At 37.8% G+C, this 72,089-nt stretch overlaps 4 protein-coding genes, 1 long non-coding RNA gene and 1 other non-coding gene across 9 annotated transcripts in view; 1 reads left to right on the top strand and 5 right to left on the bottom strand.

Annotated features, from left to right (window-relative positions):
- LOC120286747 (G-type lectin S-receptor-like serine/threonine-protein kinase At2g19130) overlaps nt 1-581 on the top strand; it is a gene marked incomplete at its 5' end in the record, with an annotated part of 980 nt that extends 399 nt beyond the window's left edge. Inside the window, one exon of the mRNA XM_039299205.1 lies at nt 1-581. This exon is cut by the window's left edge and continues 399 nt beyond it. Coding sequence (XP_039155139.1) covers nt 1-240 — 240 coding nt within the window.
- A 313-nt stretch (nt 582-894) lies between these two features.
- LOC120287924 lies at nt 895-1,010 on the bottom strand. Its single transcript, XR_005546179.1, has one exon. It is a non-coding gene; the product is annotated as a U5 spliceosomal RNA (small nuclear RNA).
- A 3,144-nt stretch (nt 1,011-4,154) lies between these two features.
- On the bottom strand, nt 4,155-11,010 carry LOC104416678 (TMV resistance protein N). The gene is made up of 6 exons (XM_039299202.1): nt 10,892-11,010; nt 10,339-10,823; nt 9,046-10,144; nt 8,666-8,941; nt 5,166-6,053; nt 4,155-5,079 (listed from the first exon to the last, which is right to left on the bottom strand). The coding sequence occupies exons 1-6, from the start codon at nt 11,000-11,002 to the stop codon at nt 4,555-4,557; spliced, it is 3,384 nt and encodes a 1,127-aa protein (XP_039155136.1). The 5' UTR covers nt 11,003-11,010; the 3' UTR covers nt 4,155-4,554.
- Nucleotides 11,011-35,422: 24,412 nt separating this feature from the next.
- On the bottom strand, nt 35,423-39,566 carry LOC104457322. Of its 4 annotated transcripts, XR_005545450.1 has the most exons (4): nt 38,689-39,566; nt 37,810-37,845; nt 36,853-37,298; nt 35,423-36,696 (listed from the first exon to the last, which is right to left on the bottom strand). It is a non-coding gene; the product is annotated as an uncharacterized LOC104457322 (long non-coding RNA). The 4 variants fall into 4 exon arrangements; XR_005545449.1 differs by lacking the exon at nt 38,689-39,566 and having other exon boundaries at nt 37,434-38,241; XR_727504.3 differs by lacking the exon at nt 38,689-39,566 and having other exon boundaries at nt 36,853-36,950; nt 37,059-38,239.
- Nucleotides 39,567-39,577: 11 nt separating this feature from the next.
- LOC108954755 lies at nt 39,578-41,209 on the bottom strand. Its single transcript, XM_039299204.1, has 2 exons — nt 40,590-41,209; nt 39,578-40,252 (listed from the first exon to the last, which is right to left on the bottom strand). Exons 1-2 carry the CDS (start codon nt 41,205-41,207, stop codon nt 39,650-39,652), a joined length of 1,221 nt encoding a protein of 406 aa, XP_039155138.1. The 5' UTR covers nt 41,208-41,209; the 3' UTR covers nt 39,578-39,649.
- Nucleotides 41,210-41,691: 482 nt separating this feature from the next.
- Nucleotides 41,692-62,734, bottom strand: LOC104416700 (disease resistance protein RUN1). The gene is made up of 4 exons (XM_039299203.1): nt 62,095-62,734; nt 49,152-50,250; nt 48,775-49,050; nt 41,692-42,479 (listed from the first exon to the last, which is right to left on the bottom strand). Exons 1-4 carry the CDS (start codon nt 62,571-62,573, stop codon nt 42,033-42,035), a joined length of 2,301 nt encoding a protein of 766 aa, XP_039155137.1. The 5' UTR covers nt 62,574-62,734; the 3' UTR covers nt 41,692-42,032.
- Between the last annotated feature and the right edge of the window lie 9,355 nt (nt 62,735-72,089).

The raw sequence follows: 72,089 nt of genomic DNA, 5'->3' as shown, positions 1-72,089 counted from the left end.
GACATCAAGCCAGAGAATATACTGTTGGACGCAGAACTCGCACCACAGATTGTTGATTTCGGCCTTGCAAAACTCCTAGGATGGGATGTCAGCCGTGTATTTACCACCATGATGGGAACCAGAGGGTACCTCCCACCAGAATGGATTTCAGGGGAGCCATCACGTCAAAAGTCGACGTTTTCAGCTGTGGAAAGCTTCTCTTTGAGATCATATCGGGAAAGAGAAATATTGAGGAGCTGAATAGCAATATGCGCAATTATCTACCACTTCAGGTAGCTAATCCAATCGCCAAAGGAGGAGAAGTCTTGCCACTCGTGGACTGCAGATTGAATGGACTCGTGGCGATGGAAGAAGTGTGCAGAGCATGCAAAGTCGCTTGCTGATGCATTCAAGACAGCGAGCGAGAAAGACCAACTATGTCTCAGGTAGTTCAGATTTTGGAGGGGATTATGGTCGTAGAAAAGCCACCAATCCCTAGAATTTTCTTGCAAATTGTAGGAAGCTATGAGAGTGATGCATAAAACAAAGCACTATGTCCTTTCTTTGATAATTTGTGGGCACGATGTAGCCCTAATTCATCATCCTCGAGTCTATAGTTACATCTATGCACCTCTTTGGCCGATGCCATTTGTAATATAAAGACGCAACAGTTAATGTCGCAGATGGAATGACTGGTCTAGAATCTGCATCGTGCCTACCAGACTTTATAGGCTCCAATCGTATGCTACCATTTCCCGTCCTCTAGTGGCAGAAGATCTGGTAAAGGAGTTTGTTGTCTATTCAGCTCAGGTGTCTGCTCCTGATGAAGTAAGATGAACTCTATATTAAACATTTATCTGATTCCCTTATTGCATTCCTGTAGAACCCTCGACACTCGACAGTTGGTAGAGGCTCAGGCCAGAAGAGGCAAGAGCCTTCCAAAAGTGGCGTGTGCTGCTGAGCAGCGGCGTGCACACGGTATTCTTTAGTAAAAGGCGAAAGAACAGTTGGCTCTGTGCCTTCCAAAGCTTCTTTTCTGTTTCTCTTTTATTATTTGTTTGGATTTGTAACCAATGGAAACGTAAGAGCGGTCGGGTAACACGTCATCACCATTGTGTCCTCTGTCAATGAAGACGGGGCTTTGGGCGGTCGCAAGGCCGCGACCACAGCAATGAGCACCGTCAGATCTAGGCTTCCGACCTCAAATTCGATGTGTGGAGAGAGAGAGAGAGAGAGAGAGAGAGAGAGAGAGAGAGAGAGAGAGTGATTAAGTTTGGGGCCGGGACGGCAGCGTCATGCAGCTCGGACGGAGGCGAGGCGAGACTACGTCGATTGAGTTGAGCAGGGCCAGCCACGGTGAGTGTTAACGTGGCAATGGGTGATGTGTTGGGATTTGTCTCTCAAAACATGAACACATGTATATTGAATCAAAATGATTCGCATCGGAAGTAAAAACACCTATACACATATCTCCAAAAACATTGTTCATGCATTTTATTAAGAAACATAGAGAAATGAAAAGGAGGCTAATCATATTACCTGTATATCGTACTAAAAAAAAATTGATTATGACGTTCTTCAAGTCCAGGCCACAAATGTTTGATGTCCTTGCGGGTAAATTATGACGTTCTTTAGATCCAACCCTACAAATGTTAGACTTCTAGTTCAAACACACCACCAATCTTACGTCCAACAGTAGAGAGAAATTTAGAAAGCTCACCATTACAATTGTGTTAGTAATTGCTTTCATGTGTATCTTCATGTACCGGTATCACTAATTAATTGTCATACTAAAAGTTTTGTTTTTTGTAATTTTAGCAAACACAAGAACTCATTTCAACACTAGTAAGTGGAGAGTGATGTCACACTATCTAATGGTGACGAATGTGAAAGAGAAGCTGCTACAGATGAGCCAAAAGGAAATCAAATTGACAAAGAAATTGTAATAAAACCGAGGCAAGGGATGGTACTCGATTCTGTAGAGGAACTCTAAGAGTATTAGAAAAGATAGGCTAAACAAGTCGGATTCGGTGGAGGAGTTCGCAAAATGGAGATGACAGTAAGATCTAATACTTGATTTTTGCATGTTCTCGTTATGGAAAGAGTGTGGATTGCATCACGTTGTCAAGCCAAGGCTATGTCGGGAACAATGTGTAAGCAAAGATTAGTGCTTGTTTATGTCCAGGTGGAAAGTACAGAATATCATCTTTCCATCTTGACCACAATCGTAACTTGAGTCCTGGGAAAGTTCGCGATCAAAGATGCCCCAAGAAGTTGGATGCTCATGTGAAAAGAAGGCTTGAATTGAAATGATAAAGCTGGTGTAAGGATCGACAAGAATTTTTTTAATCGCCTATTGTTGAGGCGGGAGGTTATGAAGATCTTAATTTTGGCGAGAAAGAGCGTCAAAATTTCATTGAAAATGCGAGAAAGTTAAGACTTGGAACTGGAGATGGCGAAGCCATTCATAACTATTTTGTTCGGATGCAAAGTAGAAATGATAGTATTTTCTATGGAAGGAGTTGGATGTCAGTTCCAGGACATTCAGCATTTTACCTAGCGCCGGCACCAATCCTCACAAAAATTTATACACGGAATTACGTAAACATGGAATATCCTTATACATCTACTCGGGCAACATAGAACAAATTGAAGGTCACTCAGCTTTCGGACAAACTGCCATATATTAAAAAAAAAAAAACTAGACAAAAAAGAGAGAACTAATTTCAAACTCAAATATGGGACGGGCTTGGAGGTGGTCAAGAAATGGAGGGAGGCTCTCTTTGAATCCGCCAATTTGATGGGAACGCATCTGTATGATGATTAATCCCCGATTTCAAACTCATTTACCTTCTCCTATCAAAAATAATTTTAACTGTCTAGGAAAGGAAGTGTCGAGACTTGACTAGCTTAATGCCAACACCAATTGACCAATCAAGTCAACCTAACCTATGACATCGATTTCTACCCTGTTTTTGTTGGTTATAAGTAAAGGGCATCTATATTGAAGTATGGTAGTTCTATTATCATTTCCGACATATGCTTCAAGTGGGAAAGATAACTTGAATTGAGAAACCTGCGCTCTAAAGTCGAGTCCAACGCATCCTTTCAGAACTTTCTGCATTTCATCCATAAGATATATTGATTGAATAAAATGATCTATATTTAGTGGCACTAATATGTACATTATCCAGCAATAGTAAAGTTACATGATAAAGTCTGTTACATGAATTGAAGAGTATATATTGAAACTTGGCATTCTTCGCTCTACTCAATAGGAGCATATGCTTTGTTTGTGTGTTTCTACCATAAATTTCATTGCTACCGAAGCCATTATCAACTAGAAAAGACTAAACTTAATCATAAAATTTTGGGCCGTTTAATACAACTCTTACCAGATTATGCTGTTCACTTCATGCTAGATAATGACTAATACTTCATAATCATCCATACCTTTCTCCCTCTTTTGTTTCAACAGGAATGAAGATGATTGGATCCTGGCATTGTTGAAGAGATAGAGAAAAATGATGGGAGAGATCGGATGTAAACTAGAATAAAGATCCTCGTAATTACAGTTTGGTCAGACAAAATAGCTATTTCACTAGAGAGATTGGTGTGCAACAATGCTGCTTCAGCTGAAGGTCAAAATAACAGAAGTTGTTTTTCATTGTAGAAGATTTTAGCTGCTTAAAACTGTTGTTGAAACTTGAGAATAGTACAGACAAGGGAGTACACTTCGAGGTGAAATCTATGTAAGGTAAGTTGTTGGTTAAAAGGAAGTGGGAGTGAATGGAGTTTCGTGATAACGTGACTCAACCATAAATCGCCATTCTGTCTACTTCTCTTTTCTCCCCTCAAGAAAGATTTTATTAATGGCACAGCAGGTGAGCAACCCGCTACAAGTTCAAGACATTACAGTTCAAAGAAGCCTCTAGTTATGACACAATACTTTGTTTACCTATCCAATTCTGTCTACCTTGTAACAGAGGAATCAACTAATCTTCCCAAGGTGTCGACCTTTTGATCTTTGATGCAATTAGATCAACACTTTCTTAAAGATATAGATCATATCAGATTGAGCAAAACTTGCTATTTCAGAATTTTAGAGAATGAAGCACTGGCATCATTAATTGGATTAAGAGAGGTGACAGAGGTCTAAGTGACATTCACAGAGCAACTAGGAAGACCATGGCCATTCAACAAGCATCCACTTAAGTTTGGATTAATGCATTCTGCATCACAATTCATATAGAAAGAGAGTAAGGAATAGTTCCTCAACCATGTCAGTATTAATAGCATGATGCAGAACCCGTACTTCATTGTGATTTTCAATTTTAATTTAAGGAGCAGACATTTTAAAATTTCTAGTAGAGATGAAAAAAAAAGAAAACGGAAAAGAAAAATGCATTGGAATCACTTCCCCTAGAATCAACTCCTCAACAAGTCGTGACCAATTTGACAGGAATGTTTTGCAAGCTAACACTCGTATGATATTTGGTGCCAGTGGAACCATAGTTAAGACCATCTTATCTTTGTTAAGTTGATCAGCTTTCCTCTCCATCTGTTTCGATTGGACTATCTGGTGTCTATTGAATTGTCTTCCTCTGAGTCTCTTTCCTTGAGAAGCCAATTTGTTTCTATCGGATGAGGGCATTGGGGCTCAACCCTCAAATCATCCTCCTGTTGCTGGCATATTAGACGGAACCCACACTTCTTTATGCTTCCGTTTGAAACTCTAAGGTAAACTTGAAAATCACTCCAATCATTTTGCAGATGCTTCTCTACTTCCCACAGATTTCTGCGCAGATGATATTCAAGCCACACATGATCGGATTCCAGTGAAAAGAAGGATGTAAAATGTGCATTCGTCCCGTTGCCATTGACAAAAATTTGGACGTCGCATGAAACAACATCGAGCACTTTTCCTTCCTCCAGCCCAACAACCACACAGAGTGCAAGTCCTAAGAACTTGTCATACAGATCCTTGGGAACCTTGAAAGATATAGATCCCTCTTCACAATGGTGAATCCATCCTGGCATCTCTCCTCCAATTACGAGAATGTCGCGTTCGTTGTAGTGTTTCGCCGTCTTCCGGAGATACTGTCATACAGCATTCAAAGTGAGAGAGAGAGAGAGAGAGAGAGAGAGAGAGAGAGAGAGAGAGTGAGTGAGTGAGAGAGACTGACCTCGAGTATTGACACACCAGGCAGATCGAACCCTTTCCGTGATAATCCACAGCATGAAGAGAAGTTAACTTCGGAGAAGTTGGAGAGACTCGAAAAATCTGGGAGTTTTTGTAGAGATCTGCAATTATTTGCTCTTATGATCCCAATATTTGATGGAAGCTGAGGAATCTCTTGCAGTTGCTCGCAATTATCCAGATACAAGTCTTTCAAATTATCATATTTGCGGCAGCACCTCGGCATATGAGTGAACTTGTTCCCTCTAAGATTTAGGTACCTCAATCTGGGAAAATTGGAAGAACCCTCGAGGAAATCTAACCCTGATAAATTGCAACCGTCAAGATCTAGCCTGTCTAGATTTGGGAATCCCAAGCCACCATCAAGATCAGTTGGATCCTCCAAGTTCTTCGGAAACATGATAAAATTTGAGCAATCCGAAAGATACAGGTCGCTCAGATTTTGCAATTTATAAATGCTCGATGGAAGCCTTATGAGACTTTTGCAGTTCCATAAATGTATTCGCCTTACAGAGACAAGATTATCAATGGATGCAGGGAGTTCTTTAATAGCTGTTCCTTTTAGATAAAGTTCCTCTAGATGTTCTATCTTTACCAGAATATCAGAGAACTTCTTGAGTTTAGAGCAACCGGAGAGATAAAGTTTGCGAAGAGATTTTGTCTTGAGTATGCTAGGAAAGATACTAAGCTTAGAGCACTGTTCTAATGATAAAAATTCTAACTTGTCAAGATATCCGACGGATTGATCAACCTCCACCAAGCATTCACAGCTATTGAAATCCAATCTCTCCAAATTTGGAGCCCATGAAATGTCAGGAACACGAGTCAGGAAATTGCATCGACTGAAATTGATGTCCTTCAACATTCTAAAATCCTGCAAAAACATATCAGTGCAGTCATTAAGTTCTGCAAATGTAAATAGCTATGAAAATGAAAAGCTACTCATGGCAAGGGCTTACGTTAAATGTGACTCCTAATTGTTTGATATGACTATTAAACATAAAATAGTGACCGATTATTTGAAAAAAAAAAATGAGTAAGACTTTGGTTTTTGACATGTTATATCGATGAGTACAATTCTTAAAACTTCGGGCCTCGAATGACTCGTCCATCATTTGGAAGCACTTCGGCAATAACCTGTGCCCACCGTGCGAGGCTTGGAAAAATGAGTAGGACTTTGGTTTTTTGGTCTCCCTAACGAGCTCCGACCAAAGCCCACAAACATGTATCTTACTCGAATAGATTTTAAATGGGAAAGCCCCACCACAACGGAAATCACTAAGTGAGAAACTATACTGAATAATTTTTCACCATCATTCGTAAGTTTACTGTCGATAAGTAGTGTCTTCTCCACGCGTTTAATCGAACGGGCCAGTTGCCTGTTTCTTTTGGTTTCACATGACCCGCCTATGAATAAGTCCGACCGCCCAATATTCTAATCGACTGATTTTCATTTCTGAGGCCAGTTTCCTATGTTGAATGGAAGGCCATGGAATGGCCGAAATGATTGGGCCAAGAAAGTAATCATGTTAGATTCATCCCCTCAATCAACCAAGTTGGGCGATCTGTTTCCACCCAACATGAACCCGCAAAGGAGTTTGGATCGATGTTGCAAAAAACGTCTGGGCCTCAAATGTAGAGTAAATTTGTCAATGAAATATACATAGTCATGTAATAAAACTCACCAATTATAGATTTTCCTTTTTTTCCCATGATGGGTAGTTTTATTATATTCATTTATTTGTAAATGACGATGTAATTAATCTATCATTAACCACTTCTTTCAAACTCCTTTCATTGTATATGAAAGAAAAAGGATTTGGATATTCTAGATTTATGATTTCTCTCGAATATCAAACAAGGGAAAGAAACAAACATAAAATTATTTATAGATCTTTACGATATGTTCTCTATGGTAAATGGGTTCAAGAATCACGGTCAACTCTAGTACGAGCTGCAAGGTGTGAGGATGAATTTTTTTGTTGATTTATTACCGTTATTTATTTGTCAAATACGAGTTGAATATAATTGATCAATTAGTATTATTATTTCTTAAATGTGATTTACCTCATCCAAGGAGTTATGAAACCGTGCCTTCTCAATTCTCTCATGGAAAGGGTCTTTAAAAACATTTGGACTACAACTGACTATATAAAACTACCAACTCTTGTTTGAGTCCTTGTACCGATGTTTATTTCATTTTTGGAATCACCAACCATTTTTTCTATACTACACATTTATTTGTTTGAGTTACCAATGTGTTAAATTTACAATTTAAAAAAAAATAACCATTTTTATTTGAATCACTACTAATGTTTTTTCTAGTGTTTTGAAATTGTAAACTGTTTTAATAATCTATGAATATTTATTTTATCAGCTTAACAACTCGTTTAAGATACTATTTGTTCTAGAAAATTATCAACTGCTAATTGAGTCCACTTACTAACGATTATTAGATTGTTTATAAAAATTAAAGTTGTTTCTCTAATTTACCGATATTTATTTGTTGAAGTTATCGATGAGTTGAACTAAGTCCTATACTAAATTACCAACTAATCCAATAATTTACCAACAATTATATGCAGAGCTAATTTTCTTACATGAAAATACCAATAGATACTTGAGTTAGTTATCAATATGTATTTGATTGCTTCAAGGTACTAACCATTCCGATAATTTACCAACATTTGTGGCAACTTACCAACTGGAAAAGGTTAATAACTCATATCCAAAATTATCAACTCTTATTTGAGTTAATTACCATTGTTTAAGAAGTACCCACTGTTTCAATAGTATACCAAGGTTAATTTGGAAAGCCTACTAGCATGTTAACATCACCACTCTTCTATGAAATTAACAATTCTGCTGAATATTACTAACATCATTACAATTGCCATCATTTGTGGTGATTAAGTTACACTCTCCTATTTGAGTCACTTACTAACTTTTATTTGGTTGTTTCATAAGTATCAACTATTCACATAATTTACCACGTTTGCTTGAGGAACGTTCCAACTTGTTTAAGTTAAAATCAAATAAACATTGGTAAATGGACTCAAATAAAAATTGGTAAATTTTGTAAGAGTTGGCAACTTCAACTTGTTGATAACATCTGCAAATTAAATGTTAGTAAATTGTTAAATCAAAACGTGATTTCGAAAACATCATTAACCAAATCAAATAAGAGTTAGAAAAACTAACACTAGATGGTAACCTAACTCGTGAGGAGTTGGTAAATCACTCAAATTAATATAGGTAACTTGGAAGCTCCTTGAGGGTCGACCACCTACTTAAGTTTAATACCTCTAAATTTGGCACCTCTGAAAGGTCAGGGACACAAAGCAGCAACTTATAGTGGCTAAAAATTCAGAAACTTCAAATTCCTAAAACGTTGCAAATTGAAAAGAACAGCTGAACAAGATTTTGATAAATTCAATTTGTATGTGCCGAAAATGAAAACCGTCAATTAAAGCATTTATGACGTACCTTTAAGTATCCTCTAAATTTCTTAATCTGGCTGCCACTCACATCAAAGCAAACAAGTTTTTTTGGACCAGCATTAAACTCCAAAGTGGCTGAATGGCATTTATGCCATTCAAGCCACCTTAAATCATCAGGAAGACATACAGGTCCTCCGCTGATTCGTGCATTCGAAAGTATGAGCAATTTCAGTCTCCTCATGCATGTGAAAGCACCGCGACTGATGCGTAGCTCTCCTTGACTTGGCAACTGCAGCACTATGCCTTTAACAGCATTGGTTCCCTGTCAAGGAAAAGAAAATATTCATTCATAACCAACCGCAATTAGGTAATAGCATTTAAATTAAAGAAGATGAGATTATCGATGGTTTCATGAGAAGCTCTCACCATAGCCGCTGACAATACTTCATTAACATCATCATAGTACCATAATCTACTCCGTCCCCCAGGGTCATTTGGATTTTCTTGTTTAACGGTGTCCTGACCCATCAGCTGAATCAAGTCATGCATTTGTACCATTTCCATATGGTCAATTGTTACCAAGGATCTCTCTATTAGAGTCTGAATCCCAATTAATGTCTTTAAACCACAACCATCAAGAACTCTGGTTACATAATCCCTTCTTCTCCCCTTAAAGAAGCAAGCAATGTCAAGAAAAATGTCCTTTTGATTGTTGTCCAGCGCATCAAAACTTATCTTGAGGACACTGTTTATATCTTTATTAGGACTTTCAGCAAGTGTTTCCAATGTACTCTCCCATTCTTCTCTACTTCTACCATGTAAAAAGGGACCCAAGACCACAATCGCTAAGGGAAGGCCATTAGCATAGCCCAAAATATTATCTATGTGATGCTTGCTTATGTCTTCCGTCTGGTTTCCTGGAAAAGCATATGAACTGAGAAGTTCAAAAGCTTCATCTTGATCTAATGGTCTAACTTCATATACCTGATCTATCTGATGAGAAGTTAGTACATGTTTATCTCTTGTCGTAACGATGATCCTGCTCCCTTTTCCAAACCATTCACATTCTCTAGCCAATGCATTTAACTGTTTCCCATGATCCACATCATCAAGCACAAGCAGAATCTTCCTGCAGCGAAGTCTATCCGGTATTAAATTAGCGCCTCCATCCACACTAAAGACCGCTAAATCTCCCTTCCATAATATCTGGGATAATAGTTTTTTCTGCAAATCAACAAGGCCATCAGGTCTACTGGAAGTTTCTCTAACATCTGCAAGGAAGCTGCACCCATCAAACTGACTGGCAATACTATTATAAACAGCTTTAGCGATAGTGGTCTTCCCTACACCTCCAGTTCCCCATATTCCTATCATCCGAGCATCATCTGAGCCTATACTCAACAACGACATTACTTTTTCTACCCGGCAACCTAGACCGACGGGATACTTGGCAACACTCAAGGGTACATGCCGTACTATAGCCGAGATCTTTTGGACGATGCTCTCAGTGAACTCGGTACCATCTCTGCCAAAACAAAGCAGCAAAAAGAACGCGAATAAATGGAAATATACAATCGATTAAACTAGCTAAAACTAATACGAAGTAAACAATTACTCTGTGAAATTCCAAAAAATGACTCTTAACGCACTTATCGATGCAATCATGTAGCAACAAAATTAGAGAATTCCAAATTCTTTCAAAGGGTCGAAGAGGATTACTGTGATTGCCCATCGACATAATGCCATCCGGACAAATTGCCGGCTTCAATTAGGGCTTGCCTCCATTTCCCCACCCTCTCAGAATCCTTTCCCAGTTTCTCCTCGTGCCTGGCCAATGCCTTGCCAAAACTCTCTCTCTGCCCTCGAACCTCCCTCGGCTCCACTCCGTAGAACACGGGCAACACCAGCTGCCCCTTGAGCCTCTTACACTCCATTACCTTCACCAGCTCGTCCAAGCACCACCGAGACGAAGCGTAGTTCTTGGAGAAGACGAGCACGGCGATCCGCGACTCCTCGATGGCCTTCGTCAGCGCTGGCGAGATCTGGTCCCCGGGCCTCAAGTCCTCGCTGTCGATGTAAGCGTTGATGCCTCGATGAAGCAGACACTTGTGGAGGTCATCGACGAAGCCGTGGCGGACGTCCTCCCCTCTGAAGCTGAGGAAGACGTCGAACGGCCATTTCGCTTCGGAAGAAGAAGAAGAAAAATTTTTTGTTTCTTTTTTGGACGAGACGACGACGACATTTTTTTTTTTTTTTTGAGCAATAACGACGACGACGACGACATTGAAAGATAGAATCTGAGCTTAGTTTGGATTCGTGTCGAGCGATGAGTGATGCTTTTATAGTGGAGTTGGTCAAGAAATCGACGCGGACTGAGAAACATCGAACGTCGCACCGCGTTAGGAAAAGCGCCTTTTCATTTTTGTTTTTTCTTTTCATTTTTCGCAAATGGACGAGAAGTTTTTTCGTTCATTTTTATTTTAAAATCGTTTGTTTTTGTCTTACAAAAAACCGGAAAGTGACTTTATTTTACGGGTGTTCAAAATGAACCTTTCAAATCGGGAACTGCCCAGGGTTGAGCCAAATCAGCAAGTTGGGTCCGATTTTCAAGAATGTCCATCTAATTCCTAATTTTTAAAAGTGAAAATTGGATTGGACTAGACTAACCAAATATACTTTTATTTCTTCAAAAAAATGGTCAAATGTGAACTAAGTACCATCTTATCCAGTAGCATCACAAGTTACGACCCAATAACTTTTCATTTATCATTACTTCCATCAATATTTTAAGATTTGTCACTTTTCATTGTGCACAAATACTCTTTAGTGATTTAAAAAAAAAAAAAGTGATGGATTTCATTGGATCGGATCGGAAATCGAACATCCCTACTTTATTTTATTTGCCAAAGTTCAATATTATTCAAAGCATATAAAAAATTAAGTATAAATTTATGTATGCAATAAAAAAATTATCATTCTCAACCCAAATCCAATATATTCCATTTCAATATTTTGTCTTCTATGAATAGCAACATATCTTTCACATTAATAGTTAGGAAATTGTTTAGATTTTTTGCTTATTCAACTCATTGTGTCCCCAAAAAATAAGTCATGAAATAGATTTTTTAACGCGTAATGGATACAATTTTGTTTTTTCCCCGTTAATTGATTTTCATATTTTTGAGTAGCCATCTTTTGTTTAACAATGGAATGAGGAGTCATGTGCGTGTTTACATCATTCAACTCATCATGTCCCCGGAAAATTCTCTTTTCTATTTTATTACTTAAAAAAAAAAGGAAATATGCACCGGGCTTAATCTATGCGCTTTGTCTGTTATTAACACATGATACATATGGAAGATCCCAGCTTGGTAAAATACAAGTAGTGTTGTTTGAAATCGAGGCTTTACCTTTTCCAATTATTTTAACTACAACCGACTTTGAACGATGTAACAAGCCGTGATCACAATCGAATATTTTTTTGTTAATTCCTTTGGCGAGCTTTTTGAAAACAAGCCTCAATGCCAATGTCACTTCTTTGGTCGCGAAATACTTAACACAGAAGAAGAAGAAGCCATTAGAATTTGGTAAAAGGAGGCAGGTGCTAGTGTGTTTGCTTGGAAAATGAAGGTGCTGAAGGATGAAGCGAGATCTTAAAAGGTAAGCTACTCCATTGGCCACCAATAAAGTACTTAGCTGTGGCTTCCAGGAAATGGCGTTCGCAATCAGTGAGATTTGTTCCCCATCGGATCTTCTCGGTATTTTCTTTGCACGCAGAGGCATGACTTTCTTTTTTGAGGGTCAACAAAGAATGTTATATTAATTTCCAGCTTTGTGGGCAAGGCAGATGAGAGGATGTGGCAGGAAATTGGAGAGAAGGAGGCGGTGCCCGGTGGGCTCAGCAAGCTCGGCTTGGGATCCTATTCTTGAGAATTGATGTATGATTTGTTGCACACTACTATTTTGGTAGCTAAAATTCGCATGATTTTTTGCCATGCCTTCCAATAAATCAATATATAATGGGAATGAAGAAATTAGAATTTAGAGTGCAGACTTACTGGATAACTCAAGAGGATAGCTTTGACATGTAAATCAATCGTAACATCCTACACAAGATGTGAGCACGTCTTGTGCCGATTTGAGAGAAGGGCTTTGATATGAGCACGTCTTCACCAACGATCGATTTTACATTTTCTATGCACTAGGCAATCTAATTACAAATTGGATAAGGATTACCTTGTTTTCCTTTCATAGCTTAGGCATGAGAATAGATCAAGCTTTTTGTTCAATTGAAAGTAATGCAGTAGGTTCTAATGTATAAATTCAAAGACATGATAAATTTTCTAAAAGAACGCCTCAAAATGATTAATTGGTACACCAATAGCTTATCTTCTATTACTTTCAAGCGAAGGATCTTTCACTTGACTAGGGCATTATTCATTAGATGCTTTTTTGGAATCCATATGCTTTGTGATGTCATTCATTGTCAAATCAAAGTGCTAGTCATTTTCAAAAGTACTAGATACTTGGTATGAGAATTTGTAAGAAAGACTTTTACCATGCGTAAAAGAACACATTCTATTCAAATTATTTAGTCCAAAAGAGGATTTTTACGTTTAGACTCTAACGAAAAATGGTACTTCAAAAGTGTAAAGCATCCACTAACATGGGATGCATTACACTTAGAGTTTAGCTTATTTTGTTATTATCTAAATTTATATTGCATATAAACGTTAGTAATGTCAATCAAGTGCAATAATTATACCGATCATTATGAGCTTCATGTGATTTGATGATATCTCACCTTTTTTCTTTGTCTTTGTTGCTTAAGTCAAAAGCACAAGGAAATGTTTGCTCTATCAGTTTCGTGCTAGCTTCCCTCCACGCGGCTTTGCTCATAAAAGAAAAAAGATCGAGTTGATTTTGATGGGCAGATGGCCCCCACCACTTTGTTCCTTCTACATGCTCATATCTTGAGCGATTCCAAGGCCAATGGCTCATTCCCATTGCATTTTTTTTTTTTTTGGTTATAAACAGAAACAGCTTGGTTGTTATTATTCGGAAAATGTTAAACAAGGAGATGGATTAGACTCATTTTACAAAAAAAAAAAAAAAAGCCTAAACTGAATTTAATCAAATAATTGCCTAAAATGACTAAATCAATCTCACATAGGAGCCAAAGCTTGCTGATCGGCCAATTTTTTGATAACTGGTAGATGTATGATTGGTCCAACAGACGAAGCCTAGATATTTTTATCTAAAAAAATTTGGTAAAAATTATAAATCCCAAAAACAAAACACCACCACCACCCCCACACATCACGCCCGATGGTTTCTTCCTTCGTTTCTTCGCATCTTCTCCTTTGCTTCCAGTCTTCATTTCTTTCCATAGATGAAGACAAAGCTCATGCAAGGCCCACCTCTTCATTAGTCACACATTCACATGTAACAAAAGAACAAAAAACAAAAGGTTTCTTCCTTCGTTTCTTGACATCTTCCTTTCCTTGCGGTCTTCGTTTCTTTCTAAAGGTGAAGACAAAGCTCAAGCAAGGCCTACCTCTTCGCTCATCAAGCACTCTATTGTGAGGATAGCAATCTGTTTAGGACTATAAAAATTAAATAATAAATAATTATAAATTATTTTGAAATTCACTCATTTAAGAATTTATGACTCATAATAAAGTGTTATTTACAGTAACTCAAAAATCGTTATGTTAATAAAGCCCTTTTTCTAATGAAACAAGGCAACTTGCTCTGGAAATAAAAATGATCCAGGAGACTTTCATGTGCAAGTGGCCCCCACTACATTGTTCCTACTTTTGGAACAAAACGCGCTCATGTCTAAAGCAATTCCCAGGCGACACTCTCAGCCCATTCTCATCAGTCGCCCATGCTACGACACCGAGGAAGACCACAAAGTAGATGTTGTTAGTTGCCGGTCGGGGTACGACGAAACTATGAGGATTTGCTTCCAATATTCAGGGAATAAGAGTTGATTTTTCGTGACGTTTCATATTCTCTTCCACAAAATCAATGGATTTATTAGAGAATTATTGCACTTTGATAATCGTAAATATTTACCTCCTTAAATCTAAAAAATCAAGTGAATTTCTTGGCGGAAATATACTTGAATATATTGCAATTCGGTGTTTAAAAGTTATTCCATTAAGTCTATAACGTACGCATCAATGGGACAACAGATTTTAAAGGGTGGTTACATAGTACTGTTTTGATAGCTAAAATTCTCATGACTATGCCTTCATGCAGAAACTTGGTGCTTCCATTTTATATAATTGTTTGCTAAATTAGTCTCTCGTGATTGAAGAAATCCAAATTTAGAGTGGGGCCTATTGGGTAAGTTGAGAGGATAGCTTTGACGTAGAAATCAATTGTAATATCCTACACAAGATGTATTAGTTATGCAAAGTACGGAGATACTTGTGCCGATTTGAGAAAAGGATTATGATTTGAGTATGTCTTCACCAATACTTAGTACTTCACATTTTCTATGCATTGGGCATTCTAGCTATAAATTGCATATGGATTACATTTTCCTTTCATTGCTCGGGCATGAAAATATATCAAGCTTTTTGTTTTGTTGAATGCAATTGGTTCTAATGTATAAATTCAAAAAACAAGGAATTTTCTAGAACAACATCTTTAAATGATTAACTGGTATGTCAATAACTTATTTTCTATTACTTTGGAGCGAAGGATATCTCGCTCAAGTAGGACGCTTTTCATTGTATGCTTTTTGGGAATAAATTTCACAGACTCCCCTTCGAGGATCCCCTTCCCCTGTGTGGAAATCTGTTTTTCTGCACTGCTTCACTCTTCCGGTTAAAGCTTTGGGGACGCCAAATTTGATGTTTCAAAGAAGAAGGTGGTTAACATTGGATATTTCATACAAGAGTTCATAAGAAAGACTTTATCTAAATGAGAAATGACTCATTTTCAGATTATTTAGTCCAAAAGAGAATTTTCACGTTTGGTCTTTAATAAAGATTGGCATTTCGAAAGTGTAAAACATCCATTAATGTTGGATGTTGTGGGAATTATGTCTAGAGTTTCAGCTTATTTTGTTGCTATTTAAATGGATGTTACGTATAAGCATCACTAATGTTAATAGAGTGCACTAACTACGCCCATCGTTATGGATTTTGCATGATTTGACCATTTTCCTTCTTTTTTATTTTCTTTTTTGGTTTAGTCAAAAGCCTAGGGAAATATTTGCTCATCACTTTCTTTCTAGCTTCACTTCACACAACTTCATTTTGGAAAGAAAAATGATAAGGTTGATTTTGATGGCCAATGGCTCATTTCCATTGCATTTTTAACCTTTTTTTTTTTTGAATAAATGTATTAGAAATCTTAAAGTTTATTACAAAAGTATAATTGAGTTCTAAAACTTCAAAATTTTAAAATATGTCATGAAAGTATAATCGAGTCATAAAACTTTCAAAAAAAATGCAATCAAGTCTTTTATTGATTACACATTTGAAAGTTTTAGGATTCAATTGGACTTTCGTAATAAGTTTTAGAACAAATTTTAGAACTTTTGTAATATCCTACATGAGATGTATTAGTCGTGCAAGTACATAGATACTTGTATTGACTTGAGGGAAGAGTTTCGATAGTATGTCTTCGCCAATAATTGATACGTTACATTTTCTATACATTGTTAGGCATTCTTTGTTACGAATTGCATAAGGGTTACCTTTTCTTTTCATAGCTCGAGCACAAAAGTAGATCAAGCTTTTTGCTTAGTAGAAAGTAATGTGGTTGATTCAAATAAATGAGAAATTTCTCTAGAAAGACACCTTTAAATGATTAATTATTGTGCCGATAGCTTATTTTCTATTACTTTGGAGGGAAGGATCTCTCCCTCAGGTAGGGCCTTCTTCTTTGGATAGAGTCACTTGCTTTGTGATGTTATTTCCTATCAAATTAAAGTGCAAGTCCTAGAAAGAAGAAACCAGAAAAAGTGCAAGTCATTTTCAAAAGAATTGGATAGTTAGTATACAATAGTTCATACGAAAGACGTTGTTTAGGTGTGAAAGAACACATTCCTTTTAGATTATTTAGTCCAAAACAGGATTTCCACATTTGGACTTTAATAAAGAATGGCTTCTAAAGTATACATCATCCACTAACATTGGATATGGTAGACATCGTGTCTAGAATTTGGCTTATTTTGTTACTATCTAAATCTAAATTGATGTTACCTATGAACATCACTAATGTTAATAGAGTGCACTAATATTGCCGATCATTATTAATTCAATGTGATTTGATGATGTGTCTTTTTATCTTTATTTTTCTTTTTTTCGCTTAGTTAAAAGCCCAAAAGGATTGTTCGCTCATCACTTTTATGCTAGCTTCACTCCTCCAGGCAAAGAAAACTTCGCTCTGGAAAGAAAAATGATCAAGTTGGTAGATGGCCCCCACCACCTCATTCTTCTACGTGCCCATATCTAGAGCAAATCAAAGGCTTGAGTGCAGCGGCTCATTTTCATCGCATTTTTATCCCTTTTTTTTTTCCTACTAACATAAACAACTTAATAGTTATTATTTGAAAAATTTTCAAATAAGGCCATTTTATAAATAAAAAAAGAGAGACCTAAAATGGACATTATTCTAAATAATGGCCTAAAGTAATTAAATCAGTCTCCCATAAAAGCTTAAACTCATCAATTGGCCAAATGTTTGTCGACCGACAAGCATATGATTTTTCAGTGGCCAGAATATGGGTACTTTTGTCCAAAAAAATTGATTAAACAATTGCCAACCTTAAAAAGAAAATAAAAAACTGAAACACTTCCTCCTTTGTTTCTTCACATGTTCTTCTTTGCGTCCAGTATTCATTTCTTTGGAGAGAAGAAAACATAACTCGAGCAAGGCCCACCTCTTCTTTTAGTAAGACACTCAAATCTAACACAAGGGCCTCGACTCTCCATCATCTTTTCTCAAGATTGTGATTCACCTCCATCTCCACTTACGTTCAACTAAGGTTAGTTTCATTCAAATTGATGCAACCGATCCTTCATTCAATCAAGAGACAGCAATTGCATTTTGTTGAAGCAACATGTCAATAAGGTGTGGGCATGTAGTAGAATTTCACACCGATAATAGCGACAATAGTGATGGTAGGAGAACTTTTTTGTATTTAGTATTGCTTTTGCTTGTTTTGTTAAATTTTTTAGTGCATTACGTCTCCTTTTGTAATGCATATAAGTTGCATCCACTGTGTTTTTAAATTGGATTTACTGCCATAGTGATCCTACATGTTGGTAGTGGTCCCTATTTTGCAATTTTCTTAATGCTTTCATTTTTTCTTAGTGTATGCTTTGTCGTTTATGGCCAAACCTCGTGAACATGGCATGGAATTCAATTGTTGGTTTTCGATTTGAACTATAGCACATTCACCATGCCAAGGATAAGATTCCTCACCTCAGCAGCAAAAACTGATGGTTTTTTATTAGCTCTTGCACTGGAGGCCTCATAAACATAATCACTGAGCTTAATCACCAAACCAATGATAAGGTCCCTCACCATAGCAAGGGCACTTTTGTGCCATAACAAGAGTTTGAATGCAGATTACAAACAACTAGCACAGAAATTAAGTCTATAATGCACAAGTTTTGTGACAAATATTATCCCATAAATTGTGAATAAGTGGAAGAGAAAGAGGGTATATAGTCCCTTGTGTGACTAGTTTTCTTTCATAGCTCAGGAATGAAAAAAGGTCAAGCTTTTTGCTCAGTAACATAATGCGGTTGTTTCTAATGTATAAATTCAAAGAAATCAGAAATTTCTCTAAAAGAACACCTTTTTGTGATTAACTAGAATGCCAATAACTTATTTTCTATTACTCTGGAGCGAAGGATCCTTCACTTGAATAGAGCCTTTTCATTGGATGCTTTTTGGAATTCATTTGCTTCTTATGAGAGTTCATAAGAAAGACCTCGTCTAGTTGTGAAAGAGCACGTTAGATTCAGATTATTTAGTCCAAAAAGAGAATTTCCGTGTTTGGACTTTAATGAAGAATGACACTTCGAAAGTATAAATTATCCACTAAAGTTGGATGATGTGATAAATATTGCGTCTAGAGTTTAGCTTATTTTGTTACTATTTAAATCGATGTTAAAAATGAACATCACTAACATTAATCGAGCGTACTAACTACACCGGTCATTGTGAAGTCCATGTGATTTGACAATATCTCTACTTTTTTCTTTGTCTTTTTTGCTTAGTCAAAAGTGTTATGAATAGCTCATCACTTTCGCCTCCACACAACTTCGCCTCATGCCTCCATGCAACTTCGCTGTGGAAAGAAAAAAGATAAAGTTGGGTAGGTGGACCCCACCACCTTGTTCCTTCAACATGTTCATATCTAGAGCAAAAGTTCTAGGAATAGCTCATCACTTTCGTGCTAGGTTCCTCCATGCAACTTCGCCGCACGCCTCCATGCAACTTTGCTGTGGAAAGAAAAAATATAAAGTTGGCTAGGTGGGCCCCACCACCTTGTTCCTTCAACATGTTCATACCTAGAGCAAAAGTTCTAGGAATAGCTCATCACTTTCGTGCCAGGTTCCCTCCACGCAACTTCGCCTCACGCCTCCACGCAACTTCGCCGTGGAAAGAAAAAAGATAAAGTTGATTTTGATGGGCAGGTGGGCCCCACCACCTTGTTCCTTCTACATGATCATATCTAGAGCAAAAGTGCTAGGAATAGCTCATCACTTCCATGCCAGGTTCCCTCCATGCAACTTCATTGTGGAAAGAAAAAAGATAAAGTTGGGTAGGTGGGCCCCACCACCTTGTTCCTTCAACATGCTCATATCTAGAGCAAAAGTTCTAGGAATAGCTCATAACTTTCATGTTCAGGTTCCCTCCACGAAACTTCGCCCATGCCTCCACAACTTCGTTGTGGAAAGAAAAAAGATAAAGTTGATTTTGATGGGCAAGTGGGCCCCACCACCTTGTTCCTTCTACATGCTCATATGTAGAGTGAATCCAAGGCTTGAGTCCCCTAGCTCGTTTCCATTGCATTTCTGTTACAAAGATGCCCCTATTGCAATTGTTGGATATATCATATGCTTGTTAGCTAGTGAACATTTGGCCAATGAGCTCAGGTCTTTGTTTGACATTGATTTAGCCGCTTAAGGCCCTCATTGAAATAATTTTCATTTTAGGCCCTCTTTAAAAATTAAAAAAAAAAAAAAAAAATTGGCCTCACTTTGTGCCCTTATTTGGAGTTTTTTTTTTTTTTTTAAAGATGCTCCATGATTTTAACTAAGATGACTAAAAAAGCTGCAATAAACTGTGATTTTGATTACCTTTGGTGAGCTTTTTGAAAACGAGCCCTAGTGCTAGTGTCATCTTCATTATTCCACATTGCATGGTCATAACATGATTGAACGGACAAGCTTAAACTACTATTGGAAAAAAAAAAAACCGTGTAAGTAGAAGAGTAACACAAGTATATTCGATCATTCTTTCAACATAGCATTCTTGGTATAGGAAATGTAAGAAATTTAAAAGCAATAATTCCAAGGTTTTAAATCCATTATTAGAAGTCTCAAAGAATTTTATCTATCTTTCCCAATAATTATAGATGTCACTAGAGTTTCCACTAAAACGTCACGCAAATTTAGTTGATATAAACCGGGAATTCCAGCTTCAGTATTTTGCAGCCCCATCATGCATTCCTCTGCACTGTTGGCCCACTTTCCTCATGATCCGTTTGACTTGGGCCATTTTCCCAAAGTGCAATAACCTCTTCCATAGCTCTGGATGCAAGTCCCTTTTTCATGGACTAAAGCTGGTACTGGTGGGTTCTCCCGTAAGTCTGCTTCTCTTGAGCTCTCTTCTTATGAATTTGTTTGATACCTTAGCATGACAAACCTCGGAGAGTGTAAGTGACCAACCACAGAGGAAAGCTGGATCAATCTGAGTCACTGATTGTCTGGAATCACGACCTTCAAGTTGTCGTCTAATTGCCCAGACATTATTTGGAATCCCCAATTTTGGAAGATTTCTTCCATTACTCTTGAGGCTAAATTGGAAATGATTCAAATCATCTTGATTAAAATCATACTCTTCTGCTCTTGGTTGGGAATATGCAAGCCACATGTCATCGGAAATGGCTTGATAGTATGGTGCATACTCCCTCTCCCCTTCTTGGCATTAATGTGTGGAAGGATCTGGACCGGGGCAACCACATTTCCTCCTCTTGGTCCAAATACAAAACAACAAGCTTATACTAGGAACTTGTCACCCAACCAATGTGAAGCCATAAGCAACCACTTCAGCATCTCTCCTCCGGGAAAAAAAGATGGAGCCTTTCCCCAGCAACCATCTTCTTGCAACGTCGTGATCAATGCCTTGAACTACCCATCTAACAAAGAGACAAAAAATCCAAACGTAAACTACTTATATGCTTAAAATATATTTGCTTGTGCAATGTTCTGGCAAATAAAACATGAAAGAACCTCCTCGGAGCCAAAGTCATCTTGTTGAGGTGTCAGATTTTAATTATGGGTGACCCCATGTTGTCGTGAGATTAAGAGCGGAGAAAATTCATGCCGTTTTTACTGGCCATTGCTGGATCATTGAAAAATTATTGCAGTAGTGTAGTTGCTGACTACATAAATATATTTGGTTATCTAATATTTCAGAATAGCTACTACTTGTGAATGTTGCCAACTCTTGATATAGTAGTAGGCATTTTATTATATTAAAATTGTAAGCCTTACCAACTAATTACTAATTAAATTAAAGTTCCGACTTTTTAAATCAAGGCTTTTAAAATTTGTGAACTCTCGATGGATTGAAAATTATCTTTTCCTAAAGAAAAATTGATAATCAAACCAAGAAATTTGAAAGGTACGTACTTCCTTTTTTATGTATAAAAGTTTCCAATGAAATGAAAAGTCACTTCGACTAATTACATGTTTGCCAATTGAAGGTTGCCAATTAGGTGGAAATGTACCACTTACTAATATTTTGAAAGCCACTTATTCAGGTGAAAAGTTACTAACTTATAGAAAAATCACTTTTTTCTTTAAACGTTGAAAGGGAACTACCCTCTATGGGCCTGGGTATGATAACTTCTCTAAATACTTTTTGGATGAATCTAAGAAGGCCATTTTTGGCGCATCTAGCTAATTGTCTTTCAGTCTAAGTACCCAATTGAAAGGCGATTGTTGATGACCACCGCCAACCCCTGCTCTTTTCATCAGCAACATCTTCCTCCACTTGCATATCTGTCTGTTCATTCTCTTCCTCTTCAAATAACCCATTTTTGTCATTGTAGCACCCCGTCTTCGCCGCTAGTCTCTAACGGAGAGAGCATCCTAATCTTTCTCCATCCGGCACTAGCAAAAACATGCGCACTCTCTTTTCTTATATAACGAGTTACCCTTATTGTGAATAGTGCAATTACCTTGCATATTGATAGTTACTATTTCAATGTTACAAGTAAGTTAGAGATGAGACAATTCTAATTACCAAGTTTTTAAAAGTTACTCGACATCTTGAAAAATTAATAATAAAATGGATTTGTAACTCATTGGCAAGAGAACCGCATATGCTTTTTCTGTATAAGAAGTAACAAATAAGGATGAGAAAGTTGCCATAACTACTTTGATATTTCGTTACCTACTAAGTACTAAATTAGATGAAACTTACTCACCAAGTGATAAGTTAGGTGACAATAATAGCAGACAATTATGCACTTCAATCTTTCTCGATCATAGTTATACAACCTCACATTTATCATTTCATATGAATAACAATTTAATATAATAAAAAAAAAAAAACTTTACTCAGTGCAATTGTAACTATATCACTTATTTGCCTCTCAAACTTTTCAGCCATTGGGCCACCCATTGGGTCAAATGTATAACGCCTTGATTTGCGTTGAAACCAGCCATTTCGATCGGATTTCTCAGGCTCTCAAATTGGGTTGTTGCTTCACTTTTCAACAAATTGAACTCAATTCGGGTCAAACTTTGGACCCATTGGGTCAAATGTATAACGAGGTAACTTTTTTGATGAACCTCAATGCCATTATATCACTTATGCCTCTCAAGCCAGCCATTGGGCCAATCAGGCCTTGATTTGCTTCTAGTTTCAATTAGATTTAGGCACTTTGGGCGTTGTATATTTGGTCAATGAATTTTTTTTATCAAAAAAAAAAAAACAAAAAGGTGGTTGTTTGCTTCACTTCAACAAATTGAATTCAGTAGGCATCGAATTATGGATTGATCGGGTCAAATGTCTGACGATGCGAGTCACCTTTGTTATCGAAATTGATGCTTACATAGCGTTCTCTCTTGTGGGGTAGCAATGTAAATAGTGCAAAGACAGTACCCTGGAATTAAAATATACACGCACATGCACGATTATTTTACTCCTCACTTAAGTCATATTAAATAAATAATAAAATTTAATAATTATAATTGGATGACTATTATAATACTTGATATTTTTTTTCTTATCTTACCCTATACAAATTCTTTTTAAGAAAACAAACCCTAAACGAACGTTTTGGCTATGTTTTTAATAACTTGTCAAAAATTTATTCAACAATTCTATAAAATAGAAAATGGTACAAGATGACGTTGGCTGTTCACTGTCCAGACAATTGAGGAATTTCATCCGAGTGTACTGAGTAGTAAGGGTGTGCATGGTCTGGGTGGGCGGTTCCCGACCTAGAATCGGGAACCACCCGTTAAGGACTGGTTCTGAAAAATTGAAATCAGGATCCATCTGTTCGTTGCATGAATCCACCCGGGAACCAAACCGCCGGTCCGATCTGGTTCCTAGGTGGATCCATGAAACCGATCTTGACGTAAAACAATTTTGATTTTCAACATAGAACGGTCGAGTCTATGAGTTGGGAAGGAGGGGAGGAGGTCTATGGTTGGGTTTTCAACATAGAACGGTTGTGAAACAATTTTCTGCGGCTGTGGCAGGTGGCGGCCGACGCAAGGGGGCGAACAACAGTAGCGGAGGAGCAACGGTGGCAGCATCAACGCTCGGGGAGGAATCGAAATGGCGATAGGATTAGGAGAAACTGAGGAAGAGACAAAGAGAGAGAGAAGACGAAGGGAGTGAGGAGATGAGATCTAATCTAGGGTTTCTTTTAATAATTTTTTTAATATTAAAAAGGTTCCGGTCCGGGTCAGGTGGGCGAGATCCGCCCATGGAACCCAGGAACCGGAACGGTACCCACCGGTTCCGAAAAATTGGAACCGGGAATCAAACCGGTTCTCTCAAGAACTGCCGGTTCCGGGCGGTTCCGGTCCGGTTTCGGGCGGTCCGGGCGGTTCCCTGGTATTTTGTACACCCTACCGAGTAGTGGAAAGTAGGTGGTTAACTTCTTCTTTGGCCGACTTTACACTTTTTTTTTCCTTTAAATTGCATTGCAAATTTAGAGATAGAGCGCTCCATGTAGATGAGGGCAAATTTTAGCATGAGACGAAAGGGCACGCTGGTTTAAATACAAAGATAAGAAATTTATCATGTACCATTGTTCCATAACGTGTCATTCACACACAAAGGACATAAAAACAAATTTGTTTGCTTTTCATCAATGATAAATAATATGATTGTGCGATAAATGCCTAATTTTCAAGAAATATATATTTTTTATTGCTTTGAGATCTTTTTTTTATTTTACGTACTTTTTGTTTGTTTAATGGACAATTAGTCTTTTCATGTAGGCAATGCGCCCATACGAGATATTTGTGTTTTGCATGATTGATTGTGAGTGAAATATGAAAATAATCAATTTCCCCCATCTGCTGCTTTTTCTCAATTTTGTTTACTTTTCACTCATACTCCCATCTCTCTCTCTCTCAATCCACAAATTTTCTCATTCACTTAGATTTTGCTTCATATTTCTTCAAATCAAAGCCTCTAATCGCTTTCTCTTAGCTTCAACCTTCCTCGAATCTAACCTATTTCATCTAAACCTATTCAATTCCATCCCAAACACCCAAAAAATCCTTAGAAATCCTCCCTCTCCTGTGAGAATGCCGATCAAACACGCGGCTGGAAAAGAAGGGAAGCAGTTCTCCATTACACTGGAGGGCATAATAAAGCGAATGGGAGGTCGCAACTCCTCCGCAAGTTGGGTTCCCCAAACGGAACCAAGCTTGCTTTGATAGATAACTTACATTTGCTGCTAGAAGTGTGTTGGAAGAGACAGCATATAGACTTTTGAGTATTTCACACAGGAGGGATTTCCATTTAGGCAAATGGTTTTAGCCGGTCGGGTTGGATTTGGTTTTGGTTGGTGTCCGAGGAGATTTATTTTTAAGCTGTGAAATGGTTTTATACTCATTCGATCAAAGGTGAGAATGATAAGAAGGAAATATAATTCACGAGCCTTTCTATTTGGAACGTTGATTATTCTTGAATATTAATCCTGAGGTGATTTTGAAGCATTTAGCTTTTAGTGATACGTACATGACCATGAGAAAATGATGGTTTTTCTAAACAAGTGAGACAATTAGTCCATGATCCTAAGGCGCTGCATTTATATGTCAGCATGCGTAGTCTCCATATGATTTTGATGTACTGCCTGCTTTCCATATCTGGCCATGGAGCTAATTTGGTCAAGGAACAAATCAAGCTGACGTTCAAGGTCAAGAATGGTTTAAAGGGCTCCCGAAGAGACCTCCAAAAGGACTGTATATTTTGTGTGGGGGATGGCCTTAACTTGCATTTTTGAAACTTTTGACGTTGACCTTGAAGGTGAGACGCTAGAGTCCTAAACAACCGCCAATTTATTGGAGAGTTCACGCTAAAAGCTATGGACATCACAAGAAGGAAGGAGAAGTTTGGGTGAGGAAGAATGCTTGGGATGGCCAAACCAAACACACGGGGTATCGCCACCTCACTTTATGAGGCTAGCTGTTGGAGTTGATATTAGGACGGAAATGAAGGTGATCCGTTGGTAGAGGCTCTCTCTGCCAAGCTTTCCTAGCTTTGAGGGGGAGATCCATGTGGTCTGCGAAGAGATGCAATCAGGATCTGCGGGAAATTCGGGAGTAACTTCAATTTTTCGGTCAGTTTGCTCCACTTTCCTCCAAAATTTTCATTTCTTTCCATAGTATCCTCCTCCTCCACCAACTTTATTGGAGTTTTCACGTGTTGACCATATTTTTCAAGCATTGGCTTAACGACCTAATCAAGGTCTATGTTTCAATCCATTTTTCAATTTTTTCGGTTTTTTTATATTTTTATATCTTTAGATTTTATTCATTTATTATTATTCTTTTTATATATTTCGAAAAAAGGGGTCTAGGCTGGGCCTTCAGACCCGGCACGGACACGGGCTGACACATATCAGATCTATGGGCATGATTCATTGGGCTTATTGCCTTAGGAGGGCTTGATCAAAAATTCAAACTGGGCTCATATCATAGAATTGAACCCAATTCCCACTTAAACTAATCAAACCCAAATTCGTGAAAAAAAACGAGATCCATAGCCCAATCACCAGTAAAACCGAATTGAACATAACGGCACTAACCCAACTCTCTCATGCTAAGCCCACAATGAATTCATTGTCCATTAAGAGGCCCATTTTCGTATTTATTCTCTTCTCTCCTTCTTATTCTTCTTTTTGGCCCTGTCGTCTTTCTTCCTATAATCTTACTCGCGCACATCCTGGGAGCTCTGCTCTGCTAAAGAAACCAACTCAACCTCATCAATGATCGACGTATTCAAGCATTGAATGAAACGTCGCCGTTGTCTGGCTTCAGTCGCCTGGAGCACGGCCATTGTCCGTTAATCGTCATGTATAAACCAAGATTAGCGGAAGGACACCCAGGATATGAGCGTAAAGAACTGGACCTCTAATCAACGTATGGGTCAAAGATTTCGAGCCACGTTTCTCAACAAGAAAAACGACCACACCATGTGGCCATGGAGATGCAAAAATAGCAAAAATAGATAGCCGGTCACATATTGAGAGACCACAAAGTGTACTGGAAAGCAGATCCGTAGCAAATGGGGAAAATTTTTTTCATCCACGATGCTTAGACTAGCAACCACATCCCATAATCAGTATCTTTCAACAAAATCAATCCGAATGCGTCACTTTTGCTTCATAATCAATCAAAAGCACGGGGCGATGGTCACAGATTTAACTCATGCATTCTATCAAACAGTTGGTGAGCATATCCGGAAAAAGACATGATTAGTGTATCAAAACCACAAAACAATCCAAATACTTCTTTGCAGAAAGGGTTTGATTCATCGAGGCAAAAAAATGATTTCAAACCTGGTCTCTTCCCAGACATACACCAACGTCGACTACAAACTAAATCTTCATATAAGAAATGAACATAAAAATGTTGCGAAACCAACCTTGTCGAGGAAGGATTTTGAGCCACGAGTACTGATTAAAATCGTCCTGGATGTTCAGGTAAGTGTCGATCGACGAACTTGAGATGGATTCGTGGAGATCGAGCGGGACTTGACAGCTTTAGAGTTTTTGCCTCCGAAACGGGGCAAGGCAACGGTCCTCCGATACTTCACAGAGGCAAGAGATCCAAAGCGATGAGCAATGATCGAAAGCCGGAATAGGGGCTCCAAGTACGCCGGGTACATTGATCGGTGTAAAAACATAGGATGGATTGAATGTTAAAACAGAGGATAACAGAGAGTTTTTGGGCCGTGGTAAGGGAATGGCCGCGAGTGATGACGGAAGACGTCTGACCGCGAAGGAAGGAGTCTGAAAATCTCCCGTAGTGCTCTCAAAATTAATTTCTATCTCCCAAAGTTTTTCTTCTCCCTTTCTTACCTCACTTTCTTACCTGACATTCCACCAAAACACGATCACCAGTCCCCTCTTACTCAGAAAAAACCGACAATCCCACCTTTGCATTGCGTCCTCTGCGCGAGCGGTTATGGAGAGAGAAAGGTCTGAGAGAGAATTACCAATGATGATGAAGAAGACGATGAATATTATCTGGTCTCCCCTCAGGTTTGGAGGGAGGAGACTGTTCGTGGAAGATATATATATTTTTTTGTTCCCTTTTTTTTTTCACGTGTTTTCCCCCAATCCCTTTAAAATGCTGAAATGGGCAGGTTTTATAGATGGGCTAGAGTTGCGCGAATAGGGCCACATGAAATGATGGACAGGGCTTTTTTCTTTTCTTTTTCTCTTTCTCATTTTTCATATTTTTTTTATTACTTAAATGCATATTTGATTTATCAAGTAAAATTTAAGTGTTAACATCCGTGTCTGTTAAGCTTACTGTAGTGGCATGTAAAATTGCGAAAATTGCTAATCAAATGTATTTGTCTCATTTGCCCGCATGTTTGTTGCTAGAAGTGTGTTGGAAGAGATGGGATATAGACTTTGAACTTTTTTCACATGGGAGATATTTCTGTTTAGGCAAATGATTTAGTTGGTTGGGTTAGATTTTTGAATTTCTGTCGGTGTCCGAGGAGATTTACTTTGAAGTTGTGAAAAGGTTTTATACTCATTCGATCAAAGGTGAGGATGATAAAAAGGAAATAATTTACGAGTCTTTTTGTGAATGGAACGTTGATTATTTTTTAACATTAATCCCAAGGATGATTTGCGGCGTTTAGTTGTCTGTGATACTTACATGACTATGAGAAAAAAATGATGTTTTTTTTTTTTCAGAACAAGTGAAGCGATTAGTTCATGATCCTAACATGCTGCATTTGAATGTCAATATGCACAACATAGTTTCCATACGGTTGTGATATATTGCCTGCTTCTTGTTTATGGTCTCAAAGCTGATTTGTTCGAGGAAAAAATCAAGCTAACATTCAAGGTCCAAAAACGGTTTTTAGTTCTTCGGAAGTGACCTCCAAAAGGACCGAATTTTCCGTTGGGGGATGGCCTTAACTTGCATTTTTGGAACTTTTGATGTTGACCTCGGGGGTGAGATGCTTGGAGTCCGAAGCGACCGCCAATTTAATGGAGAGTCCACACTAAAAGGTATATGGACATCAGAAAGAAAGGAGAAGTTTGGATGTGGAAGAATGCTTGGGATGGCCAAACCAAACTTGAGGATTATAGCCCAACTATATAACACAAGCTGCTGGAGTTGATACCATGGGAAATGAAGGTGATCCATTGGTAGAGGTCCTCTTTACCCAGCTTACTTTGCTTTGAGGGGGATCCCACATTGTCTGCAATGAGATGCGACAAGGATTTGTGGGAAATTCAGGAGGAACTTTGTTCAGTTGATTTGCTCCAATTTTCCTCCAAAATCCTCATTTCTTTCCACAATATCCTCATCCTCCACCAACTTATTAGAGTTTTTATGCGTTGTCATTATTTTTCAAGAAAAATGTGGCTTGTTTCTTACTTGAAGAAGTGTTTTAAGATTCTTCTGATCATGTTGCTTTGTGAGCTTATGTTACACTTGAGCTGAAGCACGTAAAATTGTTGAAAGCACTTGATCTGCTTATTTGCCCCTGAAGCCCTTTTTGATGCTATGACAAAAAGAGGGAGGATGCGTGTGACACTTGATTGGATTAATGAGCATTCTCGTAGGGGAGCTTGTGAATTGAAGTTGCATCATGAGATTCGAAGCTTTCATGACAGTTACAGAATACTTAAAAGGAGAGAAGTTTCGGGAATTTTGAACCCTTAAAGAGGAAATTAACTTAAGCTCCTGTGTTAGCACCACCGAACGTTGATTTGGTTTTCGAGGTTTATTGCAATGTGTCCAATGTTGGCATTGGTGTGTTCTCAATCAAGAAGGTCGTCCATTTGTCCCTGTCAATTAAAATTTAATGATGCCGAGCTGAAGTATTCGACCTATGATGAGTTTTATGCTCCAGTCCGTGCACTCAAGCAGTGGAGGCACCATTTGCTAACAAAAGAGTTTGTTTTGTACTCTGATCATTAACCACTTAACAGATACAACTCTCAACAGAAGCTTAATCGCCCACTTGCAACTTGGAGTGAATTTCTGCAGCCCTTTCCATTCCTTTCTCAAACATAAATCTGGCACTTAAAATCCAGTCGAGGACACTTTACGCTGCTGATATGCACTCCTCCCTTCTACTGTGTAAATCAATGTTGGTGGATTTCACGTTGTGATAAATCTGTATTAAGAGGATCCAAGTTTTGGAAAAAAAAATGGGAGTTGACTCTTGAGAGTTCATATTGAAGGTTTCACCATCTAGATGGTCTTCTGTATATTGAAGGGCGGTCAATTAATTGTGCATTCTGCAATGTTCATGTCGTTGAAGTTCCTGATGGTAAACTAGCTGGTCAGTTTAGTCGTGACAAAACATTGGCACTCATTAGAGAGATTTTCATTTTCCAAAGACGCGTAAAAAGACCAGGCAGCTAATGACCTATAAATTGAGTAGTGGAGAGTTCTTTTTTTCTTATGGTTTGACCTTGGCTTCATCTGGCCCTTTGCTTGATGATTCCCCAACAAGGATTGTTTATGGTTCAGGTTTATCTCGACTTTAGTCAGCAGTTGTTTGGGAAGCATGGATTCAAGATATGATGATTTGCTGCTAGTGCAGGCTGCTTATGTGAGGCCTTTTTTTCCTCATCCTATCGTTGCTGCCCTGACGGAAGGTGTAGTTCTGCTAGCACATGGAATGCAATTAGAGAAAGGGGGCAGGTTGTTAGTTGGCATACATGTGTTTGGTATAATCCATGCGACATCCCGAAATTCGGCCGTTTCGATAAAGTGAAATGGGCATTTCGTCGGCGTCTTTTATGGCCTTTCTCGAGTGATCACTTTCACGAGTTAACTAACCTATCAAGGTGAAGCGTTAAGGGATGTATCACTGTAAAATCCCTAAAAGCTACCTAATTGGTTGGATTGAGCTAAAATCACGTCCGATCGATTTTTAACCACGAAATCAACTCGATTTCGGGAATCGAATTTTAAGCGCGTCATAATTCTTATTTTTGGATCCTGTCTCATCGTCGTCAATTTATTGACGGTCTGAAATTTCAAGAAAGAAATTATCGGAAGAAAATTGGAGACAAAATAAAATAGAAAGAGAAAGGAAAATTGGCATAAAAGAATTATGTATTTCCCTTTTCTTTTTCCTCTCTCTCCCTCTCTTTTCTTTTCTTTCTTTTTTTTTCTCTCTCTCTCTCCTTTCCCCTTTCCCTTTCCCCTCGTGCGGATAGCCCCCACCGCTCACTTTCCCTCTCTCCTCTTTGACCGGTCCAACCCTATCCCTTCTCTCTCTCTCTCTCTCTCTCTCTTTCTTCTTCTTCCTTCCTCCGCACGCTGAAGCAAGCGAAACCAGAAAGCAAAAGCTCGAGCGGAAGCCGCGAGCGCACGAAGACAGCAGCCGCCCGCTCGACGCTCGTCCGGCCGCCGCACCGCCACCCGCGCCGCGCCCGCTTGCCCGTTGCCGTCCCGCCGTCCGCTCCTCCCTCCGCGCAATCCAGCCGACCCAGCCCCTGTTCCGTCTCGTCCAGCCACCGTGAGTGGCCGAGCAAGCCGCCGGAGCCGCCTTGTGGCCTCACCGGACCGCCTCTTGCTTTCCCGACCCCTCTCCGCCTCTAACCATCTCTGTTTTCCTCTGTTTCGCAGCTAATCCAGCAACCCACGAAGTGGGTTTCAGCCGGCTCTTGGGCCGTTTTGGGCCGTTTCCGGGCCTCGAACCCGAGCCGTGCTTTGGGGACAATCGCTCCTCGCGTCGCCGCCGTCGGATTGATCCGATTTGCGCGCGATTTGGCGAGTAATCTCACTAATCCAGGATTAGTTGGCTAATTATGCTTTAGGTTGATTTAGTTTTAATTAATTGTGTTTAGGTTGTTAGATTAGAAGTAATTAGCAATTATTAGTTAATTGTGATGTGATTTAAATAAATTGATTGCGCAATTAGCAAGTAGACGTGGTCTACTATTTATTGGAAGCATCTCGGGAATTTTCCGACGCCTAATTGGGCTTCAATTTGGCGATTCGGGCCTAAGTGGGATTTTTGGCATTTAAATCTTATTTTTCGAAATTAAATTAAATAATTATTTATTTTCCGAAAATTCAACTGAGATGGTCTGGAACCGGAAAATTATGCTGATGACCGTGGTGAAGTCCGTTTGTTTAATTGAGTTTTAGTTTGTGCTAAATTGAATTTTTAATATTTATTAATTAATTTTCGAAATTAATTAATTAATTAATTATTTTTCGGAAATTAAGATTTTGATGGCCGACGACCGAAATCTCGTGCTGATCGTCGTCATGGCACAGTTCGTTTATTTATTTGAGCTCTACGTTGTATGGAATTAAATAAATTGTGATATTTTAGGGATTTACCCTAAATTGATTTGGAATTGATTGAGATTGAATGATTGATTGGTAGAAGGCCGAGTATGTTTGTTTAGCATTTATAATGCTTTGATTGAGTTGTAAAGTGGATGGGGTTATGAGAGAATTGGAAATACTCGGGATTGAATCAATCAGACACAGTGTATGGACCTACGTGGTTCGGTGATTGGGATATCACTGGCGAAAAACGGCACCTAAGAACGCACGTATCGGTCTAGTACATACATTATTGTGGACCTACGTGGTTCGGTGATTGGGATATCACTGGCAAAAACGGCGCCTTAAAGAACGCACGTATCGGTCTAGTACTCGTATTGTTATAGACATGTATGGTTCGGTGATCAAGGACATCACTGGCGAAAACGGCGCCTTAAAGAACGCATACACTTGTCTATTAAACACATTGTTATAGGCATGTATGGTTCGGTGATCAAGGACATCACTGGCGAAAACGGCGCCTTAAAGAACGCATACACTTGTCTATTAAATACATTGTTATAGGCATGTGTGGTTCGGTGATTGGGGATATCATTGCGAAAACGGCGCCTTTAAAGAACGCACACAATTGTCTATTTGAGTACATGGTTATAGGCATGTGTGGTTCGGTGACTAAGGATGTCACTGGCGAAAACGGCGCCTTAAAGAACGCACACAATTATCTAGTGGATAAATCACATTGGTGAGCTTGGCGCCCGAGAGTACTGACCTAGAATGGTTCGCCTGACATGAAATCGACTAGATCGATTGATCATTGCTTTGATTTGATATTGTGAATTGATTGACTGAATGGAAATGACCGTGAGTGGTCTTGTTGGCATATAATCGACTAGGTCGATTTGATCGATGCTTCGATCAGTGATATGACTGTTTGAGTGTCTATTATGAATTGTACTGACTTGCAGGCAAGATCTGATGCTAAGGTACGTCTTCTGACCCGTGCGTGTTTAGGCAGCCTGTAGTATAATGGTTTACTAATCGGGCTTAGTGGGGTAGAACTCGCTGAGACGTAGTCTCATCCCAGTTTGGGGAAAACCATTTCAGGACCCCACTAAGGAGCTGAGGAGAAAGAGTTGGAGAAGGATTTTTGGGAGAAGAAGACAATCTCGAGAGGGGCCGTGAGTACGGCCTAGATGGACTGAAATTTTATCTTCTTTGATGTCTCCATTTTGATGTGAATAGAGTTTAGAATAAAATGTTGCGAAGTGTTCTGGTTTGTGGTTTGTATAAAAGTTTGGTTATAAATTTCAATATGAAAAATATGGCCCTTTTCTATCCCATCGTTTTATTATTCTGGGGATTTTAATCGCTTCCGCATGTGCTTAAAAATGAAAGGGTCGGCGATACATTGTCCTGGGATATCGCATTATAAAATCGACCAAAAAAGAGATGGATGTGTGCGTGCCTGAGGATCGGGGCGTGACACCATGTATTCTTAAGCATTGTATTATAGCCTGGCTGCTAATCTTGAATAAGTCATCTGATGGAGAGTTCTTCTTTTTTGTTTTTTTTTTTTAATGGTTTGACCTTGGCTTCATCTGGCCCTTTGCTTGATGATTCCCCAACAAAGATTGTCTGTGGTTCAGGTCTATCTCTTGATTTTAGTCAACAGTTTTTTGGGAAACGTGTATTCAAGATCTGATGATTTGCTGCTAGTGCAGGCTGCTTTATGTGAGAACTTTTTTCCTCATCCTACTGTTGCTGCCCTGATGGACGGTGTAGTTCTCCTAGTACATGGAATGCAATTAGAGAGAAGCGGGCAGCTTGTTAGTTAGCATATATATGTTTGGTATAATCCATGTATTCTTAAGCATCATTTTATAGCTTGGCTGCTAATCTTGAACAAGTCGTCTGATGGAGAGTTCTTTTTTATTTCTCCCTTTTTAATGGTTTGACCTTGGCTTCATCTGGCCCTTTGCTTGATGATTCCCCAACAAGGATTGTCTATGGTTCAAGTCTATCTCTTGATTTTAGTCAGCAGTTTTTTGGGAAGCATGGATGCAAGATCTGATGATTTGCTGCTAGTGCAGGCTGCTTTATATGAGACCTTTTTTCCTCATCCTACTGTTGCTGCCCTGATGGAATATGTAGTTCTGCTAGTACATGGAATGCAATTAGAGAGAAGGGGGCAGTTTGTCAGTTGGCAAGTCATCTCCTGGCTGCTAATCTTGAACAAGTCATCTCCTCGAGCTCTCCTGATATTGCTTATCTTCTATCCCTTCGTTTTTTCTTGCCCACGTATTCCACGTCCTTATATAATTGAAGACAGGCCATGTCATTCAAACGGAGAAGCCGGCTTACTCCGTTTGCATACGTATCATTGATTTATTTATATGTACCCAAACAAGTGTATGCCAATCAATTAAATCTCCCAAATAGTTCTCTCAGTTATGGAACCGACCAGGTCCTCAATATAATTTCAACACAATTTAGTTTATCTCTACAGTAACCATAGAAGTGGGGGAACTTTTGCAGCAGCTGCTCACAATTCAACCAATCAAGAATATCCAACTAGTCAAACTTGCTGATGCTTGCAGGCAAAGTAGTAATAGCATTACCTGCTAGGGATGAGGAGAACAAGGTGGAAAAATAGGTAATATCCATGAGAAAATCCACTTCTGATAGACTGTGATTGCTTAGATCCAGATGAATTAGATTCGGCAATCCGATAGCACAATCCGAATTGACTGAATCATTCTCCATCTGGCGCAGAAACTTACGAAGCTTTGAGCAACAGTATGCATAAATATACCTAAGAGCTCACAACCTGTGAATGCTGCTAGGAAGAACTAAAAAGTTCCTTGCAGTCATTCATAAACAGAATTATAAGAAAAACAAGACTCCTAATTGAATCCGGCAATTCTTTAATTTTGCTGATGGCAGGCTAACGCTTAACTGAATCTGGGATGTATTCTGCACAGATTATCTTTTCTGGCGAAAATCAGGTAATCAAACAATTACCTTTATTTGGGAAACGAGAAGACATAATTATTAAGAGTGAAATGAAGTAGCAACATTTGTTGCAAATGTAGAACCAACAAATACAGATTTGAGCACGCCCCCCATTAACTACTCATCCAAAGATAGAGAAACAGACCCTGCACAGGCTCAACCAACCACTTCCTACAAAACACATCTACTTCGAGAACATCAGAATTCACCCTTTTTGCCGGTCATAGCCCTTAACCTTTCTCGATTTAAGTTGCACGTACCAACACTAGGATGGCATGCCAACTAAGATAATCAGACAAATTAGAATAAGTATGCAAGATGCTCAAACTTCATGATGGGTTTCTTCTACCCACGAATGGAACTTGCCAATGCAATTGAAGGAATTGACTTTGTTGTAGACACCTTTTTACTTTCAAGCTCTTTCTTCCTATCCTTCATAGAATATCCTCTTACACAACTAATCCCACACTCTTGTCTCGAAAACAGAGATGAGAACGGCAAATAGAAGGGCAGTGATTTGGATGCACCATGGAATACCATTTTGAAACAATAGAAAGGTACTTCAATGTGATATAGCGTGTTCGAAACTATACACATCATGAATTTATGGAAAAGAAGAGAGATTTCACACAATTAATAATTCTGGGATAAAATACATGGAACTCGTCAAGCTCATATTTGCTTAAACTTCCATAAAGACAGAACATCCAAAAGCTCTGCAAAAGAGTAAAATTAACACGTGCTGCATTAATTTGGTTAAAAAAAGACTCAAGGATACATATGACAAACTTGGAAAAGCTCACTTGCACATCAAATTGATTTACTCCTATGATCTTGCATTATAAGCACTCCAACTAGCATAATATGGGAAACTGAAAGAGATGGTAGACACATAAATAAGAAAGAGAGGAAAGAGCTAGAATGTTCAGTCTGCTTGTGTTTTGACATTGATACTTCGTTTTGTGACACAATAAGCAATCTGGAAGAAATTATAGGATCCCCAAGAGTGAAGCGCAAAAAGCAATAAAAATGAAGCAAGTTCTAAAGCACAAGATCATAGTGACTTGAACAATACTTCCAATGAGGCCAAGAAAAAGACCTACATAACTTTTTTTAATATCCCTTTATATCTAAGCATTTGTATAATTCCCAACTACCTAAAGCTAAATTCAGCTGCAAAAAGTTTCAAATTCGTGACTGCTAAATAACATACATGGTATATGTATACTTTTGGACATTTGCAAAGTATTCCCTCACAATTAAATTTCCAAATTTAGCATTAGCACCAGCCAAATCAACAAATGTCCCATCCATCCATCTTTCGTGACAAACCCAGATGAAGTTGCTTGATGTGACAGCCACTGTGGTCGTCACATAGGAGAATTCCATTAGAAACCCATCAGAAGATGGACAAAAGGGTCACTCTCATCGGGAAACGGCACAAGTGCAGATATTGTTGGAATTGAAGTGCAAGGAAACATTTAGCAAATGCAACAAATTACAGTAAGCATTATGTCTAATATTCAAACTTGGTTGCAATCCAGAGGTGGACTTTTGTGCCATGATTCAAGAATGTCTCTGATTACTAAGATTATCTTTAGAGGCTTGAGGAACTTCCTAAGGGCATTCATGTTGGCATAGAACCCTTTGACCATCCTCTATTTGCTTGCATATAAGGTGAAACCCAACACCTTCTCAGTGTTGCTTTTGATACTTCAAATGAAACCTGGAAGAGACTCCATTCTGTCTCTAGCATCTCATCCAGTTCATCAAATGAACGGTGTGGAAAATTGTTACCCCACGAGTGATCAAACTGTAATGAAGAGAAACTGCTTGTATTGAAGTTACTTCAAATATAGTTCACCAATACTCGAAACTCAAATGAAACGCTAGCCTTAATTCCCTCATCCAATTCAAAAGCAACACAAAAAGCCAATTCAAGGATATCCGCATGCAAATATTGGGGTACCTAGAAAGAGAGAGAACACTCTGGACTTTGGATAAATCAACATAGAATCTCTCTTCCAAGAAGTATAGTATCCATGTAGTGACCCACTCGAACACATCCTGCTATAGCAAATCCATAAAATCATAATCACACCCACTCATGCATGGGGTGGAAGTTTCTAGCCATGCACAGTGAGGAAAAAAAAATATCAAAATGAACAAGATTACCTTCTCAAATGGTACATAACAGGAACTTGACAAATTTCCAAATACAAATGGAAACTTCCCCCATGCTGTGTGCCTCTCTTGTGATTTGTTAGGCTCAATTAGATTCTTTCACTTAAGTATTTTTAATAGTGAACTTCAACTTTCCATCCATACTTGGCACTTTTAAACCTGTGAAGGACTTAAGTCCTTACTAGGCTTGTGTACCAAACACAATAGGAACAATTCTCATCCAGGACGAGTCTGCAAGTAGTGAAAATGGAATAAACTCATCCATCTAGATTGACCAGGGCATCAACATAATAGAAAAATAACTAAAAGAAGAGAGAATATAATTTCACAAAACCAGTAGTCAAAACATTTAAATCTGTGAATTACGCAATGGATACAATTGGGCAAATTCACAAACACTTGGTGGACGTCACAGAGGTGGGGTTCCTTCAAACGAAAGAGAGAAGGGACAAGCATTGGAGGTAGAGAATAATCTCGTTCACGCGGATGCCAATGGCTCTGGTAGCTCTAAATTCTCACTCCACGACTAAGCCATCATCCAAATTCAAGGATGATTTCCTTAATTTTTTTTACCCTGGGGGATGCCTAGTCCTCTACAAGAGTTTCGAGCTTTCATAGAACAGAAACAGGGGAAGGTTAAAAAGGTGCATGAACGCGAAAAGCAATCAACTCACAGAACAATCCATATGCCTCCAACCAAAGGTATTGCACCCCACAACAATCCACACACTAGCAACATTACCTGCCGAATCCAATGCAGAACATCTCCCAACTAATCCTGCAACAGCCACGGACGCATGTTATCATTAATAACTCGATTATGCCAATGGAAAAGCTGACTTCCGGACCCAATCAAATCGTTCAAAATCAAATCGAGTCCACTTAAAATTGCAATTCAGCTAATAAATCTATAGCACTTTAATAATCTAAAATGGCAAGAGAAGCAAACGCTCGAGCGATTAAATGAAAGATTGTCCAATCTTCATTGAAAACTAAAGCCACATTAACTAAAATCTCACATGCTCCTCTGAGCATAAGACAGGTCCAGGCGTGGCGCCTAATGAAAACATTAAAGTTCAGACGGGCTTTGGTATTTTGTGGTTAAGAACAAATTGTCATTTTTATAGTAGATTAAAAATTGTCACTTAATCATTTCTCATTTTGGATTGAACAAAGCAGTTCACGGGACTCTATCAATCATCAATCACTAAAGAGATTGGTGTATGACACGGCTGTGAGTGTTTGTTTTTTTTTTCATATTTACGAACACTTATAAGGCATCACAACTAGACTCATCTAAAAAACAAACTATAAAATCAGTAAATGATATGTAAGTAATCATGTTGAGTAGAATATGATGTTTCTCAATGAAATCACGATTCGATTGACAAGGAAACATGAAAAACAAACAATTTGCTATGAATTTGCTATTTGAGAACTGCAATAGTAATTCATAGCCGTAAGACTGTCTTATGATTGAGATATCACAAAGGAAATTCGGTTCCCAACTTGAGTTTAGTAAATATACTCATAAAATCACCCAAAAAGAAAGGGAAAAAAAAGTTTGGAACGTCACTTTCACTTTTAAATCAAATGAAGAAGGCATAAAGCAAATACTTACCATTACAGTTCTAGCAAAATAAAGTGCTTACGTGGAACACCCCATGACAATTAGAAGGAAGTAGTTGCCATCCCTCAGAAGTCGTGATCAAACTACCCAACAAAATGATCTTCCCTTGCGTCTATTTTAGATTAACCATGCACTCCTATGTATCCTCAATGGATGCGCAACGACTTGGACCCTACGGCGTTCATGTGAATCAGACAGTGAAGACAAGAAGAAAACACTGATCCGAGTTTCTACTCTCTTTCTTCATTTTTGCTATTCACTCTATTTTCAGAGAAAGAATATTATCCGACTATTTATATCGCGTGCCTCCATCTAGCTCCTTTCTTGATTCTTCATTTAATAAGAAGCTTTCATGATTGCCCTTCCTCTGTTACCTCTCTATTTTGCTTTCTTCATGCATCATGCTCTCCTTTGTACTAGTCTCACCACCTCCCTCTAGATCCATTTGCTTAGACCATGTTCCCAGTGAAGAGCAATATCCTTTGAACCTCTTGATCCAAGACTGCCGTCATGGACTAAAGCTGGTTCTATTGGCTAATTCTGTGAGATCACAACCCTCAAATCACTCTCTTGTTGCTTGCATATCAGACGGATTCCCCAATTCTTCACAATTCTATGGGATGGTCTGAGGCTAACGTGAAAATAACTGGAATCTTTTTGCAAAACCTCACTTACCTCCCACCCCATGTCGACCTGAGCCAGAAATGATGCTTTTCTTATGAATCAAGCGTCTTGTGTGTCAAGTCATCCTCTCTCCATTCACAGATCTTTTAATCTCACGAGAGACTGAATTGAAAGCCATATGTTACTTCAACACAATTCTAATAATACGATTTCCCCATACATGTCCTAGGGTAAAAGGAAACATATGCCGCCCTAATATGTTTTGCTAGCTTAATGATTGCTTTCTTAAGAACTGCAAGCCAACACTACTACACTTGCCTGTTCCCATTCATTCTTCTTCACTTTCATTGGATTCCGATTCACTTTCTGTCCATTCCAGGTTCTCTATAGGAAGGTGACATTTCTTAAGGAATTCCATTAAATCTCTTGATCTATCAAGATCCTCACAGAGTGCAGCTGGATCCACAAATTGAGTGTCTTCAAGCACAACCTTCAAATCATCCTCTAGTTGTCTGAACCTTAGTAGATAGCCCAACTTTTTCACGGTTCCACCCGATACTCCAATTCTAAGGCTAAATCGTAGATAACTCTCCTCAAATTGATCAAAATCAACTTCTCCCTCCAACAGTCCCCACAACATTCTTGGTATGAGATATCGAATCCACATATGATCCGAATCAAATGAACCAAGAGTTCCCGATAGCACATTCCGCCTTTCGCCATTAACATGTGGGACAATGTCGAAAGATATTTCCTTTTTTCCATCTTCTACACTGAAAACAACACATAGAGCCAATCCTAGGAACTTGTCATACAAGTCTTGTGAAACCATGAAAGATATAGTACCATCTTCAACAGGCACAAACTCCTCTGGCATCTCTCCTCTAGGGACAACATTTTGGAAATCACGATAATAGGAAAAGTGATAGTTCTGTTAAATGAGTAAATAGTTAGAAGAACCCAAGTTTATAATTAAGTTTGGGTAGAAGAGCTTGATTTGAGGATACTCCTTGTAACTCAACCTACCTAAGCTAGTGTTCTATAATAATTAGATGCATTGATCCTTGCTTACGTTATCTTACATATAGGGTGCTTACGTTATCTAGCATTTTCAGTTTTTGCATTATAAAAACACACAAAGCACTAAACATAGACTTTGTGACCATGCACAAAGAGGCAGCCCTCGGGGATGGGGGTTGGGGGTGGGGGAAGGAGGGAGTGGGGAGGGGGAGGGTTGGCAGGAGAGAGGAGAGAGGGGAGAGAGAGACCTGGATTGGGAAGTCAGTCACGTTGGATCCTTCGAGTATTAAATCACTTGAACTATTTTCCTCTCTACTTGTTTTATTATCTAGTAAATCTTCTATTTCACTTGAACTTTTTTTTTCCGCTGTGCTCATCTGATTATCTTCATGTCGAACCTCATACAGTAAAGCTGGATCCAGGGACTGATTATGTTGACGAAAAATCTCCAAATCATTCTCTAATGGCTTGCATATTAATCGGAATCCACATTTTTTCACAATTACATCATCTTCTGCTCTAATGGTTGCTATGAAACAATTCCAGCCATTTGGACCAAACGAGACTTGGTCCCATAGTAGCCTTGGTTTGTAACACTTAAGCCACACTTGATTGAAATCACGTTGGAAAACCCTTCCCTGACCCCAACTACGTCGACCATTAATGGCTGGCCCAATATGCACGCCGCCATCCTTTTGTCCACATTTTGCTCGGGCTACGACACAAAAAGCTAATCCTAAGAATTTTTCCAACAAGTCCTTTGTAGCCATGAAAGAAATTTGACCCTCATTATTAGGGACCAACCATTCTGGCATCTCTTCTCCAGGCATAAAAAGTTCTTGGTCACCATATGAATGATGAAACATCTGTCATAATGCACACTGTTAGATAGTTTCTTTTTCGAAATTGGCACCTAAAAAGAGGAGTTTCAATGAGTTAAGTGGGTAGTCTTATAGTTTAGCCATAGTTAGCAATAGCATTACAAAGATTTTTTGTACTTAATTGGTGGACACGGGATATGTATTGTTTAAGATTTTGTAACTAGATGAACATGTATTGTTGAAGTTTTTCATTGGGTGTTCCTTGTAATGACACAGGGAGCTAGAGTTTTATAGATAGAGAGAATATCATTTGCGTTGCCTTATAGCCACCTCCACTACATTTACACACAGAATCACTTTCAAAATGTTTGCTTTTATTAATTAGCCCAGATTTTCCGCCTTTCACAGTATGCAAAACACAGTGCAGCCAACATGTACGCGGTCTCACAACAATCAAAGAGAGAGGGAGAGTCTAACCTGATAACTCGAACTAGAATACGTAAACTTGTGACGGAGCCGTCCATGACTTGAATAAAAGTCAACTTGGTCAGAGTCACGTAGGCATGAGGGTTTTTCACTCAGAGATTCGCAGCCAAGTGCCCACTGACGTTGAAATTGCCCTGGAATATCGAGGATCTCTTGTATTTTTTGACAATACGAAACAGGTAAATGGGGCAACTTATATTGTTGCTTGCATGTAGGAAGGTTATTAAAATTGTTTCCCAGGATTCTCCAGAAATTCTACTTCTGATAAATTGCATTGGTCAAGACCTAGCAACCTCAACTTAGGAAATCCCATTTTCATATGGGGATCACTCGAATCCCCCTCCCTCTTTGGAAACTTGACTAGCTTTGAGCAGCCGTGAAGCGTCAGAATTCAAGTTTTGGCAACCTATAAATGCTAGACGGAAGGACTGCCAATTTCTTGCAACCAGATAAATCCATTTCCCCCAAAGAGATAAGATTTTCTATGGACGCAGGAAGTCCCTCAATTGAAGTCTCTTGTAAATTAAGTCCTTGCAAGCCTTTCATTTTATCCGAAAAATCAGGGAGTCTTTGCAACTTTGAGCAACCATTAAGATTGAGAAGTTGAAGATTCTTGGAATGGAGCACATTAGGGAGATGATGGAGTTTTGAGCACTCACCTAAATTCAAAAACTGTAACTTGTTGTGATACGAAACTGATTCGTGGGCACGCTCCAAGTTTTTGCACTTAGAAAGATCCAATAACTCGAGATTTGGAGTACAATTGAGGTCCGGCATACAAACCAATGATTGGCATTCCCTGAAGCTAATGAACTTTAGTTTTATGAAGTCCTACAAGAACAAAGAAATCAACTTGGGTAGACATTCCGGATGAAAAAAAAATCTGAGATGAGTATTTAATTCAAAATTATTAATAAGCAATTATTTCTATTTGTCCAGAGGTAAATACATGGTTCTTATAGTTTTCCTAAACAAATTACATGAGGACGATTCTGTTATCCCATTGTGTAAAATTGGAACACCGTTCCGTGCTGGTAAAAGTTGAAAGACATTGTTCGTTGTCAAATTCTGTTGCTAACAAAAATTTGATTGAAAACTTGTTTAACAGTAATGCTTTGGTAAGTAACCAATACTTTTAAGTTACTACATAGTTTTAAATTACAGACCATTTCATTACGTACCTTACCGATAAGATAATTGTATTGACTTATACAGAAAACTAGTAAGATGCATGTGCATCGCATGGATAAGACTATATTTAATATTATGAATGTTGATATCAACAAGACTTTTTCGAGGAGGGATAAAACATGTGTAGAAGATTATAACAAAATAACTATACACATCAATGAAATTCTTTGCTAGAGCTTATAAGAAAATAGCAGGTTTATCCTCTGATTGACAGAGAGGGTTAAAATCTTGAAAGATCCTAAACTAGTCCCCTATGATATACTTACGTTAGACCAATTTCTATCTCACAAAAATCTCAAGTTGATACCTCTAGCCCAAACTGACCCTTTGTAATGCAAATCTGTCAATACACGTGGCAGACGACTACAATACTTATTTGATTTTGAGAATGATAGATTCGATGTGAAAAATCTACGTGTGATGATATTAAATCCAAACAGAAAATAGTGAACATTATTGGAAAAACTGAGTAAGACTTTGGTTTTTGACACATTATATCAATGAATACTACTCCTAACAACTTCGTGCACCGAAGGACTCGTCCATCACTTGGATGCCCTTAGGCGATAACCTTTACCCACTGTACATGGCCAGGAAAAATGAGTAACATGTTGATTTGGGTCTCTCTTAATGGAATCTGACCAAAGCCCAAAAACATGTATCTTCTTAGATAGATTTTATGTGCAAAAGCCCCCATTAAAATGAAAAGCACTAATTAAGGAATTACAATGAATAATTTTCACCATTAGAAACTTTAGTATTTGTAAGTATTGTCTTCCTCATGCGTTCTAATCGGACGGACCGGTTGCCCATTTCTTTTGGTTTAGTATGACCTGCCTATGAATAAATCCGACGAGCCAAGATTCTCAGACGGATTTTCGTTTTTAAAGGGCACTTTTCTCTCTTAGGTCCAACAACATGTAATAGGCCGTGGATTGTAGTTAGGATTAACTAACAGATACTAGATGGACCGAAAGTGGGCCTCGGGATCATTGACAGGAAGGCCATGGAATGGCCGAAGTGAATGGGCCAAGAAAGTGGTCATGGTAGACTCATCCCCGGGATCAATAAAATTGGGCAATCAGTTTTTACCCAACATAAACCCCACAACGAGTTTGGATGGATGATCCACTGAACATCCGGGGCCTTGCGATTATTTCTCAATTATGAATTCAATGATTTATTTGTAAAATATGAGCCAAATATGAATTTGATCTTTTCATTTATTATTGTTTGTTAAATGTAAGTCAAATATGAGATGGGTAAGATTCTTTTCAGACCTTATCATGAACAATCAAATTTAAGCATATAATAATATAAGTTTTTAAAATAGAATCTATATACAATTAAAAAAATTATTTTCAAACATTTATTACCAAAATTTGCATTACTCTATTAGAGAATTATGCAATAGAATATAAAGTTATATAAATTATTATCGAAATATGTGTAACAATTAGACATGCTGAATAGAGATTTGCTAAAGTAACCATAAAAACCGAATTAATTAGCAAGGCTCATGTGTGAGCATGCCACGTAGGTCAACCTTGCACGAGCTTAAGCGATTAATTTATCTATTATAACTCTTATTTGAGTTCATTTACTAACTTTTTAACTGATTTTGTTTTAAATTTTTAATTACTCTAACAATTAGCAACATTTATTTTTAAAGTTGCCAACTTGTTAAAGTTATTAACTCATATAGAAAACTACCAACTTTGATTTTGTGGTTTACCAACTTTTCACAAGTTAAATTATCATCTACTTTTAGTTTGGGGCGTTTGATAACCATATTAATTGCCGAAGATTAAACTTTTCGATAGTTAATTTCATCAAGTGCGTTTGATAAACTCTACCTACACACAACTTTATTCATTGCTTTGAGTTAAAAATCACTTAATGTGATTAGCAAAAAAAAGGGCTAACTTAGTTGGTTATATGCAAAAGATATTCAATGAAAATTAAAATCTTACCAGTTATATTGTCAAAATCTATCAATAATGTTCACTATTTTATATTTGGTAAGAAGTTAATCTATTATCAAACAACATTGTATTTTTCATTTTCAGTATTTACTCAGTACAAAAGTTTTAGTCTTTTTGGTTTTACCAAACTAGCCCTAACTCATATTTGGGTAAATTACCAACATTTATTTGATTGTTTTGAAATTACCAATAGTCATAATCATTTACCAGCACTCATTTGTGGAGCTTATTGACATGCTAAATTTAAGAATTTCTTATACGAAATTACCAACTCTTGCTTGAGTCGTTTTCCTGGTGTTTACTTGATCATTCCAATACTTTGCCATCATTTGTTGGTTAAAGTTTTTATTAACTCTTATAGGAAATTACTGACTTTTATTTGAGTCACTACCATTTTTTATTGTTTTGAAATTATCAAATCTTTTATAATGTAGCAATGTTTATTTGCCAGCTTACCAACTAGTTTAAGTTAAAATATCTTCTAGAAAATTACCAGATGTTATATGAATCCACTTACCAACATTTATTAGATTATTTTTGCAAATCAAAGTCGTTCCTATATTTCACAGGCATTTATTTGTTGAAATCACCAAAGCGTTAAAGTTAGTAACTCTTATAGTAAATTTCAAACGACTTCCAAAATTACCAACTAAACCAATAATTTACCAATATTTATTTGCATAGCTAATTATGATCTCTTACATGAAACTGCCAACTGATATTTGAGTTAGTTACCAATGTATATTTGATTATTTTGGAAGTTTCAATAATTGACCAATTTTTGTAGCAACTTACCAACAAGAAAAGGTACTCACACTTGAAAATTATCAACTCTTATTTGTGTTAGTTACCAACGTCTTTTAGATCGTTTCAATACTACTCACCAATTTAATAGTTCACTTATTTTGGAGAGCTCACTAACATATTAACGTTGTTATTCTTACAGAATTGCCAATTCTTTTGAAATTGGCTGACATCATTACACTAATTTACTTTAGTTTATTTATGGAATTTAAGTTACGCTTACCGACTTGTACTTGAGAGTTTCAAAGTATCAACTATTTTGTTAGTATACCCACATTTGTAATCAATGAAAATTAGTAAATGGACTCAAATAAACATCGGCAATTATTTTGTAAGAGTTCCTAATTTGAACATGCTGAAAACATCAACAAATAAATATTGGTACACTATTAAAACAATAAGTGATTTAGAAACAATTAGATAGACGTGGGTAACTTAATCATATAAGAGTTAATAATTAAAACAAAATGGTAACTTAACCCATGAAGAGTTGGTATATCACTAAAATTAATATTGGTAATTTTCTTTAAAAGTTAGTAACTTTAACATGATGCTAATTTTAGCAATTAAATATTGGTAAGTTCTTGAACCAATTGGTAATATTTATAAAAGGAAATAAAAGTTGATATATAGACTCAAATACGAGATGGTAATTTTCTATAATATCAGTAACTTTAATACGTTGGAAGCTACGCAAGTAATATTGATTATTTACAAAAATAGTTGGTAATTGAAAATAATCAAATCACTGTCGGTACTTCGACAAAACTGGTAACTTCTAGCACATTTATAGGCTAAGGGCGTGCATGGAAACGTTTCTAAGAAACGTTTCCGGAACACTTCCATACGGAAAGTGTTCTGGGAACAAAAAAAGAACAGAAACGCGTTTGGTTGCGTTTCTGTTCTTTTTTGTTTTTTTGTTTCGAACGAAATAAGAACAGAAAAAAAGAAACAACAATTTGTTGTTTCTTGCTCAAACGTTTCTTGAAGAAACATTTCTCCCTCTCTTCTTCTTCTTTTTCTTTTCTTCTTCTTTTTTTCCTTCTTTTTTTCTTTCACCGGTCGCCGGCATCGGCCATGGCCGGCGACTCGGCCGTCGAGGCTCGGCCTAGCCAGATCCGGCGAGGCTTGGCGTCGCCGGCGCGGCGAGGCCGAGCCTCGCCTTGGCCGGGTGAGCTCGGGCTCGCCCAGATCCGCGAGGCTCGGCCTCGCAGAGGGCCGGCGAGCCTCGCCGTGGCCGGGCGAGGCCGCCGCCCCGTCGGCCGAGTCGCTGGAGGCCGTGACCGGCCGGAAAAAGAAAAAATAAAAAGAAAGGAAAAAATAAAAAAATAAAATAAAAATGTTTAAAAATTAAAAGAAACAAAAAAAGAACAAAATTTACCAAACGTGTTTCTGTTCATTTTTTATTCCCGGACCAAACGTTACCAAACGCGTTCTTTTGTTCAAAAATTGTTCCCCGGAACAGAAACACTTTTTTTTGTTTTTGTTCCCTAGAACAAAAAAAGAACAGAAACATTATCATCCGCACCCTAAATATCCGTTGATTATGCCATAAGACTATTGGCAACTTACTAATTTCCAGCCAAATAAGTTTCCGAACAAAACTTAGTTACCAATAATTTTGAAATTTACCTATGCTCTTAAGAAATTACTAGCATGAAATAGTATTGTGTTTTTTTTTTTTTTTTGGTGAAAAGAAATAGTATTGTGTTTTTTACGCACGAAACGCTAGAAATCTACAGTATATAGCGATGCTGCTACTTCTCAAGAATTGGGTTTAAGTAATCAAAACTGAACGATGACTTTTTCTCCCAAGGTTCTTTTTTGTAATTAATTATGAATAAAACATTTTTCTTTGTAATTTTCTAACATGAGATGGATAACAACTTCTTAGGTTTAGCATGTAAGAAAAAAATGCCTTTGTCAAGCTCAGTCACCTTGATAAAATTGTTGATTCTCGAAGAATTAGTTAAATTTCATTTTGACATTCTAATAATTTATCTAGTACACTACTTGAAACTTAACAAGTAGATTTATTTATTACCATCCAAAGAGTAATGAATACGTGGCTTCTCAATTCTCCCATGGGAAGGGTCTTTAATGATGTTGGGACTATTACATATATCTTCTTCTTCTTTTTTATCTGTCCCGCTCTAACTCTTAAGTCACTCTCAGACTTTTATCCTAACTCTTTTCAGAGCGTGAGAGTCGAGACCCTAGAAGTCCCCGCCCTAACCCTCTTTAAAAGATGGAGATTCGAAACCTCCACATCCTCCATTCTATGTGGGACTATTACATATATAAAAGCGTTAAATAAAAGGTCTTCTCGTATAACTATATAGCTTAAGCACATTCTATGTTCAAACATTAAGTTACACACAAAGAAGTTTCTGTTTCAATTTTCAGCTCAAAGTCATGGTGGTTTGAGTTCACTGTTTTTGTTTATATATATGTATGTATGTATGTATAGAAAACTTCTACTTTTTATCCATGTACTTTCACTACCTTTTTAGTCAAGTCCCCATATTTTTAATTTTTCTAATCAAGTCCTTCTACATACACAAATTGTCTAATAAAAAATCTCTGGTACCAAATCAAGCTAAATCTAGTTGACATGGCGATTAAACTAATTCTGCAATATAATGTGGATTAAATATCGCACATAGGTTAGCCGTCCTAGATTTAGCTTAAAGCAGAAGTTAGTCAAACGGGTTATGGCATCCACCTACATTCACTATTTACGAGGGGTGAACATGTAGGTAACATTCGATCCATGTCATATTCCGACGTCTATTGACAGCCACGTCAGCTGAATTTGACCAGATTTGATGCTGGTGAAACTTGATTAAACAATTTGTGTAAATAGAATGACTCGGATAGATAATTAAAGACACATGGACATGATTAGGAAAGAAGTTAAAAGTACAAGTATAAAAAATAAAACTTTACCTATATGTATTTCAACTATAATCAACAAGCTTGCATTAATAAGGCAGACTAGTTACAGACGGAAGATTTTAACTGCATTGGTTCTACGTACTAGAATGACAGCCTACATTTGATGCTTTAATATGTAAAAAGAATATAGTAATTATAGATGTTTTCCTCAAGACACTAACAAATATCAGGACCAAGTAAATACGCACCTTAAATTGTCCCGGCACTTGCTTGATCTTGCCATTCTGCATATCAAGTCCAACTAACTTATTTGGACCATAGCCAAATTCTGGAATCATGGAACAATTAGGCCATTCCAACCACCTTAACTCATTAGGGAGATGAATGGGACCTTGGAAAGAAGTATCTACATTATGAAGGATGAGCAACCTCAACTTTCTCATGTTTGTGAAAGCATTAGGACAAATATATGTCTCTTCTGGCTTTGGTAGCTTCAAAACTATGGCTTTTATTGAAGATGTTCCCTGTATATTTATTCAAATATATTTAGGTTTCTTTGTAACTATAGTAAACAAAGTCAAAGATAAGAACAGAATATGAATTCTTATACATTGACAAGTCTTACCACATCTCCTGATAGAACATAGAAAACATCATCATGAAGCCATAACCTACTGCGTTGGCTAGGATCATCACGGCTTTCTTCTTTAACAATATCGATGCCCATCACCTGTATTAAGTCATGCATATGTAAATATCCTTTCTCTTCACTAATCAAGGAGCGCTCAATGAGAATTTGTACCCCAATGGTTGTATCAAAATCACAACTGTCAAGAATTTTCTTTATGTACTTTGTCGTCTGCCCTTTGAAGAAACATGCAATGTCGAGAAAAATCTCCTTTTCATTGTCCTCTAATCCATCATAACTTACCTTTAGCACATCATTGATTTTTTTGTTAGTGCTTTTAGTAAGTTTTTGCAGGGTACTTTTCCATTCATGTTCTCCTCTACCACACAAGAAACAACCCCACAACTCAAGAGCCAAAGGAAGGCCTTTGGCATAATGTAAAACACTATCAACAAGATTACGCATTATTTCTATTTTCCGGTTTCTTCGAAAAGCATGCTTTCTAAAAAGTTCAAGAGCTTCACCATCCTCAAGAGTTTTAACTTCATAGATATGATCTACCCCAAGATAAGTTAGCAGATGTTTATCTCTTGTCGTGATAATTATCCTACTTCCTTTAGCAAACCACTCACAATCTCTGGCTAATGCATTTAACTGGCGTTCATCATCCACATCATCAAGAATAATAAGAACTTTCTTATTACAAAGTCTCTCTTGAATCAACTGACTTCCTCCACCAACATTCAAGACCGTTATTTTCTTCCCCGGTGTTAGCTCTGATAGCAATTTTACTTGCAAAAGAACCAAATCATTGGAACTTCTAGAATTTTCTCTAACATGTTCCAAGAAACTAGAACCTTGAAACTCTCTAAAAATAGCATTGTAAATTGCTTTAGCAAGGGTTGTCTTCCCTACACCTCCTTGTCCCCATAATCCTACCATAAGAACATCATCCTTGGATTGTAGATTTAATATTGTTTTAAGCTCTAGTACTCGGGAATCCATCCCAACTTGATATGTGGCTACATCTAATGGCATCCGATCTAGTTGAGTTGAGATCTCCTGTATAATATCCTGTATCAGTCCGGCTTCGTATCTGACAAGGGAAAATCAGTTGGAAATGCTTTTAAAGCAATCCAAAAAAATGAATAAATATTTAAAGAGAATTGCTGAGTAAATAACTAACCCGCAATATATTTGGAGATGAATGGACAAATATATTCAACCAACAAGATGCCCGTTTCTGCGTGTGTAAGACTACATTTTTCATGTTATTTTGAATGGTGTATATTAATATTTTTGGAATTATTAATAATTCAAATTAATTATTGGATTACTGAAAGTACATGATGATCGGAATTATCTCGATCTCTTTAAAAATGTCATTGAAATTGTTGTCTTTACTTTAATTGTCCAAATGCCTCCCCATTTATCTGGTATATTCCTTTGCGAAGCAATATCTGTTATAAAAATTACCAACGTGAAGTCTAAATTAGCATTACCATTGGAGTAAATTCAAATGAAAATCAAGTACTTTACCCTTTTTAAGCCCACTTCTGAAAGCAGACAAATAAAGACATGTTCTTTGGCCGTTTGGACAAACACCGCCTACTGTTTTTTTTTTTTTTTGTTTTTTTATACCAAGGGAATCCCGTACAGCCAGCACACGGCCTACTATTGGTTCCTGTATAAATCTATCTTGTTATTACCTTTTTGCTCTTTACAGCTTCAATTATTTACAGAATTCCATCAGGCCTGTATCTTCTTTAAAGAAAAAAAAAAGCCTAGCTTTTCATTATTTCTTCTAAAAAAAAATTATATAAGCATTTCTACTAAATAAAACAGGCTGATAGGATACCACACGTATCTTCTCCTATGCGTGATGGCTTACATAATGAAGTATATACTCTCTTGACGAGATTTCTTGCTCAAGAAAATGACTGTAGATACAAAAGAATGGAGAAAAGCTTTTGCAAGATAGGTGTCTTTATTGGTCAATGAAAGGCTTGATGCAATTGAAACAGAGACTAATATATTGAATACTGAGGGACAAGCTTCAAATCAAGTCCTTGAAGTCCAAAAAATGTAGCAAGAAAGGTAAAACCATTCATTTTAGATCCTGCAGAAAGAGCAGCTAACCTTAATGATAATGATACTAGTAAGTTAGCCCAACATCTTTGGCAATGATTAATTGGCTGAACAGGCTCGATTGATGATAGAATATGTTATCAGCTTTTAACAGGAAAAAAAAGACTTTATAAAAGCCTGATAATGCACATAGAACAAAATTATAATTTGTTCAAAGGATATTCATTAAGGCCTAAAGTTAGGTCTTGGTCCTTTTCTTAAGCTGGACACTGAAAAACATGTGCTTGAAAGGAAGGATGAATGGCTCACAATCATTGATATGATAACAAGTGCAGGTGGATATAGTCCAAGTAACATGGGAAGAATGTGAAGCCACTCTTGTAGGTAACGCTCAGAAGTTTAGGAAATTCTTCTGATCTCAAGGTATAAAACAGACAAGAGCTCATGCGGTTCCTTGCTTTGTAAGGAAATTATTGAGAGAGAGTAGTTTATAAATGCTCTGATGATATTCTAGACCTGTGATATGTGCTATTTTTACGCCTATACCTGTGAATTTCAACGATACTTCTATAATTTGGATATAGTTGCTCTATAGTTTGTACCAAAGACTTTCTTCGACAAACTTTCTGAACCATGGCCAGAGGTCATAAGAAGGCTTACGACTTGCCTTTTCAAGAAGAAAAGCTAGTAGAAAGTCCGGGTGGGCAAATCCAGGCAAAAAAGTATGTGATGAGGAAAGTGTGTACTGAACTTCAGGCAAAGGAAACAACTATAAAATTTCCCTACTCGAATAAGAGTTGTTGCTCTCAGATTGAATATGTCCTGGGGGTAAATATGGCAGTAACATTAACCAAGAACTCAAAAGCGCAAGACATTTTCCTAAAGGCTTGAAAAGAAGAAAGTTCCTTTGATATGAAAATAGTGTACCAAGGGAAAACTATAGGCTTTATAAATCTGAAATGTAATCTAGATTTCCAAAGAAAAAGGCTAATGTTATAGACCAAAAGACAAATGAGGCTTTTAAAGGAAACATGGAAGACAACCTCGTTGTCCTTTGGGTAAAACCCGTGATTACTTGTAACTGTTGTTTGATTTGTGGATTAAAAAGCCCACAAGGCTCATGCTTGTGTCACGATCCATGATTCTTCCATACTCGTGAACCTTTGTAAGTGGAGCTTGGGGTTATTGAGTGAAGAGTGAGAATATAGAGGAGAAGAATTCAACGGGTTCATAGGAGTAGTGTCAGAACGGTTGGTGCTAAAAACTCTAGGATAGATAGATTATATTACTTAGGAGCTATAAAGGTGAGATTGGCCTCCTATGCACAAACTGGTCAAGAGCTGATGTTGCTCTCTCAATGAGATCATGGCAGACTGAAATTAGTTGTTGAGCCTAAAGTGATCCGCTATCTTGCTTGGTAAACTAAATGCTCGAGCTAAGCTATGCGTGGAAGGATCTAGTATAAGGAAGCTATTCGCTGTATTATTATGTGGAATAATAATTGAACAAAGGCTAGCCTGGTAAATTCCACTTACCAGGCACTACACGGGTTGTTATGCAGCTAAAGAACTATTGACTCGTGACAAATGATATTAGAGCAGAGGGATCCCTCCAATAGGTGGGTGATTTGGATAAAACTTATGGTCTTCCCGGTCCTATGAGGGCAGAGAGTGATTGTTGGGGAGGGCTTGGACAATGTGCAGCTCTCGTCTAGCTTCTAGAATGGCAATGAGGGCATAGAAAGGAACCGAATTGTTCACTGAATGGGGATAACATTCCTAGAGCAATTGGTGAATCTTAAGAGGAGGTCTATTATTGCCTTTCCAATGAGGGGACTACCCAAAGATCAAGAGGAGCTCAATAGGTGAAAGAAGGTGATGCCAAAGGAGCGCAATTGGTTAGGGGTGCCACACTTGTTGGGGAGCACAAGTGATTGGAGATTCGCAAATGGCTTTGATCGGGGGAAGCAACCAACGGAGTGGAGTGGCTTGTTCTGTCAAGTAAGCATTGCCATTTATGTAAGTCCGAGGGAGTGGCATTGATGGTTAAGGAAACACAAGAGAGTGACAAAACAACCTATAATGAGGGCGTTGCGGAATTGAGTAGGGGAGTGTGGGGGAGAATGTCACGGTTCGTGATTCTCCCATATTTGTAAACGAGTGAAGAGTGAGGATACTTAAGGAATGAATACAATTGGTCAGTGGAAGTGGTATTATGACAGTTGATGTTAGAAGTTTTAGGATAGATAGATTATAATACTTAAGAGCTCTAAAGCAGGGTTGGCCTCCCACGCACAAATTGGTCAGGAGCTAATGCCATTCTCCCGATGAAGCCATAGCAAGTTGAAACTAGTTATCAACCCTAAAGTGATATGTTATTCCGCTCAATGGACTGGACGCTCGAGCTAAGCTGGGTGTAGAATGATCTTATATAAGGAAGTTGTTCGCAATATTGTTCTCTACAACAATTGAATGAAGGATGGCCTCGTGAAATCTGCTCACTAGGTGCCACACGAGTTGTTCAGTGGCCAAAGAATTGTCGACCCGTGACAGTTATCCATAAAATATCCATAAAAATAAAATCTTTGCAGAGTATTTATTGCATATGAAGATTGAACCTGCTTATAAATCTATAGATGGGCAGGAACTCAAAAATTTAGACTCTGCGTTAAATCTATCTATGCTGTTTACTCAGAAAATGGGATAGACGGAGAAGACTCAAATTAGTGGAGTGGACAGTTACCAATGATGAACGCGTGTGATCATATAGTGTCCTAAGAGTCAAGGTATTAGAAGAAACTTTTCGATAAAGATTATCAGTCAGGATCAAATTTGCAGTGGAGGTTGCTCAAAGTAGATGCTAGGGCAGTTTATTTGATTATTCATATATAACTTTAAATAGGCCATAGATGTCTCACAATCATAGTTAATGGCGCAAGTGTCGTATACCGAACTTCAAACCTTAGATATACCTATGCTAAATCTCCAAAAGATGAGAGAAACGAAAGAAAGAACAAGAGTTACATTCAGTTATATACAAATAGGGCTAATCCAAATAGGACTAGTGCCACTATTTCATCTTCCTGTTGATAGTCTTGTCATTGCAACTGTATTGGATCAAAGATGGATAGATCTTAGAGATCAGTTGATATTGATATCAGGAATAGTAGCCAAACTAGCACAATAACCAGTCTGCTTCCAAGCCCATCCAAATTATTTGGTGCCTCTCAATGATCTTTCTTTGGGAATTCATTAACATTGAGAATTAATTCTTTAAATATGGATAGATGAACCCGCAGGTCAAATGTTTGGTGTACCACACCAAGATAATTTACATATTCGTTAATACCACAAATCCTAGAAAAAGGAAGTTAGATAGCATAATTGTTTGAAGAGTTTCACACGATTATAGACAACTCCTCTAGGTGAAATATTAATCCCCTAGATGTAACATGGGTTGGGATTTCAACTATGGTGGAACCTATTGGAGCATCGAGAGCAATTAGTGGATCTTAGGTCTAATAAAGGGGAGCAAGAATAACTTTATGTTAGGAGGACTGTCTACACTCTTTGGTAGGAAATTAAGGATTTTTGAACCTCTTACCGTTCCACAAGATACTGTATAAGCAGTCAATCGAGAAGTGGTTGCATCTCAAAGATCTGGACACACGGACCCCTAGAGTGTCGTAAGTTAGTAGAAATGGACACTTAAGTGTCATAACTTACGAAAGGTATACTTAAGTGCCAAAATCAAAGCAAAATGGATCACTTGAGTACCAATTTGGCCAAAATCCTGCCAAAACGTTGATGTGTCAATTTTCCGGCGGCGAATGCAAAATGGCGTCGTTTTGGTATTGACATGGTAAAAAATTTAATATAAAATTAATTTAATTTAATTTAATTTAAAACTAAATTTATTTAAAACATTTAAAAATAAAAAAAATAAAAAAATAAAAATTTAAAAATTTAAAAACTTTAAAAAAAAAAAAAAAAAAAATAAAAAGGAGGCGTCCCCGGCCGACCCTCCCCACCTTCTCGGCGACGGCGGGGAGCGGCGGTGGCGCGGGCTTTGCCCTTAGCGGCCGGCTGCCTTCCTCCTCCTCCTCCTCCTCCTTCTTTTATAAATAAATATAAATTATATTATTATTTTATTTAAAATTTAATTTAATTAATTAGGGCTCTATTCTGGCCAACACCTCGAAACGACGTCATTTTGGTGTCAGACGCGGTAAGAAATTTTTTATAAAAATTAATTAAATTTAATTTAAAACTAAATTTATTTAAAACATTTAAAAATAAATTTTAAAATTTTAAAATTTTTAAAAAAATATATAAATTTACAAAAAAATGTAAAATTTTTTTTTTTAAAAGGAGGCGGCTAAGGGCTGAAATGACGTCATTTTGGGTGAATTCGAGCTAACTCAACTCTCCGGCAAGACACATTGGCGAGAAATATTAATATTTTAATGCCACGTATGATTTCCAGCCAACTTCGCCGGAGATGGCACTCAGTGTCCCACTTTTCTTAAAATGTAGCCCTTAAGTGTACATTTCATAAGTTATGACGCTTAAGTGTCCCTTTCTGCCAAATTATGGCACTTGAAAGGTTCTTTGCCCAAAGATCTGCAAACTCAGGAACTTTAGAAAAAGGCTCGTAGGATACAAACAAACTAATATGCCTATCTATGAAGAAGAGGATACAAAGTCAAGAGAGGATATTGTTCAGATGGTAATGCACTCTAAAGGAGAGAAAATCCACATCCTAGATATATTTGAAGTTGTCCAAGCTTTTGGAAAATATAGCAAGGCAATGGTCTATAGCCATAGACAAATATGATTGAACCCCCCCCAATGGTATTTACAAATGATTATTAAGCACTTCTGTGGTTGTGGTGTTATCCAAACTCATTAGACATACTAATAGACATTGGAGCTTGTACTAATTGTGCAAGACCCAAAGCATCACCAGATGAATGGTGGAGACCATTAACAGAGCCTATTACATTAAGAATGGCAATTGGAAACTGAATATGATAACTTTGGAAGCAATTGATGTTCCTTTCTTTATCGGTGAAAGAAGGTTTATCGTTAGAAGGATCTTTGCTTTCCAGACATTAGATGAGAATGTCATACTGGGTAATGCATTCTAAGGGGACAAAAGGAAAATTAATCTTTTATGCAAGACAACACTACAAATACTATGGCAGGCATGACAATCAAAACTCTTCAAAATCCTCGGTTAAGACACAAATTTGAAGTTTATTCTGTCAAACAATCAGAGTTGTGGAGATTCTCCATGTGAGCAAGCATTCAGGGCGTAAGCACAGCATGTATGGGAACATAAGTTATTTGGCTTCGAAAAATCTTCATTTCCAAATGCCATCTTCTAGTATAAAGAATTGTTCTGCCTAGAGCAAGGAAAAATTCGAACTATCCAACTGTCTGGAATAAAATGGAATAATTTCCTGCTAAAACTGAAGAATAACTTCTGTGAAGATCCACACAATATGGAGTCAAATGGTGTAAAAGCCAGACTTCAGCTAAAAGATCCAAGTACCATCATTTAAGCAAAATATATAACATGCTCTATGGAGATGGCAGAGGAATTTGTAAAAGAAATTCCTGATCTATTCTCCAGAAGCTTTATTACAGATGGTTTTAGTCCGCACTCTAGCCCAACCTTTATGGTTATCAACCATGCAGTGCAGGTGTGAGGAAAAGCGTGAATTGTTACAGACTATCGTCAGCTCAACAAACTAACAAAAGATGATGACTGTAGGATAGCTGCGGCAGGAGATCTCATACAGAATAAATCTTAAATAGCCTGAAATGTTTCTAAATTCAATACGAAAGTGGTCATTGCAATTCCCACATGGCATGCTGCCACATTAGTGATTCCGACGAAAATTGACCAAAGAGACTATATTAGAATTTCTCCCAAAGGTTTAGGAGTAAATGAGCAAAATTGAAAAATTTAGGATTAAATTGGCATACATATAATTGGTTCAGCATTAGCTGGGTAATCTTCCCAAATGGTTAGTTATGCCATTCTGCCCTAGGAATTTTTCAGCGCAAAATGAATGATGCCGTCAAGCATCTTCACAAATTTTGTATTGTTATGTAGACGATGTGATAGTGTTTGGCAAAACTGAAGGGATCCAAATGAATCACTTATAACTGCTCACAAATGTCTTTAGGAAAGAAGGAATCTGGCTGAAGGTAAAATATATTAAAGTAGGGAAAAAGAGAAAGCTAGCGTTACAAACCTACATTTGCGAGATATAATAAACTTTCCCGACAAACTAGAAGATAGAAAGTCCAGAGATACTATAGATCTGCTAACTATGCTAGACAATTTTAAAATATCTTAGTAGGCTACTAAGGAAGCTCCAAGTACTACATCTCGGTTTTGGGACAACGAAGACACTCAAGCAGTTAGAAAGGTAAAAGAAAGGGTAAAGCATTTGCGACCTTCATTGTTAGCTTCTGATTCAGATGACATGGTCTTGGAGATTGACGCATGAAAAGCATACTGGGAAGCAGTACAAAAAACTAAAAACGAAAACCAGAAAGACTTTATCAAAATGTATGGGATGAGCCATGAAAAGGAAGTGCTTGCTACGAAAAATTGTATTAAAATTTTTTTTACATCTTCCTAACCCCAACAAATTTGTAATGAGAACTGACTCTGAATATGTTGAAAGATTCCTGAATCTGAATCTGGAAGAAGCTAACCAAACTAGGCTTCTCATATTAAATGAACGGTATAGTTATTACAAACTTGACATAGTACATATTCCTCCAGATGAAAATGTCTTACTGCTTCTCTTTCTACTAAATTGTCTCATTGTGCCGATAAATACTACAGCAGAAAGAAAAAATAATTCGGGTATGCAAGCAAGAGGGGCATCCGAGGAAGAAAAGTCCAAATAGGTAAGAGAACGAGAGTAAAAGACCTAGAGTCTATGCAAAAGATTTAGAGTTCTTATTTCTCATTTTAGAATCATAGAGGAAAAGGAAAAAAGCCTTGGTATCAATGGTTGAATGACTGTGGGTATGACTACTGTGAAAGACTCGCCGAAAGAGTGAACTGGTCGGTTGAAAAGACAGTTGAAGTTCGCATGCATCTATTTATCAAGTCCGAAGTTAAAAGGAGAAATCCCTGAAGATGAAAATCAGATAGAAGATGATATGTTTGGCAAACAAACGCACTCACAAAGTATAATTTGATTCAGAAATGATTATTGGTCTATTAGGTGAAACATCAGGCAAGTGTTACTACTAGGTCAAATACCCAAAGCACAATTACGAAGAGCATAAGCCTCAAATAAAGTCAAGGGGACAAGATATTGAAAATGAAGATCTTGAAAAATTTGTACCAGGTGGTAATAGAATTAAACACAAGGAAATATTCCTAGGAATTATAATCCTATTCTAAAGATTTTGACATTGAATTTGATGATAAAAACCTCTAAGATCAAAAATCTGAACATGTTTAGTTTTAATGTCCACTGATTGATTCCAATGATATCAGTCATCAAGGGAACGGTACTAAATCCATGCAGGGTTGCTAGGTAGACTTCAGAAAAAGATTTCCAGCAACCTGAATGGTTCCTAAAAGATCCTGCTTCATGTTCGTTTGGACTTGGGCATGTCCTTAAAAAGCTTAACTGGGAGCTGGAGCTTACTCCGTAAATCTCCTGAGTTTTCCCACCTCTCTGGGGAAGAAAAATTTGTGGAGATGATTTGGGGGGATAGAAGTCGGTTGGAGCCCCATGGTAAACAAGGAGTTCCTCCATGGAGCCGCCCTTATTGGAGTATAGGCCGCAGTAAATCCAGATCGAGACCAGGTTCCCACCTCACCGACAGAGGCCACAACGGTACCAACCAAGCCAATGAAGCGGTGGAAATATTAAGTTTTAATGTCTACTGATCGATTCCAATGATCACGGTTATGAAGGGAAGGGTAATAAAATCCATGCAGATTCGAGAGGTAGAGTTAATAAAAAGATTTCCAGCAACCTGAATGGTTCCTAAAAGATCCTCCTTAAACACATAAAGATTCTAGAAAATTGAGTTAAAATTTTGCAAAACAAACCAAGAAGAGTTCCTTAAATAATGGAAAGTAGGTACGTAGTCTCGCCATGATTAAAGCTCTACTACCTGGAGATTTGATGTTAAGAAAGAAATTTAATAGACTCGAGGGACACTTCTTTAGAGTAACTCTATTCCAAATCCTTATCTCAATTGGGAAGGACAAGGACGACTAAGCTAGAAACTTGACACAGCACAGCGGAAACTGGACTCCCACTTGCAGAAGCAGGGTTTGCAGACGCAAACAAGACTGACAGAGGCTATCCACACCTTGCTAGTGAACTTCATCCGTTGGGGATATATGCTTGAAGCTGCTTAGGATATGGTCCCAGATATGCTACAGTGATAGTCACCAGCGCGGTGAATGGAACTGGATGATGAAAGGAAATAGAGCATTTCTAACAGATCTGGGAAATTCAACAACTTACCGAACCAAACAAGACCAAGAGAATCATAAAAATGCGGTCAGACATACTATTTTTATCACTAAAGCTACTGAAATCGAATTCTTTAATGCTGTCCTAGAGCATGCAATACGCAACCAACAAAAGTATCATCTGCGTGGTGATGGAAGAATTTTCATCATCATTCTCTAGGGTTATATGAGCTTAAAATAAAAAGAAGTCCAAGAGAGAAAATGAGAGAAAGTAATGGATCTGCCTACTAAGTTTCTGGCTTAGAGAGCAGAGCTTATATTTCAGGGCTGATTTTTTTGAAGTCTGGAAGATCTCCCAAACCCAAGATCAACGACTTGAAGAGAAGGGAACGAGATAATCACGCCCAATTCAGAAGAAAAGGCCCAGGGCCAGCTTTCAGATGGAGTGATACTACGTCAGCACTCAGCAGGACAAGACGTGAAAGACTAATTTTCTCAGAAGAAGAGAAAGGATTAGAAAGGATCATCCGCATGAGTTAGACGGGGTATAAATGTCTTATATGTACAGGCGTAGGCAGCTCATTTTTGTTCTTGTCCGCTTGTAAATGTTGAAGTGAGCTGGCAACATCCCACAGGCACCAGCTTTTGTATGTATATGGCCGATCCCTCTTCAGTTGAAAGGGGAGGCAAACTCAGTAGGGAAAGCTTTCTCTACAGATCTTACTCTCTTAAGTGATTTTAGTCTGGGTCTGCGTCAGTGAGAGAGTGATAGCTCAAAACCTCAACGAGAAGGAGATGCATGCCCGCAGTACGAAAGACCCTCCAACTAACGGTGACGGGGGTGGAACACGGGAGCGCAAGCTTCGTGTACTAACTTCCTGCCCGAATTGGAAAGCCAAAGTCCAAGAAAATATACTTTTATAGATTTTTAAGTTAATCTTCTTCCTAGGAGGATATAGTCTGTTATCTAGAACTACAGAATCCTTAAAATCGGTCGAAGCATGAGGGTGCCAATCGCATGAGTCTTTCATGAGTGATAGCCTAATCCAGATTGCCAAATGTAAGCTAATGGCATATGCAATTAGATCACGTTATGAATGATCTATATTTCCAATTAGGAGTAGCTTATCTATGGTTTAGGTGTATTATCACATAATTATATACGGACTAATACCATGGTTTATAACGACAATAACTTGCATTATCTGTGTCATTGATTTTATGACTTATAATTCTCATACTTTAAACCAAATGGATATTTGTTTGATCATGAATTACATTTGATAATATATGCTAGTTAATATGTTTATTTCAAGATATTTTATTTTTGTGTTATTTTTTCGAATTTCAAATTATTAGAATTTAAACATTCAAATTAAGTCAACAACTTTACTATCATGATTTTTTGTAAACAAATATATATTTCTTAAAAATGTATTTCAAGATAAAAGACAAATCACTAAAATGAAAATTGACCGAATACGGGTCGTATGACACAACTATGCCATGTGACAATGATAGAGCAATGTTACCTCCCACGTTGGTGAGCATAGAAAGAAATTTTCTCTTAAACCCGGCTTGAACTATATCTAGTAGACATAGGATATAGATTAGTAAATGTGGTTTTAATGTATTATGACAGTTTTTGATATTGAAGAAACTTATTATAGTTGAATATTGTGCACCTTTTCTTCTAACCAATATCTCAATTTGTGAATTCAAAGTTTCAAGTTTTTTGAATTTTCTTTTATAGTTTCTAGAATTTTTTGTTAAATTTTAATTGAAAAATAAGAAAATGCCTAGGCTCAAAGCTCAAACCCAAACTTCCCCCACCCCTCTCTCTCCACTCCCATGATCCCATCCGCATTTGCCACTGCCCCGTGGTCGCCCTCATCTGTTCCCCGCTGCCATGTCCCCGCCACCGTCGCCTGTCCTAGCGCAGTTGGTGCGCCCTCTTTCCGTCCCTCTGTCAAGGAAAACAGGAGAGTCTCAGCGACCACTGCCCGAGGCTAGCGACCGCTGATCCGGGCTTGAAGCCCCAGATCCGGGGTCGCGAGCCTAGATTCGCAGCCTTAAAGCCCCTAGACCCAGAGACACAGAGACGGGCTGAGGTGATGCGGCTGGGGTGGCGTTGGGACGTGAGCAATCGGAGGGCGGCGTGGGTCGGAGAGGACGAACGGCTCGCCCATGGTACTCCGTTTCGTATTCTGTGCAAGTGTTTTCTGTGCTGTGTCTAATGCGAGTGCGAGAGAGAGAGAGAGACGAGGCAAATTAGAGAGAGCCGGGATAGATTACGCCGAAATTTAGAGGATCCCAAACCTTAAAGAAGATCAAATATCAAAAGAATTACACTATTTGAAGCAGTAGATGTGTTTTCACGTACCCGTCCATAAAATGCCATCCAGACAAGCTCCCAGCGTCAAGAAGAGCTTTCTTCCATCGCTTTACTTTCTCTGAATCCTCCCCAAACTTGACCTCATGTTTGGCCATAGCTTCTGCATAACCCTGTCTCTGCCCTCTCACTTCTCTAGGCTCCACTTTGTAAAACACCGGAAAGACCATGAGGCCTCTTTGCTCCTTGCACTCCATGATTTTCGCCACGTCCTCCAAACACCAAGGTGATGAGGCAAAGTCCTTTGAGAAAACAACAATCGCAATTTGCGATTCCTCGATTGCCTCCATGAGTGCGGGTGATATTTGCTCTCCCTTCTTTAGATCTTCACTATCCATATAAGTGTTTATTCCACTTTGATCAAGAGCTGTGTAGAGATGACCGAGGAAATAGTTGCGAGCGTCCATGCCTCTAAAACTCAGAAAGACATCATAGCTCCTTCTGCGCTTGGAAGAAGAAGAAGAAGCCATTAGAATCAGAAAACAGAAATGGTTAACAATAAGCAATGAGTTGCCTAAGATTTGGTTTCTCTGAGTCACGGTCTGTTCGCCATTTGATCTTCTCTATATATGTTGATTCTCAGGTGCATGACTTCCTTTTGATGTGGGTCAACAAAGAATATTTTAATAAAAGTGCTCAAGGAGCCGACCCTTTAGCATTGGAGTGCTATTCACGCACATGAAGTGTCGACAATATGCACATTAAACTTTTCTTCACAATAGTTAGAGGTGTCTTCGTCACATGCCTTTGGTTAATGTTGGATTTATTGCTAAATTGAATTGTTAATAAATTTGACTATTCAACATAGGATAAATTTCTATAACCATAATAACAAACTATCATAATTAAAGGCCAATTTTCTAATTAATTTATTTAGCTACAGGGAAATGGCTTCTATTTATTCAGTCCTTCATTTTTCTTTTTCTTATATTGATAATAAAGTGTTGATCTCGTTAAAAAGATAGTTCGCTGTGGTTATATGATAAATTTGCGAGTGATGATTGATGCACCTCTAGATTAATCGATCAGATACTAATCAATTAATTTCTTGTCATTATAAAATGAAAAAGGTCATATGAGATCTGTGGTGGCACCATGTGTTCTAATCTTTGTTGAATGTGAATTGAAAGTGGTCCGTGAATGTCATTGAAGTATGTGTTACTCTAGATATGATTGCAAAAGCAACTTGGATTTTTAATCTGGAATAACCTTTACACTCCAACTATATAATGAAAAACCTTATATCCCGTGACTTGGAAGTCTATCCACAAGATAGGCCATATATTACTTATTCTAAAGGATTATATCAAATTGAACAAAAAATGCATATCTGGATACATGTTGGAAGTTATAATATTATTATAAAAAAAAAAAAAAAGAGGAGGAGGCTATTAGGTTCAAGCTCCAAAATTAGTGAGAACATAAAATTAGAAGGTCATGTTGCAAATAAAAACTTCAACTGCTAGAGCATGAAAGTCGTTCCATCGCTACACAAGGCAGAAAAATTAGAGACAATGTGAGTGTGGGAGGTGTAACTCTTCAGCCTATGATTGTCAAATTACACCAATTTTTCATGGGGAAAGGCGATAGGAAATTATTCTGCGACTAAAATACATCCAGGTTATGTCTCACCATATTTAGGCAACATAAATTCTCAATCAACAAAAATGATGAAAGATATCAAAACAAAGATTATTAATTAAACAAAGTAAGCAGAACCTACATGGTCACAATTTGTCCACTTGCACTTGCTTAAAAGTCTTGGTCCTGAAGAACTTATTTCGCAAGCCACTCTAGTAACCACCTTCCAGCCCACTTTCCTTCAAATTGGTCTTGACATCTCCCATGTTCCTTCGTGGATCTAAAAGCCAAACGACTCAATCAAACATAATGTTGGCATATATAGTTCTAGTTCCAAGATCACCTCTAATGTGCCCGTTCCAGTTGCACTTACTTTTTCTCCAAGACCCCCACCATCAACTTTAGCCCTACGTTTCGGTAGCCAAAGGTCTACAATATTCGATTGAAATCAAAAACTTAATGTCGCAAGTTTGATTTGATTTGATTTTATTTTATTTATGACAGTTTACAAACATTTGCAATACTTTATGATAACTAAGAACATGACGCTGTAAAACGTCATTAAATATGACTTCAACTGGGTTAGACGTCCATTTGCTAGTACATAAAGTTTTGTAAATTTTCCGACCAAAAAAACAGTCTTGTAAATTTCACTTCCATTTTAAAGCGGGCAGAACGTCAAACCTTGTGCACAACTGATTGCAACCGACTTAAATTCAATGGCTGAAGTTGATTAGGTATAACTCTGACAGTCTCAGTAAATTGAGCTGGCACCCATTTGGACCGGACCACCATAAAATGGTTATGCATTTCTCTATTGCTACTCCTTTTTATTTATATCCATATAACATATTTAATAAATTTCTTGACTTATATTTGTGCGTTAATACTTCATTCTATGGAGTATATTTTATATTTGGGCAAAAAATTATGATGTTTATTTGAATTTTTAGAACTAAATATCATGGCATCACATGTTGATAAATTAAGAGAGTTGATGATACGTCTTCATCACAATACATAATTAAACAATGGTATGATCAACAAGTGTCAGAGGAATCTGGTACATTCATGCTCCAAATGCAGAGAGGCACATGCATCCTTTTGCCATTTTCCCCACATTTCGTAAAGCAATGGTTGCCAGGCAATTTTTAAGCTGTTTTAATGGATAAGGATTACCCTTTCCTTTCATAGCTTGGGCATGGAGATAGATCAAGCTTTTTGTTCAGTTGAAAATGATGCGATTTGTTCTAATTTATAAATTCAAAGAAATGAGAAATTCTGTAGAAGAACACTTTTAAATAATTATTTCGTTTGTTAATAGCTTATTTTCTATTACTTCGGAGCGAAGGATCTTTTGCTCGGGAAGTGTCTTTTCATTAGATGCTTTTTTGGAATTCACTTGGTTAGTGGTGTTATTTCCAATCAATTCGAAGTGCAAGTCACTTTCAAAAGAATTGGAAACTTCATACGAAAGTTTATAGGAAAGATCATCTAGGTGTGAAAGAAAACATCTCTTTTCGCGTTTGGACCTTAAGGGAGAATGGCACTTCAAAAGTGTAAAGCTTTCCCTTAAAGTTGAATGTTCCATGTGTATTCACGATATCTTCCCTCTTTTTCTATCTTTTTTGCTTGGTCAAAAGAATAAGGCAGTATTTGCTCATCACTTTCATGCTAGCTTTCACTCGACGCGACTTCGCTCTGGATGGAAAAGATGATCAAATTGATTTTGATGGGTAGGTGGCCCCCACCACTTTGTTCCTTCTAAATGCGCATCATCTAGAGTGAATCCAAGCCTTGAGTCCAGTTGTGACACCCAGATTTTTGGGTTTTAATTTCTACTAGATAAATAGCGCTAGTTTTTTCAATTGATTGAAGTTTGGATTGTGAAATTGAGATGCGAGATGAGCTATTGGATGAGGAGAATATTTAATGGAAGCATTGAGGCCGATTGAGATGAATTTAAAGTAAATCAAGTGATTAATGGTAGCCAATTGTTTCAAAATTCGTATGCCCATAGAACCAAAAATTTAAATTACCTTAAAGTTTCTAGAAGGGGCATTTTTGGCAAGGAAAATGGAGTGGAAGACAGCTGGATTGGTGGGGCCAAAGAGAGAGAGAGAGAGAGAGAGAGAGGAGAAAACCGGTTTCCCCTCTCCCCCGTCAACGGAACCTCCATCTTCTTCTTCTCCTTCTCGGCTGGTTCGAAAAATTTCAGAAGTGGAATCAGCGGCCAGCAGCGTTGAAGGAGCCGCGGCCACGCCGGAGCTACCGTCGCCGTCGTGCCGGAACGCTGCCGCCGTCGCTGCTTCACCCCACTTGCGCACACCTCTGCTTCTCTCCTCTGTCCTCTTTCGGTTGTTTGGTGCCCTTGTTGTGCGAAGATCAGAGCAAACCGAAGCAGCAAGTCCCATCGCCGCCGCAGCAAGCAACCAGAGCGGAAGTCGCCGCCGAGCGCCGCCCGCGCGTCTCCGCCTTCAGCCGCGTTGTCCCTGGCTTGGTCGACGTCCAGAGCTACTGTCCAACCTCTGTTTCGCCTCTGTTCAGTCCCGTTTAGCCACCTCCGGCCACCGTCGACCTCGCCGGAGCTCCGCCTCGCCCTCAGCCGCCCTTGGCCGTCTCAACCAGCCCCGAATCTGCCCCAACCAGTAGCGATCAGAGGTGCAGAAAAATGGGTATGACAGTGGGTTTTGGCCCGTTTTGGCCGTTTTCCCGAGCCCGGATGCTCGGCCCGCTTTGAGGAAAGTCGATCCTTGCGTCGAGCCCGTCGTTTTGAGTGAGTTTTACTCACTAATGCCTTCTTAGTGCGCTAATTATACTTAAAGGTTGATTAGTGTTAATTAAGTATAATTAAGTTGTTATATTAGAATTGATTAGTGATTATTAGTTAATTGCTTTGCATATTAGTTGTGTGATTAGTGTAATTAGATAGAGAATTGCCTGTAGTATTTATTGGATGCTTCTTGGGATTTTTCCCGTCCCTTATCGGGTGTTAATTAAGCGATTCGGGCCTAAGTGGTATTTTTAGGGATTTAATATTAATTTTCGAAATTAATTATTTAATTATTTATTTCCCGGAAATTCAACTGGGATTGCCAGTGACCGAGATTTTATGCTGATGATGGTGGCGCAGACCGTTTATTTAATTGAGCTTCATATTGTGCTAAATTGGAATTAATGTGTTTATTTATTTATTTTTCGGAATTAAATTAATTAATTAATTATTTTCCGAAAATTCAACTTGGATGGCCAATGACCGGAATATTATGCTGACGACCGTGGTGAAGTCCGTTTATTTAATCGGGCTTTAATTTGAGTTAAATTGAATTTTTAATATTTATTAATTAATTTTCGAAATTAATTAATTAATTAATTAATTAATTTTCGGAAATTAAGATTGAGATGGTTGATGACCGAAATCTCGTGCTGATTGTCGTGGCGTAGTCCGTTTATTTAATTGAGCTCTACGTTGTATGAAATTAAATAAATTGTGATATTTTAGGGATTTACCCTAAATTGATTGAAATTGAGTGAAATTGAATTATTGATTGGTAGATGACCGAGTATGGCTAGTTAACATTTGTACTGCCTTGTTGAGCTGTAAGTGGAGAGTGTGATGAAAACTAACTAAGAATTCTATTGGCCGAGACCGATCAAGACGAAGTATAGACAAAGCGTGGTTCGGTGATAAAGTACATCATCGTGCGAAAACGGCGCCTTAAAGAACGCACGTAGACTGTCTATGACTTATGGTAGGCGTGGTTCTGATTAAGGATATCACTGCGAAAACGGCACCTTAAAGCACGTAGACTACCTATGAATCATGACAAAGGCGTGGTTCGGTGATGAAAGACATCATCACGTGCGAAACGGCGCCTTAAAGAACGCACGTAGACCGTCGCTGATTTGTGACCTATGACGGCGTGGTTCGGTGATGAGGAATATCATCATGCGAAAACGGCGCCTTAAAGAACGCACGTAGACCGTCTGATACTTATGTCACCTTGGCGGAATCGACGCCCGAGAGCATTGATGGAGCTCTGTGACTAAGTGTACTATTGGAGGTTATGTGGGATGGAGTGAATGACCTAGAAATGATTCGACTGACTTATAATCGACTAGGTCGATTGATCGATGATTCGATCTGAGCGTGATTCAATGTGATTGATCACTGCCTTGATTTGATGTTGCGAATTGATTGATTGAATGGAAATGACCGTGAATGGTCTTGTTGGCGTGTAATCGATTAAGTCGATTAGATCGATGCTTCGATCTGTGATGTTATTGCTTGGGTGCCTATTTGATTTGTGCTAATATGTGGAATCTCGAGGCCAAGGTAAGTCCTCTCGACTCATTTTGTGCATAGGCACTCTAAGGTGTATTAGTTTACTAATTGGGTCTTAGAGGGTAGAACTTGCCGAGACGTTGTCTCGCTGGTTATTGAATAACCATTTCGGGACCTGGATAAGGAGCCTAAGGAGCATGAATCTCGATGAGGAGATCCCCGTTGAGGAACCCGAAGAGGAGTACGTGGAGGAGGACCTCGAGGATGATCCAGAGTAGGATCCTGATGACGATTGTTATAGAATCAATTTGAGTAGAAACCAATCGTTTTAGTATGGCTTGTATATGATTGCAATGGTGTGGTTTTCAGGTTCAATTTCCTAGTCCTACTTGTATATCCCATTGTTTTATTGTCTGGGGATTTATAACCGCTTCCGCATGTGCATATATAAATGAAAGGGTCGGCGATACATAGTCCTGGGATATCGCAATTTAAAATTGACCAAAAGTTAAGGGATGTGCGCGTGCCTGAGGATCGGGGCGTGACACCAGTGGTTCATCTCCGTTACAATTTTTTTTTTTATCTTTTTATCTTTTTTCTTTTGCTGTTAATAGAAACGGGTTGATAGTTACTATTTGAAAAAAAAAAATCTAAATAAGGACATGGAGTAAAGTTATTTTATATAAAAAATGGGCCTAAAATAAATATTATATTAACTAATGATCTAAAGTGGCTAAATTAATCTCACATAAAAGCCTAAACTCCGGCTAAATGTTTGTCGGCCAACATGCATGTCTTTTTCCACTTGCCAAAATAAGGGTACTTTTGTCCAAGAAAAAATTGAGTAAAAATTACAAGCCATTAAAAAAGAAAAAACAAACACTTCTTCCTTCATTTCTTCACATGTTCTTCCTCTTCTTCCGGTCTTTGTTTCATTTGATAAAAGAAAACAAAGCTCGGGCAAGACCCACCTCTCGTTAGTCAAATACTCACATATTACACGAGGGCTTAAATTCTCCATCATCTTTTCTCAAGTTTGCAATTTACTTCGATCTCCACTTACGTTTAATTAAGGTCAATTTTATTCAAATTGTTGCTGCCAATCTTTCATTCACCAAAGAGAGAGTAATTGCATTTTGTTGAAGCAACATGTTGACAAGGTATAGGCATGTAGTGGAATATCACATCAATAGGAGTGACGACAACGATAGGAGAAATTTTTTGTTCTTTAAGTATTGTTTTTCCTTGTTTTGTTAGATTTGTTGATGCATTATGTCTCCTTTCGTACAAATTAATGCACATCAGTTGCATCCACTGCATATTTTTAAATTGGATTGGTTGCCGTCATGGTCCTACATGTTGCTAGTGGTCTCTATTCTGCAAATTTGTAAATGCTTTCATTTTGTTTTTTTTTTCTAGCATATGTTTAGTCATTGATGACCAAAACTCGTTAGCATGGCATGTAATTTAAGCGTTGTTTTTTTTAAAAAAAAAAAAAAAGAAGAGATTTTTGAGTTATAGCACATTGACCACGCCAAGGATAAAATCCTTCACCTTAGCAACAAAAATTGTTGGTTTTTGATGATGTTCTTGCACCGGAGGCCTCATAAACATAATGATTGAGCTTATTGACCATATCAACGATGAGCTCCCTCACCATAGCAATGGCACTTTTGAGTCCAGAGAGGAGTCTGAATGCAGATTACTAGCACATAAAACATTTTAAATCCATAATGCTCACTTTTTTAATGACAGATAGTATCCAAAAAAATTGAATCAATGGAAGAGGAAGAGGGTATATAGTCACTTGTGTGACTAGTTTTCTTTCATAGCTCAGGCATGAAAAAATATCAAGCTTTTTGCTCAATTGAAAGTAATGCGATTGTTTTTTTATGTACAAATTCAAAGAAATGAGAAATTTTTCTAGAACACCTTAAAAGATTAATTGGCATGCCAATAGCTTATTTTAGTTTTACTTTGAAGTGAAGGATCTTTCGTACGAGTAAGGCCTTTTTCATTGGATGCTTTTTGGGAATTCATTGGCTCGGTGATAGTTTTCCCCATCAAATCAAAGTGCAAGTCATTTTTAAAAGCTTTGGATACTTCATATAAGAGTTCATAAGAAAGATTTCATCTAGGTGTGAAAGAACATTCAAATTATTTAGTCCAAAAGAGGATTTCCGCGTTTGGATTTTAATGAACAATGGCAGTTTAAAAGTATAAAGCTGCCACTAACATATTTTTTTTGCCTAATCAAAAGCGCTAGGAATAGCTCATCATTTTCGTGCCAGCTTCCCTCCACGCAACTTCACTCCACGCCTCCCGCAACTTTTGGAAAGAAAAATGATAAAGTTAATTGTGATGGGCTGGTGGCCCCCGCCACCTTGCTCCTTCTATATGCTGATATCTGTAGGGAATCCAAGGCTTGAGTCGAATAGCTGATTTCCATTGCATTTCCATTACAAAAATGCCCCTTTTTCTGACTGCTAGAAATATCGCATGCTCGTCAACCGACCAACATTCGACCGACCAATGAGCTCAAGGATTTATTTAACGTTAATTTAATTGCTTCAGGCTTTTATTAAAATAATTTTCACTCTAGGCCATCTTTTAAAAAAAGAACCTCACTTTCAGTCCTTTGGAGATTTTCTTTATTGTTTTTTAAAGATACCCCATAATTTCAAATAAGACGACTTAAAAAGCTGCAACAAGCTGTGATTTCGATCAAATAACTTTAGCAAGCTTTCTAAAAACAAGCCCCACTCTTCTTCGGCCACAAAATAATCAACTCCTCCTATTTCAATTTCAAGACTCAAATAAAAATTTGCCATATCATTAAAGAAATATTCCGCACGAGAGTCAAGTGACACTTGCCCTAGAGCATTAAACCAAACCATTTGGGACGGTGATGGTCCTTGCACTTCAAAGCATTTTCACAACTATCCTCAATAGTTATGACCTAGATCTATGTTGACCATAATTTAATTTTGATTATTATGAAAATCACTCAAATATTTTATTTATTATTTGGACTTATATTTGCTGCATTCTAGTATATTTTGCAGGATTTTGGAAAGTGTAAAAATGGCCGGTCCTACCGAAAAACACAAGGCCGAGTACCTGGCCAAAGTAATGTCTAGACATCCGGCCAGCTAGATATCCAGCGATTAACCTCCAGATAGCTCCTGTAGTTTTGAATTTGGGTCTGTCTATCCCATCCAGGGGGTGTCCGAGTCATTTTTAGCCGAACATTCAGAAGTCTTAATGGTCGAATTTTTAGCTGTTTGAAGTGTTAGTAACGTCTATTTTGAGTTTTTTTCTTTCTGAAAAAAGGATAACTCATTGTACTGGGTAATTATGTACACTATGGGTACTCGTACAATCCTCTTGTGTACACTTTGCAATAAATAATTTGAGAGATAAATCTTGTAAGAGCATTGCCTTGTAGAAGAGTGCACCATGTCTATTAGAGAATGCTGGCTCCATCATAAACCAACCTTTATACGGATATAGTGGATTGGACTTACTCTTCAATGGTCTCGGGGAAACTATAAATCGGCAGAGCATTCATCTAACTTACTCCTTTTATTATATAGTGATTACTTGTTTAACAAATTGCTTAACTTATATTTGTGCGTAAATACTTGATATTGTAGTGCATATTCTACATATGGGCCAAAATTGGTATGACCGCAGGTTCTCAATCAATTCTTCCTCAGTATTTCTTGTGTTTATTTGAATTTTTTGAGCTAAATATCATGGCATCTTATGTTGTTAGTAGTTTTCTAGCTGAAGGTCAATCTATTGTTGAGCACCTTTATTTTTTGGAACAAACTATAATTATTTGAAGGCTCATATGAGAATTTTTGTTTAATCAATAAGACTATGAATTGTGGTGGCGATGCATTACTAATGGCCCTTATGTGCCTAGTAGAACCAAAGGTGAAAATATCATGCATTAAAATGTAAAAGGAAAATGACACAAATGATTATTGGACTTTGGTCTAATGTGCAATGCCGTCCCCAAATTTTTGTCTAATGTGTTCCTCGAACTTTGGTACAATGTACAACGAGGAATTTGAATTTTTAATTTGTTTAATGTCGTTCCTAAACTTTGTGT

This window comes from Eucalyptus grandis, chromosome 8, assembly GCF_016545825.1.
Source record: "Eucalyptus grandis isolate ANBG69807.140 chromosome 8, ASM1654582v1, whole genome shotgun sequence".
Classification (NCBI taxonomy): domain Eukaryota; kingdom Viridiplantae; phylum Streptophyta; class Magnoliopsida; order Myrtales; family Myrtaceae; genus Eucalyptus; species Eucalyptus grandis.
The sequence above is the reverse complement of the archived record's forward strand: the minus strand, read 5'-3'. Positions and strand labels throughout refer to the sequence as shown.

Excerpts from the sequence above, each read along its gene's own strand:
- LOC104416678 (XM_039299202.1), bottom strand. The coding sequence starts at position 11,002 with ATGTTTCTCAGTCCGCGTCGATTTCTTGACCAACTCCACTATAAAAGC. Across the intron at positions 8,942-9,045 it reads AAGTATTGTCAGCGGCTATG|GGAACCAATGCTGTTAAAGG; the intron begins GTGAGAGCTTCT and ends TTTCCTTGACAG. Across the intron at positions 5,080-5,165 it reads CTGGTGTGTCAATACTCGAG|TATCTCCGGAAGACGGCGAA; the intron begins GTCAGTCTCTCT and ends GCTGTATGACAG.
- LOC108954755 (XM_039299204.1), bottom strand. The coding sequence starts at position 41,207 with ATGTTTCATCATTCATATGGTGACCAAGAACTTTTTATGCCTGGAGAA. Across the intron at positions 40,253-40,589 it reads TGACTGACTTCCCAATCCAG|AACTATCACTTTTCCTATTA; the intron begins GTCTCTCTCTCC and ends CTCATTTAACAG.
- LOC104416700 (XM_039299203.1), bottom strand. The coding sequence starts at position 62,573 with ATGGCTTCTTCTTCTTCTTCCAAGCGCAGAAGGAGCTATGATGTCTTT. Across the intron at positions 50,251-62,094 it reads GGATGGCATTTTATGGACGG|ATACGAAGCCGGACTGATAC; the intron begins GTACGTGAAAAC and ends TTCCCTTGTCAG. Across the intron at positions 49,051-49,151 it reads ATGTTCTATCAGGAGATGTG|GGAACATCTTCAATAAAAGC; the intron begins GTAAGACTTGTC and ends ATAAATATACAG.